The sequence below is a fragment of the Muscardinus avellanarius genome, assembly GCF_963383645.1.
Source record: "Muscardinus avellanarius genome assembly, chromosome: 1".
NCBI lineage: Eukaryota > Metazoa > Chordata > Mammalia > Rodentia > Gliridae > Muscardinus > Muscardinus avellanarius.
Window position 1 is genome coordinate 73,201,842 of NC_137786.1, and position 72,089 is coordinate 73,273,930.

Genomic DNA, 72,089 nt, shown 5'->3' on the forward strand with positions numbered 1-72,089 from the left:
GAGAAAGATGTCAAGAGCTGACTGAGGACACAGAGCAGGATTCATAAACTTTATTTACCAGCAGTGTTTATGTTCTAACACTGTATAGCACCCTAGGAAAGTTCACAGTTGTGGGAAATGTAATAAATAAAACATGAGATTACATGGAACTCTTGATTTAGGTGTTTCATGGTATCTTTCATGCACTCACAAACATATCAGATGTACAGCTATCTTGAGCTCAAGATATGAAGAAAGAGATGAATGTTTTAGCATTCAGAAAACATTTCTAATTTAAAATACAGCAATTCACTGTGAATACAAATTAACTAAATGTATATCATGAGAACATTAAAAAGGGATTATAGTTATTTATAGAAAAGTATGTTTCGATGGAAAATAAAGGGCCAGTTATAACTAATATATGGATGTGTATTTAATAGCTCATTTATGCACAATACTCACAGGCAAGCCCCACAAAAGTGAGAGCAGTTCTCACCGCTGCCTTAGGATACACCTCTCTTTTAGATCGCAGAGGGAAAGGACAAAAATACCAATCTCACAGAGAAGTATACCATTCACTCAGTAGTTTGCATTTTAGAAGAGAATATTAGTATCTTTTCTGCATTGTTTTCTTAAATGACCAATCCTACATACCATCCTGGAGAAAGGTCGATTATTTTTTTCAATGCTTACCAAATAATATAGTGAATAATGGTAGTAATAATAGGTTTTTTCATCTCAAAAAGTTCAGAAACAGGAAACAATTACTTTGTAGGGATCAAATTAGGCAAATGGTAATATGCCATGTCCTGACAGGACATGAAGAGAAGTATCTCAAAATATGTTTACAGAGGGTAATTGGAAGTTAGATAAAGGTGGTGTAGACTGCTGTGCCCCATCTAGTACTATAACTGTGGACGGCAGGAAGATGTAAGTCAGCAGAATCAACATCAAATTTTTCAAAACTAAAAATCTATTTGTGTAACTATTTGTATTTTTAACTATTTGCATTAGTATTTTTGTAATATTTGTCTATTATTCATGGTGGGCCCTAGAACTACACCTGATAGTCTACACTAACAAAATGACTTATTTTGGGTCCCTTTATAGTTTATACTAATATGGCTAATGTTAGTGATGGATGACTCAGGATGAAAGGCTGGCCATGATAGAAAGGCCAAAGTTGGCATCACCCCGTAAGATTCCGAAGAACAGATACCTGTTATAATGAGTATTTATTATTGGGTAAGTTCTGGGGAAAGTAGTAAATATGGCAATTATACTATTGCTATAGATTTCCTTAGAGAATGCCTAGCTGTGGAGGAACAGCAATACATTACTGTATCTGTGTTTCATCTCTAATCTTAGACTTATAGTTATTTCAACTTTCTTATACAACAACATACACACATGTATACATATACAAAACATATAATCATTTACAAGTACATACATATACATATTTTATACACATACACATATACATAAACTAACAAATATTTAACCCTCTTTCTATTCCAGGCACTCACTGTTCTAAATACTTTGCTAATATTAATGCGCTCGTAACAAGTATGTATACTCAAATAATATACCACAAATAATTACTACCAAAACTTACGCCAAAAGAACTTCGGCACTCAGCCCCTGAATTTTACAAAACGTACAAATTAGGTTGTCAGGATCGTGATCATGATTAATATTGTAAAAGCCTTATTAATGTAAATTGAGCCCTTGGTGCAAGTACTTAATCTCTGAATCCATTGGGGTCCATATCGGTTAATTTGACAGAAATAATTTAGTATAAATTTTGATCTAAGCGTTAAAAACTGACTGACAAGAAGACAATGAAGAATCGTGAAAATAGAAACTATAAGAAGCAGCTACTGCCCCTAGGTCTGGGGAAACAAAGAAAATATGTAGGAATTATTAAAACTTAGATGTTCGGTGGGAAGAGTCCTGCAGAGCTCAGACCTCACACAGCTGCCTGCTAGTGCTGGCACCTTAAGGAAGACAGGATCTTTAAAGTGGTGGAAAACAGAAACCTGAATTGCTGCTGCCTGGGTGCAGTAGGGCTGGATGCTCACAGGTTCTGGGGGGAAATAGAGCCAGTCAGGAGGAAGCTGGCAGGGGGAAGTCCCTCCTTTCTCTCCTAGCTTCCCAGGCCTCCTCTTGCACCCCTCATACATTACATTGTCTAGCAAATGAAAGAGCAGTTTGCAAACTCTGCTCCAGAATCCCAAAGCTGAAGAAAGTAGATCTGAGTCTTGGTGAAACTGTGAGATGATACCTTCACAGCTGGCACAGGGTCTTTAAACATAAAGGAACCTGTGGCTTTATCCTGACTTGGGTCTCCTCCATTAAAATGTAAATCCATGTGCTTTAATTCCTTTCTCAGAGATAAGGTAAAGAGTGTCCTTAAGTTTGACACTCCAGTCTCTGGAAACATCATTAAGTTGTGGTTTATTCTACATATTATTTGGCTTGCTCTCTGTCACTTGCAAAACATATGCTTTTAACAAATATTAGTTGAATGAATGAATGAATGAATGTGTAAATGTGTATTCTCCACATAACTGTGGCTCCTTAATTGTTTTTAAACAATAAATATTTTGTCCTCTTTGATTACTGGGCTAGGATATTCATATTTATACCCTAAAAGTTATAGCACTATAGAAATAAGAATTCAAAACTTCAGAAGATCTCATGTCCATTAAAACAATTGGTAAAGATTATTCTTATTTTTTTAAACCACATGGATACATGAGCAAAGAAATGAATTCTTCTCTGATTTTCTTTTAAATTGACTCTACTTTTCTGAAACCCTAATCATGCATCAAGCATGGATTCTTCATTTTGGATTCTCCATTTTGCATAAAAGAAATAGGTATGCTGTTCTCCGCCTTCATATGAAAAAATAAGTGTCTTCCCTTATTTCAAGCCTCTACCTTCTCCATTCTTCTTACTATGCCTTGGGCTCCAGTACTCTCAGGTATTGGGTGCTCAACTATCTATAATAAATAAGCATTACAGAGGTAGACCTAATTAAAAAAATTTTGAGAAAGATTTTTGCTTACAAAATGTATTCACTTTACCTAGTTGTGTTTAACTTTCTATTTTGTTTACAATGTTCATTGTGTCATTATTAAATATTTATTATTTTCCAAAAGTAGATGACACAACTTTGAATATGAAACAAAAGGAAACAGACTAATTGAACTGATGGCCTTCCAAAATACTTTCTTGTTCTCAACTAGAAAAAATTGAGAGGGCAAGGTAAAAACCATTTTTAGGGCAGTTCTCCAAAACTTTCTCAAATATATTTGAGAATATAGTTTTTTATATTTTTTTATTTTTTAAATATAGTTTTATTGGCACATTGCAATCACACATCATAATGAGGTTCAGAGTGATAGGCACAGACATACACACAGACCTTAGTGACTTTTCTTCCAGATCCCACCTCACTATCTCCCCTTCACCATACATGTTATTGAGATTAGTATTGATAATTTTGTATATGTGCATAGCATAATTTTTTTCATGTTTTATTGAACATAAATGGTATACATTTAAACTATACTTGGTGCCCTCTCCCCCCACCCCCATTTTCCCTTCCCCCCTCCCACCAATGATTGTCCAGGGTAACCATGCCATATTCATAATTTTATACATATTCAGATGTAGACCCTCATTAATCAAGTTCAGCCTTCCTCCTCTCCTATCTTTCCATTCAAGCTTTGCTGGTATTTCCCCTCCATTATCTGGAGTCCCACTGGTATCCTCTACATTCCCTAGTTTGGGCATAATAGAGGAAACATATGTACCGTCTCCTTCTGTGCTTGGCTGATCTCAATTAACATAATGCTCTCCAGGACTTTCTATCTTCTTGCAAATGATATGATTTTGTTCTTCTTTATGGCTGAATAGAATTCCATTGTGTGTGTTTCCCAAAGTTTTGCAATCCATTCCTCTGTTGATAGAGACCTGGGTTGGTTCCATATTTTGGCTATTACGAATTGTGCTGCTATGAACATAGGTATGCATATGTTGCTATAGTTCTCTGAATTCAACCCTTTTGGAAAAATACCCAGGAGTGGTAGAGCTGGATCGTATGGTGGAACTATTCCCAGCTTTCTTAGGAATCTTCACACAGATCTCCATAGTGGCTGAACTAGTTTGCACTCCCACCAACAGTGTAAAAGAGATCCTCTTTCCCATAGCTTTAAAGACACCTTAAGAATTAGAGTATATTTACAAGTATCTAAATATTTGAAAACAATGCACAACTGAGGAACATTGCTAACATATGTATAAACATATATGTTAGAAACACATTATAAACACATTTTAACACATTACATGGCCAACCTAATTAAAGTCATCCATTTTATTTTATAAAACATATGTTATAGCCAGGTGTGGTAGCTTGGGAAGCTGACACCGGAGGATTGCACAGGTTTGAAGCCAGCCTCAGCTACTTAGTGAGGTTCTCAGAAACTTAGTGAGACCCTGTTTCCAAATGAATAAAATAGGTCTGGGAGTATAGCACAGACATAGAAAAGTCCCTGGGTTCCACCCTCAGTACCACAAAAACAAACAAAAAAACATATGTTATGGTTTTTCCCTGACATAAATTTCATTATTAAGAGATTTTGGAGGAATATATTTATCATTTTTATAACATTTTTGTGGCTCACATAAGTATGCTATTGTACAATAAAAAAAATCTCTGTTCACCAGAGTGTTTACAAGTATAAAAAGAAATGAGTCTGTTGTATAATACCATGAGAAGTCACTTGGTTTTCCACATAAAGTAATTCTTTTTTATACAAAATATCAAGCCCTTAGAATTAAAATTAAAAAATCAAAGAATAATTCTAAATCACTCTATGCTATAGGATTGAGTAGCACCCTAGCTTTAGCCCTTGAGATACTAGTTGCATCTCCCCCAAAAGTTTGACATCAAAAGTATTCTTAAAAATCCAAACTACACCCAATAAGAACTATCTTCCATACCTCATTCCCACCTCCTACACACACACAAAAAATTTTTGATCCATTAATCTTAAAGGTTGGGAGAGAACAAAAGTCCATCTTCTACAGCTTCTTCAATGCTGACAAAGGACAAAGGCCCTGCCTAGCCAGGAATCAGAAGTCTTATCCTAACTAACCTAAAGGAGATAGAGAGAAACTGGTCTCAGTTATTCAGTTGGCTTCTTCACAGGTCAGAAGTTAACATCACTGAAGGACATAGCCCCAGGAATAAGAGGATCCATAGGTGGTCTTTTCATTTTTTCCTGTGTGCCTGAAGGATTTTTTGTGTCCATCATGCCAAGGTAATCATCAGAGCTTCTGAGTCAATGCGCATAAACCTACTTATTTGGTCAACAAAGCCATTTATCTGCTTTTCAATAATATTATAATTGCAATGGGCATCTACATGAAAAATTAACATATTAGTGCATTGTACAATAACCCAGATATATCTTTATCCTAGACCATCCACTTATTAGCATTTCAAATTGGAAATCAAGTAGCCAACCTATTTAGTTATCTAAATTATCTACTTAGTTATATGGCACAAAACCTAAAATACAGCATACAATTTAGTATATTGGCTGCTATGACCCTGTCAGTACTAATAATTTGCTTACTATAAAGTTTATATACCACTATCCTTTTACATATTTGAAAGAACTATCTATAAACCAAGCATCTTTTCTTCAAGTTTTATGTTATGGTACCCTCTTTTTCACTTTATGGGAGATCCCATTAGCCTTAAGCATTAAGATTCCTTAAGCATTAAGCATTAAGCATTCCTTAAGCATTAAGCATTAAGATAGCCTTAAGATTCCTGATTAAGCAATGAAATTTTTATAATTAAAAGGAAAAGTTTCCACAACAGTGGAAAGAAGCAAGATTCCTGGCTTATAGTACATAGAAGAACTAAGTATGTTTAGCATTTTTGTTTTTGTTTTTACTTTGAACAAGAATCATAGACTTTTCAGTATCTTACAGAAATAACATCTTTTTTGTATTGTGTCCAGTGGTCCTGGACCTGCAAAACCTTGAAAGACAAATTTAGCTTTATACCATTTTATAAATACTCAAAAGTTTGGGATATTAATGCCATATTACATTTGTTCTGTGAGCCTAAAACTAAAAGTACCGTTATATATTTTAATGTAAAATGTAAGGGGGAATCAAGGTCAGAAGATAGCTAAATTTTGTGGTTAGTCTCTTAAATGGCTTCAGGAATATGACTCTTCTTTTAAAATAGCATACTTTTTTGTTATACTTTCCTCCTGAGTATTCAAGACCAAGCAAGTAGCCTTATGTTGGGCAAACATAAATTTAAAAATTTTGCTGTTAAGGTCAGTCAAGGTTTCCTAGGGTTACTTGTAAGAAATTTGTGAGGGTCTTCCTCTACTATTTGTGCAAGCTACCAGGTGGGTGGTGGTCTTGCTCTGCTTTCCCTTGAAGCATAGGGGACACTTTATTCTCCAGTGACTCTTCTTTTTGCAGAGTATGTGCTGGTGGCTCCCAGTCTCTGTGGCCTTCATGATCCTCCTCTTTCAGGAAGTCAGATAACTCACTGGGGTTGCAAAGGCCTTAGTGAGGTCTTTCTCTAGATCATATTTGACCGGTGGAAAGCTAGAGCCAAAATATTGGCAGTATTTCTCTTAGCTTTTTTATTTTCTGATTGTTCTCCAAGTCTCAGTTGTTGAGCACCCAGAAAACCAATTTCCCCAATCTGTTTTAATGAGTAGGGGTCAATATTCTAGCCTGTCTTCTAGGTAATGACTATCAAAACATTGTTTAGGTTATTCTTTTAGAAGTTATATATCTGTAATGTTAACAGATAACAATTAAAAAGATACACAAAGAAAATATAAAACAAAACTATTAGGGAAAATAAATCCAGTTTCTATAATAGTTCTGATAATATTTGAAAGCATAAACAGATCTCTATTTTTTATTTTTTGTGATACTGAAAATATATATAAACCAGGCATGGTGGTTCCTCTTGTAATCCCAATACTTGGAAGGCTGAGACAGATGGCTTGCAAGTTCAGGGCCAGTCTCAGCTACTTGGTGAGGCCATCTGCAACTTAGTGAAACACTATTTCAAAATAAAGAATAAAAAAATAGGGCTGGAGGTGTATTTCAGAGACAGAATGCCACTGGGTGCAATCCTCATTACTTCAAAAAATAAAGAAATAATAAAAGAAAGAATATATAAAACATATGTTAAATATATAATGTATAATAAATACATAAATAAAATATACATAGTATTTCCACTCTGATTAAAAATTGGGTATTAATAAAATGCCTTTCATTCTTTCTATTTTTGTTGTCCTTTTGAGGGCCATTATAGTGTATAGAGTCAAATGTTAGTCTTTCTAAATTATGTATTAGGTTCTTTATCCTGGAAGAATGACCTAAGGTTAATCACAAGGCCCAACCTATTTTTGAATCAGTAAAATAGCTCTTGCTGGAAATTATGATTGCCCCGTAACTTTAATTATGCTTGCCTTTTATGAGAGTGATATTAGAGAGGTACCATATTACAAGCAACTGATACTCAAAGCTCTTTATTCTGAGATCGATAATAAGCTAAATAAAATAATTCAATAAGATTTAAAATTGTGAGTTGTCAGCATAATATATTAATTTTATAAACTTAGTATTTTGTTAATGATTAAATATATTTTATCATATTCACTATACTTGATTTAATAATTGTTAACATAGCATTCAAAAAACTTATAAGACCACTTTTATTAATTCTGAGTCAATAGCATTAAACATTAACTAGCATATATGGACCCCCTCCTTTATATACTTGGATTAAATATTTCATTTTGTTTAATATAAATACTTAGAAATAAGCTACAAATTCTATTATTGAATAAGATATTAAAACATAACATGTTAGCTTTGAGTGCAAGAAATAAATGATTGTAGAAATGATAATGAGGCCAGCAAACACGCTGTATTTGCAGGAAAACTGCCCTCCTTTGAACTGAAACCTTAGGGAAGAAAATATGAAAAGTATCAATGGTCACATGAACCCAGTAATTTATTAACAGCATTTTAAACACTCTAGACCATCAACAATTATGACTAATAAATGAGAAAATCATCAAGTAAAAATAGATAAGTTCTTATCATGACCAGCAAAAGAAAATTTAATATATGAGAAGAAATGAAGAAATTTACTACTATAATTAATACCATTATATTAAAAAGATACGTGATCTTTAATAAGCAAAAACTCATTAATCCTCATATACTATATAACTTGATAATCACAACTGTTACCCAACCTTAATAATGAAATTTTTAGATCTTTTGTCAGTGTTTAAAAAAAAACTAAACTCGAGGACCAACTTATTTGTTGCAGTTCACAAAGATTTGAAGTTTTCAGTGGGGGAAAAAATGGAAACAAAATTTATAAAAGTGCAAACTTAAATTAGTGTAGATAATTTGTTTCCTGTTTCATTATCTGTCTCCATAATCAAAGTTTTTTTTTAAAAAAGAGACTATATATTTTTCAATGGGTAATGTGACTTATAAACCAGGAAAACATGTCAAAAGAATGAAACTGGAATTCACCAAGGCATGAGAAGGCATATAATTCATTTTCAGAGTATTTAAACATTTATCAGTCATTTATACATGTATATATATCATTATGCATTTGCTTAAAGCTGTAAAATATGCAACATCAAAGATGAATCCTGATGTAAACTAAGGAATTTGGTACTAATGATATGTCACTGTATGTTCGTCAATTATAACAAACTCTGGTCGCAGTATGAATAATAGGTAAGGCTACACATATATGGGATGTGAAGGTATATGGAAAAATCTCTATCTTTCTCTGAATTTTATTGTGAACCTAAAATTGATTTCAAAAACGGGAATTGTCTAAATATATATATATATATATATATAAATAATCAGTAGTTGTTGGAAATATTGTGTTATAGAATATTTCCCAAAGAGCTCATAAATTGGTGTTTTGAGTTAATATAACTGAGTCATGAGTGTTATAATCTCATCAGTGGATAAATCCATCTATCCACTGAATTGTAATAGATTTATCTGAGTTATAACCTAGGTCAGTGGGGTGTGGCTGGAGTTGATGGTTTTCTGGGGGTATGGCCTTCGCGATTTTGCTTGTGTCCTTGAATACCCTCATTTGCTGTCTTTACCTTACTTCTTGCCTCCATGATGTGAGGAGCAGAGGCTTGTGCTCCCTCCCTCTCTCTGCTTCCCACCACCAGGTCCTTAGCTCCAGACCCTGGACTCACATGGACTGAACCTGAAATTTCCAAGAAACCAAGCAAATAAATCTTGCTTCCTCTAAGTTGTATGGTCATGTCTTCTGGAGTATATCACTGCGAATGTTGACTGAGACACATTACAACTGAAGATTTGTATTAATTGATGATAATTTGAGGCAATTATAGAATGGTATAGAAGAGAAAATTATATCTGTTCTTGTCCTATTTAACATTTATATCAGTATCTAAGATGAAAATTTTAGGAGAATGCTTTGCAGATATGTCAATTATGTAAAGATAAAATGTACATTTAAATGCAGTGACATCAAAATCTTAATCTAAAGGTATTCCTTTAGAAATATAAAGTAAGAAAATTTAACAATATGATATTTGGCAGGTATTATTGCAGGACCTGAAATACAATTCAAACATAAATTCCATCTGAGGTAAATGGAGAGAACTGGAGAGTGTGTGTGAGAAATAATTATAGTATTAGTGGGCTACAGATTCAATAAGACTTAACCATGAGATTTTCTCCAAAGGACTAATATGGTATAAATCATATTTGTTCATTTCTATTTTTCTTAATATGCTAATATTTAGATTGATATTAGTAATAATAGTTAATCTTGAATTGATTAGGCTTTTCCAGTATAACTTTGAAAGCTGGGAGGATAGTAAAGGGAACCTCATATCATGTCCTTTGTGCAATGGTTGAGGAAACCCATCATCCCTGAAAACACAATTGCTACCCTCAGATGTTTGATTGAATGTAAGAGAAGAATTTGATTTATTTTTATAGACAACTCTCAAAGGTGGTTCTGCTAGCTACAAATTATTCTACCTAAGTACAGTCCAATTTCCTGTTCAATACCTATAAGCTTAAACTTTTCAAGCAAATATTATTTGGACAAACACAAACAATTTATATAATTCTTCTGTTATTAACATTCAAAGTTGTGTAGCTTTGTAGAGAAAAATCTTACTAGTGAGCTAAAAGTTTTAGAGTACTTACTAAATATTCTTATACTTTTCACTCTGCACAGGAATCTGTTATAAATGAAATCATTAACTCAATGTAAAACACCAGTAACTACAGGCATGCATACCTCGAGACAGTCCTGAGTTTCCTAGTTAAGAATGGACTGCTAATGATTCAGTAACAGACTCAAGTGGAGATAAGGCCAAAACTTTTTATTCCCTTTTCTATTTTCACTTTAACTTTACAATTAGATATTATTTTCAAAAGATTGAACAGATACCCTTCTTCTTTAGTAGATAATGGAAAAACACCATTCTCTTGACATATGGCATTGCATTCTTAGAAAATGGCCTTCTCAGAAAATTCATATCGTGATTTTAGCACAATGATAAGAGCTTTATATTACCAATCCCAGAATTAATGTCATAATTTAAGATAGATACCTATTATATTTACCTTGCAATTAGTAATTCTATATAACATATTTCCTTACTGTCAGCTATGTATACATTTAAAAAGTAGTTTGTTAAGCCAGGCATAGTGGTGCATAAGTATAATCTCAGCCTTTGGGAGGCTGAGATAGGAGGATCAGGGTTCTCAGACAGCCTCAGCTACTTAGTGAGACCCTTGCAAGTCAGTGAGACCCTGTTTCAAAATATGGAATAAAAATGGGGCTGGGGGTGCAGCTCAGAGGTAGTATGTCCCTGGGTTCAATCCCCAATACTTCAAAAATAAATAAATAATTAAAAATTAAAAATATAAAATTGGTTTCTTTATTTTTTAAATTATATTGATGTATAGTGAGAATCAAAGTGATACATTCATATATGTACAAAATATCTTTTGGTGTTTATGCTTTCTTTTAATTTTTTATTATGCCCAAAACACTAAATACAAATCTATCCTCTTAACAAATATAAGTGCATGATACATTATTGTTTGTTATAAATAAGTGATGTCCATCAGATCTCTAGAACTTGTTCATATTATTTAATAGAGACTGTGCCCACTGAGTAATAACTCATTTTCCATCCCCCCTAAATTTTGGTAACCACCACTGTAGTGTTTGATTTTAGGAGATTTATTATTTTAGGAGAAATGAGATTCTATTTCTCTCTCTCTCTCTCTCTCTCTCTCTCTCTCTCTCTCTCTCTCTCTCTCATTTGGTAGGAGTGATTTTTCCATTTGGTTTATCATACTCTAGGCATTCATTTGTAAAATTAAATGAATGATTAATTAACATTATCAATTTATGTGCTTGCTATGATGTTTATGAAAAGAGAGGGACTCATTATATTCTTATTGAGAAAAAGTACCTTGAATTAAACATTTTATACCAAGAAATATGTTTAAACTCAATTTTATGGGGGAAACTACATTTTATTTCCCCTCAAACAATTTGTTAACCCTTGGAACTGATAAGAGTAAGTTTTCTAAATTCAAAAATAGGAAATCTCTTGTTTCCTAGCAAGAGTAAAATTAAGCAAGTAATTAAAATACATCTCCAGAAATTAACCATGTATCTAAAGTACATTGAAATCCCTTTCTTTTCAGTGTGATTTCTATTTTGTGGATGGCTTTAGGATGAGAACTGAAAAGGAAAGCAGCCCCAAATTACTTCTTTTATCCAGATCCCATCAATGCTGAGCAGTGCTTTCTGCTTATGGCTGCTACCAAATGGTTTATACATGGAGCACTCAAAAGGGATTTGTTTGTCATCTAGAGCTTAAGAGAAATATATAACAGAGCAACAAAGGACAAATGCCATAATTGCTGAGGGGTATTATCATTCCTAGTGTGACAGATCAAATCTGGAAGCCTAAAATAAACTAAGTAAGCCTTCACTAAAGAGCATGAATCAAGTAATTACTTGCTTTTTTGCAGAGTTCAGTGGAAAGTCAACTGTTAGAACAAAGTGATTTCAGCTTTGTCACTGAACAATAAATGTACTCAACAAAGCTTGACTGGTTTTCTGTTATTCTTTTTTATGTCACCCAGGATAAAACAAAGATGAACTTGAAGGCACCAGTGGATTTTGGGCACTGTTGAAAATATGACTTTTTGTTTTATTTCAATGAAAATTTTCTCTTAAATGACTTTTCACTAATAAGAATGCCCATAGAGTCAAAGGGCCTGGGTGTTAGACATATACCCACCACTTCCAAGTTATAGTACATTGAACACAACACTCTCCTCCATGACATGTACGGTAAAGTAGGAACAATGACATTTGTATCATCTGTCTCACAGGATGTCTGTGTAGAACATGCCTGATCATGAACACAACTAGAAAATTAGACAAGTTTGATTATGAATATTAATAGCATTCTGTTAGAAATATGCTTGGAGGAAGAGCCACAAGTACAGAAGGTATGAATTCAGCTATGTGAATTCCTGCTGTGTATTAAGAACATCTTGAATATCACTAGTGTAACCACTGTATAGTTCTTTCCTACTTCTATGAATTTCTAAAAAAATAATGGAAGTTTCACTTTATGATCAAATCCCACTAAAACCATCAAATTACCTTATCACTGTATTTATGATGGATAAATTTTGGTGGACACTTCACCTGCATGCTCAGTGGGATGTGCTGTTTAAAGAAAGAAGATGCCACAGCAGGAATAGCATAACTACTGTCAGATGTCCTAGTGAGTGTACAAATGCAGACAGCCTCAAGGAGGTATACCTGGGTACCAATTCTAGCTCTACACCTACAGCTTCAAGTAACTGACCAATTTTATTCAGCAGAAGTTATCTTTCTCATGAAGTAATTATGAGAAATAAACAAATAAATGGTTATAGCACTTGAAAAATATTTTATGATTAGTAGGGTTGCATGAAAATATATTAATTTCTTAAACTTGAATCTTCTTTTAGAATAAGAAGACAAAAGTAACAGTGAAGGGATAAATAAAGAAAATGTGGTCTATATACACATTTCATATAAAGTCATAAAGAAGAATAAAATTATGTCATTTGCTGTAAATGGATGAAACTAAAAAATATTTTGCTGAGATCAGCCAGTCTCAGGAAATCAATTAGTTGTATGTTTCTCTTATATGTGGAATCTATGGAAAAAAATAGAAAGCATAAAGACATTTTTCCTAAACCCTCAATTATTAGTTTATTAGTATCATCCAGCACGCAGATGCTCAGTATTCCTCCTGAAATTACATAAACAAATGTAAATGAAAAAATACAAGTCAAAATTATATAACAAAACAGTACTCCATCACAAAAGCTTGTAAAATGACAAGAACGCTATTTTTAACATTGATACTTTAAAAGAAGAATAATCTCAAAACACAAAAACTGAATAATGTGGACAGATATATGTAGAGTAGTTGAACAAGATTGAGGAGGGAGTTAGGAAAGAAATAATTGAAGAAGGAAACAGTTCAAATAATACTATGGCACTATGTGAAGTTATTACTACCAGTTTCACTAACACTGTGCACAGGAAGGAGGGCGAAGTGGGGAGGGATGTGAAAGGAAATATACCAAGAGCTGAGTGCATGTGTGTGTGTGTGTGTGTGTGTGTGTGTGTGTGTGTGTGTGTGTGTGTTTATTATATGGAACCTCATTATGATGTATAATTCCAATGTCATAATTAAATAATTTTTTAAACTATGAAAGAAGATCCACCATGCCCAGAATTATAATAGTATAATTACCCTAGGAATCTAATAAAAAATTCTTTCTATGTATTGTTGGTGCATTTTCAGTAAGCGGCTATTTTCTTAGAATTTTTCAGCCATCTGTCATGTTGATTCCTTCTATTTCAGAGCATAAATCATTCTTTGATTTTGTGCATCAACATTATTTCACAGCGCTCAGAAGGGTGTTTAAAAAGTCATATTTATCCCCAAAACATTGCTCACTGAATTTAAGTACCAGTTTCAAACCTTAATAGTGTTTCTTCTAAATGTCTGTTATCTATATTAACGTTATTTAGAGATTTCAGTTTCTAAGTGGATTCATACATCAAACTACAAAGAAATGAGCTAACAACTTCTTGTTACAGATTTCCACTATCCAGTGAGGCTGGGGGTGCAGTTACAATGATCAGAGAATCTGTCAGCTGAAAAGGGTGCCCCCAGCTTCTCTAGAAGGTCATGGTGGCACACATCTGTAATCCCAGTACTCGGGAGGCTGAGACAGGAGGGTTGCAGGTTCAAGGAAAGCCTCAACAAGTATTGAGCTCATCAATCTAGCAAGACTATTTTCAAATAAAAATAAAATAGGGTTGGGAGTTTAGCTCAGAGATAGAATGCCCCTAGGTTCAATCCCAACTAACACAGGAAAATAAAAGAAGAAAAAGGAAGTCTGGGACCAGAGATTAGTTCTTCCAGGAAGTTCATCTGAGACATGATGCTAAAATAAAACATAGTTACAAAATCAAATTTTCTGGTTACAGGAGATTATCACCCACTGAAGCATGAATGAGCCATTTTAAAATGCATGTGTAAAACAAGATATTCAGAGCACAGTTCGGCATCGTACAGAGTCACAAACATGTAGTACTATTCTCAAAGAACCTAGAAGGAAGTACAAAGAACCTAGATGTGTGAAATTTTTTTCATCAGAACTTGGACCAGAAAGAAGAGTTTTTTTTTTTTTTTCAGTTCAATTTGGAATCATGATTTTGCTTCACACTATAAATGATGCACCTTCCTTGGGAACTGAGGAAAAAGCTAAAGAGTGGCTCGGGGCTGTGCAATTACTTCTTGCTGGTTAGGAGACACCAAATGGAGATCTCTGCATCATATCCTCTTAATCTCCATGAGCACTAGCATTTTTGTTGTTGCTGTTGTTGCTGTCTTTTTCATTTTGTTTGTTTATGTGGGGTTTTGAGTGCTCATTTTCTCTCTTTTAGACTTTTTTCCCAATAGTCTTCAAAGCAATTTCAAAAAAAATCAATAAAAAAAGCAAATGGAAGAAAATGCATTTGTCACTTATACTGGCAAATTTGATTTAAATAATACCTAAAGGCTACAAGCACATGAGATGAGGTACTGTTGTACATTTCTAGTATGATATGAATTAATACAACCCTTTTAGAAAGATATATGGCAATCCCTATTAAATTTAAAAAAACTTCCAAATCAATCTATCAGTCTCTTTCTCTTAAGATTTTAGAATTTCGTATGTGAAAAACATCAATCACAGTGGTGCATGATGAATCCCGATGAATCCCAGCTACTTGGGAGGCTGAGGCAGGAGGATCCCAAGTTTACATTTGACAAATTAGACAGACACTGTCTCAAATTTTTCAAAAAAGGGCTGGCAATATAGCTCATAGGTAGTACTTACTTAGCATGCTAAGGCCCTAGGTTCATTTCTTGATACTGTGCATATGTGTGCTCCTGCATATATACACACATACAGAGAGAGAGAGGGGGGGGAGGGAGAAGGGAGAGAGAGAGAGAGAGAAGAGAGAGAGAGAGGAGAGAGAGAGAGAGAGAGAGAGAGAGAGAGAGGAGAGAGAGAGAGAGAGAGAGAGAGAGAGAGAGAGAGAGAGAGAGAGAGAGAGAGAGAGAGAGAGAGAAACTGGAAAAACTTTGAATGGACATTAATAGGAAAATTGTTGAATAAGTTGTAGTACATTCATACTGCAAGATTCTATGCAGCCACTGAAAAGACTGACTTGTCTTTATGACAGTAACCCTGAAAGACCTGAAAATATTTTCATAATATATTAAGTTAAAAATAATGTACACAAAAATCATTTTCTCAAATAACAGCAAAAAAATCTCTAAATGAATATGATTAATATGTAATCAACTGTTAAAATTAGTTATTTGAAACTGAGAGAAAAAATGGGAGCATGGGGAAGTTAAAATAGGAAAAGAAAGAATAAAAATATACATAACAAAATTGAATGAATTATATAACAAAGTTTATGTAAAATATATACAAGTGTTACACAACTGTGAATATGTAGAAAGTACTGTGAAAAAAGATAGGTAATGTTAATGGTATTTTCTCATGTGGTGGGAAGTTAGGATATTTTTAAAACTTTGTTTTGTATACCTTTCATTTTTATATATTTTCTGTTTTTATTTTATAATATGTACTCCTTATGTAATTTGATAAAAGAATAAAAATCTTATTGGTGAATAAAAGTACAGATTTTATTTTCTTTCTGTTTAAGCCCGAATAGTTCCCCATGATCTCTGGGTTCACCCTCATTTATAAATGTAGTAACAAGGCCTTTTGTGATCTGATCCTGAGTATTTTCTTAATTTTATTTCCAGTTACTCCTCGGCCATTTTGAGTCACAGAGAATCCTCTGAATATTCCAAGTTGTTTTAATCGTCCTATTGCTGACTAAGTTTCTGAGGCTGGTCTTGAATCTGCAATTATCTTGTCTCAGCCTCCCAAGTACCAGGATTACAGGCATGAACCACCACATCTGCTTTAAATATAAAAGTACTTAATTTTTACACATAACTTCCCTGACTGTAAGTGCTTTCTTATTCTAAAAATTCCAGTTCCAATGTCAACTCATCTAAGATGTCTTTACCAGCATCCCCAAATAGATTTCCTACCAACTGTTTAGCAAATGTTAGCTGAGTACCTAGGTACCTAGCATTATGTTATTATTTAACAATAACCTTCAATACCAGTGTTGTTCTCATAAAAATGTGCAATGTATTTGGGGAAGATTTTCTAGTAAGGTGACAACCCCAACTTGGCTGGATACATGTGATGATAGAAACATGACGTGGGCTGAGGGAGAAGGAAAGGGGATCTATCTCAGTGAACGAAGTCAAGGAACATTTTCTTAGCGTGGATGAAATCTGAGTAAAGTCTTGAAGAACACTGATAGGTGAAAGAGCTTTCAAAAGTGAACTCTCTCCTTCCTAGCAGAGAAAAACATTCAGAAGAAAGCAGGGGAACAAATAGTCACATGTGAGAACTACAGTGGTATTCTACATTTTAGATAATATCCATCAATGAACTGGCCCTTTGTGCACTTTGTTTTCCCTAACAGATGTGAGCACCTTGATAACAAAGGCTACATCTCTTCCCATGGTGCTCTCAGCAGCTGGCGGGATGCCCAGCAGGACCGAGTGTTCTGTAACTGTGTTTGCCCTGAATTAAACTGACGCCTGGTCCTTTGATTCTCCTCCTAAGGTTCCTCACTGAGCCTTGTCACTTAGAATACAGGGAGTTTCTAACTACTTCTCTTTCTTTTAATTCAAACCAAGGTCCTAAACCCTTTGTGGAATTTTGGTGAGTTAAAGCAAAGCATATTTCTTTCAGTACTTCGTCTATATTCCATTCAGTGTGCAATTTTAATTTCATTATTATCTTATCTATCTTTTATCTTGAATTCAAAAGAAGAAAGAAAAGTGTCTGCATACATCAGTGGATTCCAGGAACAATCCAAGTGTTTTTCTGAAACAAGAGACCCAGAAGCTTTTATCCCTCCTCCCAGTTAAGAGAGTCAAAGTGGTTCTTCATTCCCCAATAGAAGATTTCTATCCTGGCTTTCATTTTTAACCTTTTATCTTATTCAAATTAATTTTATGCTTAGCAAAGAAATACATGTGTATGACTTTTAAATTGTTTCAACATTACCAAAAGACTTAAAACAAAATTCAGTGGGAGTTCTCTACCCCTTCCAGCACACATCACCCCATCCCTCTATCTCCAGGGGTAACTACTCTCAACTCTTTCACTTCTGATATGTATATCCAGCTCTAAACAACATACTAATATTCCTAGTTTTTGTTTTTTACTTAGCTTAGACAACCATCCATTGGTTTTAACTACACTATACAAAAAATGCTTATTTTTGTATAGAATGAGATATGCAAATGTTTGTTTAATTCTATCCTTCATAGGAAGAGTATCGCTAACCACACCTTAAATGTAGCCAGCTAATCAAGAGACTTCTTCTTCAGAGGTTGACACCACAAAGGCTTCTATCTTAGTTTTTTCCCCTTTACATCACAGTATTTGATAATTAACATAATAAAAAATAGTTTTCCACAGATAAATTAATATATTTTAATAGCTTATAAATAGAAATTTACACAAATTCTCATTGGTAAAATTAGTATTAATCAAGAAATGTGGACTGACTGAAATTTGTATATACTTTTGTTTGGTGCATAAAAAATTATATATCATACTGTGTTTTAGAGTAATAGGAATACTCATGCACACAGCTTTTGGAGTACTTCCCTTTGGCCCCACCCTCTTTCTCCCCTTCCCCGTACATGTCTTTAAAATTGGAATTGGCCATTTTATATTTGTATATAGCATTATTTCAACTGTTACATTATTTACATCTCCATCTTCCCTCCTCCCTGCCTCAAACCCCCTCCATCTCTCCATTGGAGTCTCTGCTCTTTCATCTGATGTTACTTCTATTTCCCAATTTCTACCTACTGGCTGAAATATTTTAGAGATTTTTTTTTCCATTTTTACATGAAAACAATCTAGAGAAACCTGGAGTTTAGAGGCTTAAAGTTGATCCTAGACTCAATCCCTAGAGGTCCTGGAACAGGCTAATCTGAAACAATCCTGGCTGCCAATTGGCAATTATAAGATTAGCTGGATCTTTCCTCAAAAACATTTTGATTTGTTTAGGCAATCATAAATTGTAGTTGGAGGTTAGTAAAATAAAAACTGTATATTTTATTTCCATAAAAATCACAGCCTCTTTGGGGGCCAAAGAAGAGTCCATGAACCCCAGGCTAAGAATTTCCCACACTAAATTCTGGTGACAATTTTTGGCACCAGAATAATTAAATAATTAAAAATAATTAAGGAACATTAATTTACTAATTATTTAACAAAAATGTTTTTAAACTAATTTGATTGGACTTAAATTATACTTAATATTTAAATGATAAAACTTTCCAATCTCTTTGCATAGCCAGTTCACTTGATCATTCCCATGTGTACTACAGTGGGCTACCTGGAGACACATGCATGAGTAACTGAGTATTTACTTGTAAGATATAAGTAAATAAAATACAATAGAATTTAAATTTTAAATTTCAAAAATCAATTATATGCTTTTTTAGTTTGTAAATTTCTCCAAATTATTTACTGAGTATTAGATAAACAAATAGCAACTCCTTGTTCAATTTTAACATTCTTTTATTTGCTAAGAAAATACAAAAATAGTAACAGAGAAGAAACTAGAAAAATGAGTCATTAATAGACTGAAGGCACCTGTCAAAAAGATACCAACCATGTGATTGATAAGAGGGAAAAAATATATCTTAGGGACTCTTCGAATTGTGTTTCCATGATGCCCTAATATTTCTTTGGCCTCTTTTGACATCCTGGTTCCTACCTTACCAAAATCACCCTGAAAATTTTATCACCCCCAAAATGGGTGTCACTTTAAAGAAACAATTTTATTTCCTCTTATTAAATACATTAGGATAAAGAAAAATTAACCTAACAGGATTGATACATTTGCAAGAACAACCAACTGTTAAAGGAAGTAATAAAGCAAGCAGTTTGTAAATTTTCTTTTTACAACACTCTTGTTAAACTAATTTAAGTGTCCTGCCTCCAGGAGCTGCTTAGAAAGGATACACTTTAAGTGATTATTCCTAAATAGGTTATTATTTTAAATGGACTCCTTAAGAGTCACATGTGTGGCATTTGGTTAATCCATTACATTTGCAATTACAAACCAGTGCTTTTATGGCAGGCAAATTATTTTATATGCTCCACAGCTGCACTTAGGACAGAGACTCAGCCCAACACGTTCCTCTTGAAAAACATTAAGGGAAGCACTATCCCATGCCCAAGGGTGATTAAGCCTCTTAAATCCCTTCTCATGTGCCACAAAGACGGTTTTTCTAATCCTGTTTCTCTGAAATCCCAAACTTTGTAGTCCATATGGGCTTTCAGGACTGAGACTCGTTTTGCTCTTGCTTTAAACCCATGAGTCTACTTTAATGGCCACTACAAGAGCAGTTGAGCAGTCAGTCTGTGAACTCTATTATACAAGTAATGTGCAGAGCATTGGCAGGATGAACCCTGAGCTGTGTTCACATCACACATCTGATGCTCAGACTTGACCTAAGTTGATAGTTGCCAAACCTCAAGTTTGTGTTTTAAAGCATGGTACATAAGTTTCTGACTTAATTCAAGTCCATGTCCTATTATTTATTTGTTTCATGACCTTAAATAGGTTGTGTAATTTCCCTAAGCTTTAGTTTTCTCTTGGGCAATATGTGGAAAAATAAGGACTTTCCTAATAGGATTAATGTGAGAAATAAATTGGATGAGATGTACAAAACATCTCATATGTAAAAATGTCTAATCCTGATCCCAACCCAAATAATCAACAAATAACCTTAATTATTGTCATTGAAATATAGATATCAGCCCACTCACCCTCCCCTCAAAAAGGATTGGAATAAGTCTGATCGAGATGCCAACCAGGGTCCTGTGCACCAGAGCTAAAGTGGAAAAATTTCCACAAGATGGCAAGCACAGAAAAACTAGAATTTGGATTCCAAGTTAAATTTTTTAGCAATTCTAAGGCTCAAGATAGGGACATCAGGAGGAGTTGACAAGTCCAGAGGATAAGTGTAGAATTAAACAGAGTTACATGGAAACAGAGTTATATGGTAAGAAGTTCAAGTCCTAAGACTGTTGGAGTGAGTTAGGCAGAGAAGAGCAATGAGTGGGAGAAAGGTGCTTCCTTTTTCCATGATCTGCTGTCATTGATCATCAGAAGCTGCTAGGTGAGTCATTCTGGCTGCTCAGAGGACTTGAGTTACAGTGGGGGCAAAGTGAAGGGGTTTTTCTAATTATTTATTCACTTTCAAGTGGCTATGAACTTCTAGGCATTGAACCTTTTTCTAGAGATACATAGGTACAAAGATGGATCTTGCCTTCGAGGATTTTAGAAGAAAGCAAACATGTGACCAATAAAGAAAGTTGTCAACTTTCTTGCTTAGGTGATGGGATGAATGGTGAGGAGAAGGTTACATAGATAAATAGCACATGTCGAGGTAGGGGTTGAGGGGGCAGAAAATGGATTCTGTTCAAATATGCTGAGTATGAGCTGCCTGCTGGTCACCCAAGACATGTAAATACCTAGCTAAATGCAAAACACCACAGGTTCTGGAGGCTGGGAAACTGAAGATCACTTCAGTTTCTGGTGAGAACTCTCTTTATTTCCTATAGAGAGATGCGTTCTTGCTATGCACACAAATGACCTTTCCTCTGGACACACATGAGAGAAAGAAAATGATCTGTGAGGTATATCTTTCTAAGAAGGACATCAATCTGGTTGGATCAGGGTATCTCTATTGTGACCTCATTTAACCTTAACTACTTCCTTAGTAGTCCCATCTTCAAATATAACAACACTGGGGATAAGGACTTGAACAGATAAATTTTGGATGACATAAACTCAAAGAGAGAATGATATAAAGCTGGTGTAAGATATTAAGGATAGAGAATTTGAAATAGCAAATAATCAACAATATCAATCTGACAGAAAGGTCAAGTAATAAAGAAGATATACTTGGTCATCCTGCAGTTGACTTGGTATTGAATCAGAGACATTCAAGAGAAAAAGAAGTCTAAAGGGTACATTTAAAATTTTGAATGGAAATAAATGTGCTACATTCCATGTTTGGGAGTGGTGGAGATGGATAAATTATTCTTACAAGTTAGAATACCTGCTTTATCAAATACAATGTTAATGAGAAACTTGGCTATGTCTTAGCTGCTGAGATATTAATATCTAAGTTTACTTGGAAATGCCAACACCAAAACATCTAATTTTTCATCTCTTGGGCCTATAATGCATTTTAGAGTACAGATACATTTATTATATGACTTGTTCTCAACTCATCTGGCAATGAAGATGTCATTTCTTACTTACAAACTAGAAAACCAAGGCTCAGAAAGATGAAGTAATTTTCCCAACATTGAACAGTGTTTCAAGATAGAGCAAAGGCAAAGTTGATTCCTGTCATTCTACACAAATTTTACAGCCTATCATGTACCAAGTGTCAGGTACTGGAGACAGACATTAATTAAACAAAACTGCACTGCACCCCACCCACTGCTTCTTCATGCTCTTCTCTGACCTCCAGTTTTCTTGAATATAATTTCTTTCTGCTTAATTAAAATATGGTGATGAGAAGTAGCTGAAACAAATAAAGTTCAACTACCAAGAAAGCAGCATCTTGGCAAACAAAATAAATAAAGTCCATGAACCAGAACAGAAACAAGAACCACGACAAAAGGAATCCAGTACTTTGTTTGTTTGTTTGTTTGTTTGTTTGTTTGTTTGTTTGTTTTTGGTGGTACTGGGGGTGGAACCCAGAGGCTTTCTACCTCTGAGCTATACTCCCAGACCTATTTATATTTTATTTGGAAACGGGGTCTCACTAAGTTGCTGAGAGCCTCACTAAGTAGCTGAGGCTGACCTCGAACCTGTGCGATCCTCCTGTCTCAGCCTCCCAAGTGCGGGGATTACAAGCGTGAGCCACCACACCCGGCCAGGAATCCAGTACTTTGAACTGTGAGATCCACTATAAAAAGCCCGAGCACGCGACTGATCTGGTGGGGCAGCAGCTTGGCTGCCAATGCCATCGCAGGCCTCTGGCCCAAACCGCAAGTGCCAGCTCCGGCTGACACCGGTGCTACAGCTCCAAGAAATTCAGAAAAAAATCCAAGAACTTGAAGTTCAGAAAGTGGCCACACAGCTCCAACATCTTAAGCAACCAGCACCACACTTCAGGAATGCAGAGAAAGATCCAAAAGCCTGCGTGCTTTATCATTGTTGTCATATAGAAAAGCAACTGATTTAGATTGATTTGTATCCTGCAACTTTGCTGAATTGGTTAATCAGCTCCAGTGTCTTTTGGTTGAGTTATTTGGATCTTCTAGATAAAGGATCATGTCATCTGCAAACAAGGATAGTTTTAATTCCTCTCTTTCTCTTTGAATTCCTTTGATTTCCTTCTCTTGTCTTATTACTATGGCAAGAATCTCTAGGACTACATTGAAAAGGAGTGGTGATAGTGGGCATCCTTGTCTTGCTCCTGATTTGAGGATATTCTTACAGGTTTTCCCCATTCAATCTGATGTTGGCTTTGGGTTTATTGTATATTGTCTTAATGATGTTGAAATACATTCTTTCTATTCCAGTTTTTCTGTGGTGTTTAACATAAATGGTTGTTGAATTTTGTCAAATGATTTTTCAGCATTTTGCAGACAAATATCCTTGATGAACATAGATACAAAAATTCTAAACAAAATAGCAGATATATGCATTCAAAACCATATCAAGAGAATTGAACACCAAGACCAAGTTGGTCTCATCCCAGAAAAGCAAGACTGGTTCAACATACACAAATCAATACATGTTATTCACCAATAAATATAACTGAGAACAAAAACCACATGATCATATCAATAGATGCTGAAAAAATATCTACTGAAAAAGCTGAAAATTTTCCAACTTACATTTTTTGCACATATTACAAATGATGTCTTTGTAGCCCAGTCTTGTTCGTCTTCACAAACTGTAAGTTGTCAAAGAAATATTGTTGTCTCCCCTCATCAGTCTTCACCTCTGCACCAGTGAACACACTTATGCACAGGCTGAGTTCTAATTTTGAAGTTTCCTTGTGTTCAGAAAGACAAATGTGATGTTTCTTTGATGAGGCTGACAAAGCCATTTGTAACCTTTATTGCTTCAAGTTGTCACTGTGCCTGTTGAAGCCGTTTATCCCTTCTGGTGACAGCTCACCTCACAGACTGCAATCTAGACTAAGTTGCATTTTTAGGGCTAAATCCAGGTGTTTTTTAATTCTCTGATGTAAAACTTAGGTTAGATAGAAGGCTGGATGATACATGCTAAGTTTGGAGCAGCTATGTCTGTCAATAGAGGACCTTATTGGAAATTTTAGGATTTTGTACTCAGAGACAGAATGACCTCCCAGGAAATCCAGTCTTGGAATCCATTATTGAATGCTTTAGAAAGTAGGCTACATCTTATTTTCTCAAGAATTATTTTAAGAGCTAAAATATGAATGAATTTCAGTCAAGACAGTATTCAGCATTGGAAAAGAAAGCTTGGGATGTTGGAGCTTCCACAATGTAAACATTAAAAACTGTGAGTGTCAAGAGGAACCAAAGGAGTAAAAACAGTCAAAAACACAGGTACGTTTTAGGAGAAAGATTTTTCTGCAGATCATCTGGTCTTCCTCCCTCAGAAATCTGATTGAAAGAGGTAAGTGCCTTAATGAGGTCACTGTCCTGTGACAGAGGTTAGACCAGAAATTCTTGGGCAACCACATCTTTAGTTATTTCTTTGACAACACTGAGATGGTGCAGAGTTCTAGGATGAAAGAATAAAAGCAGAAATAGTGAATCATCAGAGACAGGAAGGAAGCTTGGGGATTGAATTGAAAAGAAACAAAAGCCAGGCTGGAGATTAGACTACAGCATGCAGCGACATGGGGTGAATGAGGATAAAATACAGTTTAGAAGTTTCTAGAAATGGCAATAAACAAGTATCAGATCTGAGCAGAATGAATATCATGGTTTGGTTTACATAAATAACTGCTCCTTTTCTAGAGTTTAGGAACAACAAAAACAGATACCATCATAATGGAAGCAGACACTTAAAAATTTTGTGGAAGCTATGACAGAATGTTATAAGGCAGAGGACCACTAGTAAGAAAAGAATGTGCAGAAAAGAATGTGCAGAACATTATGACTGTGGGAAACAGGAGATGGGTTGATTACAAAAAACCTTGCCCATCCCTAAAGTGAGAAGGTGAAGGCCAAGGTCTTTAAAAGGAGAAATGACATAGATATTTATAAATATATCCACTTATTAATTCTTCTGCAATCTACCTTGTAGTACTTGAGTACTACCCAACTCTAGCCCTTTGGTCAAGTCCACTCTTTGACCATGGCATACAACACTATTTTGAAACAAATTACAATAACCCATGTCAAAATGTCAAAGTCCTTTTTTTACAGGGCAATGGTTGTAAGCTAGATCCTCTAATTTCAGTTAATAAGTATTTCACCTGGTCATCTAGTACATATACTCATAATATTAATATGAATTGAATTCACATGCACAAAATATACTAGAAAATACCCAATAAAGAAGTCCATTATGCTAAGTGAGATCAGCCAGTTTTAGAAAATAAAGGGTTGTATATTTTCTCACATATGTAGAAACTAGAGAAAACACAGGAAGCAAAAGAAGAATGATTAGCAGAGTAATGAAAAGGAATTGGGGGAGAGAAATGGGGAAGGGAAAAAGAAGAATGAAAAAATCATGTTGGGAAAATTTTACCCTAATATTTATCATTGGTTATTCACAAATATTTATAACTGATTATCTCCTAGGAAATAGGTTGATTTAAGAATTTGAGCTTTTAGTAAATTCCTCTTGCAGCAGCCTAACTCACAGACATCAAGAATAGTAGGCAAAGGAAGCTGATAGAGTTAAGGTTAAGGACTATCATCTTTTAGCCATTATCATTATCATAATGAGTTTATATAAATGATTTCAGTACACTAAAAATTGGCTAGGTATTATCCTAACGTAACTTTCCTGTAGGAGACCACAAAATAATAGGGTTTTGAATTCGAAAAATCCTCTTAAAATTTTTTTCTATAACCCAAGAGAAAAAGTATTGAGTTGATTTCAGATACCTTGGGTATTAGGTTGAGAGCTCTGCCTGATCAATAATATGTCTCTCCTAGTGTTATCCCTAGGATAAGGAGAGAGCTTGATGAATGGACAACATTGGTATGTCTTAGTCCCCTAAAGTTGCCACAGCAAAATACTGCAGACTAGATGGTTTAAACCATAGACAATTTATTTCTCATTTCTGCAGGCTAGAAAGCCTCAAGTCTTGTCAGTGGATTTTGTGCATAGTGAGGGCTACCTTCTTGGTTCAAAAAAAGCTAACTTCTCACTGTGTCTTCTCATATTTGGGAGGAAAAACAGAGACAGGGAGAAAGGGAGAAAATCTAGCTCCCTGGTTTCTTCTTATAAAGACATAAGAACCCTACGCTTGTCTAAACCTAAAGCTTTCCCAAAGACTCCACCTCCTAATGCCATAATATTGGAAAGTAAGGCTTGAATAAATAAATTTAAGGAACACAAACATTCAGTCCATAGCAGTATGCCATACCAGCATGTCTTTGTAATAAGCTGAAAACAGGGTATTTTTAATATTCCTTCCAACTTAATTTTATATTAAAAACACTGACAATGATTCCTATAAATTAGGTTACATTCTCAAAATATTATTATTTAATTTAAAAATATACCAAGTTGTTTTTTCTCCAATTAAATGTATGTTCACTGTTGGTTGGCTTAGTTCATATCTCATGCCAGAGTGGGCAGGTGGAGCCACCCAGATTAGAGAATAATTTCCCAAACCTCAAGTTAGTCTCATGATAACATTCTAGCCTGTAAAAATGTTGTGTACTTTACAAGGTTTAGAAAGTTTCCATTGTCAAAGTTTGTATATGAACCACAGAGAAGCTAAGATTGGAAGGTGGAAAATGATATCCAGGGCTTCCCCTTCATTTACACTATGCATAGGTTGAAAAAAAGCAGGAGGAACTGCCTCTCTCTTAGCAATTACTCCTTTGCTGCTGCTACCCTCACCCCTGCCACCAACACTCCCCCATTCTCTTTTTCTTTCTCTCATTCCTCTTATAAAAAAATTAATAAAACACAATTTGTATTACTCATTCACTTCATAAATAAAGCAGTCAACATACTTTGTATGCCTGCTAATATGATATGAATGCTATCTTTATTACAATTTTATTAAGAATGATCCTTAAGTATGGGATGAATGAGGAAATATCTTGACTCATTGATATCCAAGCTAATGTAGACAACTAAACTCCATCAAAAGTATTACTCTGTAACAAACTAATAAAAATACACACTTATTCATTTTTATACTTTTCAATACACATAGGAAGAAAACTCAGAAAGAAAATGTAGAGGGAAAACAAAATCACATCTACCAGAAAGTATCATAACTCCACAGTAGTTCTAAACTGAAATATTAATGATGTTTATTATTAAAATGGACTGATAAATGCTTAAGTTAAAGTTAATTTGAAGCCAAATGTGTCAAATTGAGCTTTAAATTTCTCACTGATGCAGACAGATGGATACAACTTTCTTGATGCTGAAATTTTCTCATCCATGTTAATTTCATCTTATCCACAATTCAGTGATATGTATTATGTTTTTATTTTTATTCAGACCATTTAAAAGGCTTTCGCATTTTACTGTTAGTTTCACAAACTCGTTCGTGAAAATTTCCATAAGAAATAACTATATCCAGACTTTTAACTTTTATGTGAGACATATGCCTTTCTTTCTGGCTCTTCTTCATTCTTTCACAAACTTGTAAATCATAAAACTAAAAGAAACTTCCAGTGGTTCATGTCTAGACTGTAGGTGGAAGTGGTTTCCAGACATAGAACAGAAAGCCAGGATCAGAAAGGATAAGGCAAGATTAAAAATAAATATGAGACACCATGTCGGGCGTGGTGGTGCACACTTGTAATCCCCGCGCTTGGGAGGCAGAGACAAGAGGATCGCGCAGGTTCGAAGTCAGCTGTGCTGGCTTAGGAGACCCTGTTTCCAAAAAATAAAATAGGTCTGGGAGTGTAGCCCGGAGGAAGATTATAATATATATATATATTCACCATGCAAAGAGCATATCCAGAAAAAGTTTCCATTACCATATAACAATGTGAAGTTAGGATGATACCAAACATGAAGAATGACACTGAGTGATAAACTGGACAATCAGTGAAGATTTAACTGCTTCAATTCTTTGATAACTATTGCTTTACTCAGTTGCTTTCCATAATTAACTATAAGCTACTTGAGATGAAGAATTTTGACTTTGATTACTCATTTGATATACTTTATATTATTGGAGAGAATAGGAACTGCATACATATTGAATGAATAAATGATTAATTTTGTAGGAGCCAACTACAGGTATGTCCTGTCAAACCCTAAACATAAACAAGTATACTAAACAAGTATGCATCTATCTATTATAAGAAGGGTACATTCTTATATGTCTCAGTTTCAACAAGGAATTTTGACTTCTTTCACTTCACAGCCAGAAATGAAAAAAAAAATGAGATTACCCTTTTCCAGTGATTGTTCACATATGGCAGAATAAGAAAAGAATTTTCCATAGCCACATAAATTGCAATGAAACAGCAATAAAAATATCCATATGACCCTCAGTTGCTTGAAAGCAAAAACTATGTTTTATAATAAGATATTAACAATGAATACTCTTGGTTCTTCTATTGTTGAGTCTTTAAAAGCTTTATGATTAAAGAATAGCTGTTAATTTTGACAGAACTTGTCTCATTCCAGGAAGGATGGCCAAAATCCTCTATTTAAGCTTTTGGCTAGAAAGGACACTGGAAAAATCCAGGAAAGTTGCTTTAGTGATTCTTGACTCAGTCTTAATATTTCTTAATATTCTAAAACCAAATGTTACTGAAGTGTTCTATTATTTCCATACCAAACATGGACTAAATAGGGTAGAGCTGAAAGAGATGGTTTCAAGTTTCTTCCCCTTTAAAAGCCAAGCACTAATATGATGTCAAAGATTTATCTACCCAAACATGATTTTATCTGCAACAAGAGGAGGAAAAAAAGGGAACAGTTTGGATATTTGTATAATTGGTCTACAAATTATACTACTAATTTATACTACCTGATTTCAAGTTCTATCACATGTCAAATAATGCATTCAAAAAATTTGCAAGGTATTTTTAAGTAAATAAGAATTTTTATTTTTAAAATACTTTTATTGGTGTATTATAGTACCACATCATAATGTATTTCATGTGATAGCTATATACAAGCACACAGAACTTGGTGAACCTTCACCCACTCCCCTCTTCCCTATACATGATGTTGAGATTGGCATTGGTATTCTCACATACTTATATGTCAGTGGAAATGTTTCCTTCATTAATTCTTTCAAAAAATGTAAGTTATCTCAGTCAACATTCTCACTGCTGTTGTCCAAAATGACTGACAATTCAACTTAGAGGAAATAAGATTTATTTACTCACAGCTGTTTTGGAGATTATGGTTCAGTCTACGTGAGGCTGGGAATCATAGATCTTGGGACATAACAGTGGGAACTTGAGAGAGGATGAGTACAAGGCTTCTCGCCATATGACGGAGGCAAAAAGCAGAGAGACAACAAGCAAGGGGATTCAAAGACACAAGTATAATCTCCAAGTCCACACCCCCAGAGACCCATTTTCTCCAGCCACACCCCATATGCCCAGTTCACCCCCTAGATAAATCTATTATAATCCATATATTACATATAATGGATCAGTGGATTCATTATAATTCATTACAATGAATTTATCTACTGATGAGATTACAAATCCCATGAATGAATATTAATATATGAGCTCTTCAGTAGTCACTCTATATCTGGCCATAATATAAGTTTACTAATTTTTGTGTTGGTGAGGGCATTATTGTTTTTAAGTTACTTTTTCCTGAAAGTTTTAAATTCACATAATATTGGAGAGAAACTACATAGGTAAATTTTAATATAGGTGATTAGGTGACTCTAAAGATTTATTGATAATTTTATTATGTATAAAATAGGATGGCAGTTACATAAGAAAATTTATTTTCATAGATATGTATTCAAGTATGTAGTAGTAAAATAGCATGATAGATTTGTTTTAAAATACTTCAAAAAACCAGAGGGAAAGTAGACAAAGCAAGAAGGCCCAAACCATAAAATCTGTTGAGTCTATTTGATAGTTCTATAAAAAATTGCTTTATTTTATCTATGTATTTACATGTTCAATTTTTCATAATAAAGAGTTGGGTTTATTTTTAAGTTTTTGTATGAAGCACAAAAACTTGGCAGATATTACATGACTTTTCATGAGTGAAATCTATCATGCAGTCTGATACATAACATAATCTTGCTGGGATCTTGCCACAAAATAGGTATTTTATCTTTGTACAGAGATTGAATAAATTAATGAAAGGTAGATTGATTCAAAATATAATAAGCACTTTTAATAATGGTTCAATAAATTTAGCAATTGTTTGAAAATATTTTCCAATGTTTGCATAATAGACATATATAATTCATTGTCTTTTTTCTGCATGTTTAAAATCAAAACTTTTAATTACCTTCTAATTCACTGCAGCATTGAAATCTATAGCTAATCTTGGGCAAATAACCTCTCTATATATAAAATACATGAAATACATGGGAGTCAGGAAGACTTCTGATCAGAAGGCACCATTAAGTTATCAGTGCAGCCTCACTCTGAAGTGTTGTGAATTCCTAAAATGTAAAATATTTCCAAATTCAAAGAAAATTGACAATACATTTTAAAAATCTAGTATAACCATATCAAATTATTCTTTCCTTGGTCTTCTTAAACTATCATGTTTGTTTCCTAATCCATGATATAAATATTTTCTGGGAAACCCACCTTAGATATTTTTGTAAAAATCATAGATAAAATGCACAATACATAAGATAAATGTTCTGGTCAGCTAAATTTGGTGCATGGCAATCAGTATTCCAGAGCCATTGCCCAATTTCCAGAGTGGTTTTACTCCTGGGATCTTGTTCTCATGCACTTTAGCAACTCCTCTATCCTGTAGTTGGCAGAGATAAAACATTTCCTCTCTGGAGGTGACCTCTATCCTGCCCAGTGGATTAGATGATTGCATGGTTACAGTCTATTGGCTTTGATCCTAGGATGCAAATGTTCTCTGTCCTGCACAATCCCTCTTTGTCTTGGAGTCTGGTCCTTTGTTAGTCTGGTCCTTTGTTAGCAGCAAACACCATCACTGTGGGCTTGTCACAATGATTTAGTAAAGGCATATTTTACTGAAATAAGAAGCCCAATGGTGTAGCTGGAACTGATCAAAAGCTATCAGCAAACTGACAGATTGTTGTTTATGCAAGATTGGACTTGGGTACTTTGGAAAAAGAAACCTCCACATATGCACAATGAAAGCCAATACTTGGTCCCAAAATCATGATCTTTACAGAAAGAAAAAATATTTCTCTAAATAAAAAGTTATATAGTTTTGAATAAATAAAAAATAAATGACCTATATCTTTATATATATACCTCCATAGAACATTCCATTTGTTATTTTTCTTAGCTACTGATTCACTCATTTATTCTTTTATTTTCTCTGATGGGCACTGAGCCACATACCAGGGATAAAATAAAATTTAAAAAAACAAGAAAAACATTGATTCTGCTTTCACAAAATTCAATTATAGTGGTGGATTCTGACAAGTAATCAGGCGTCTAGTTAGAAGGAGATAGAGCATTACAATTTACTTTCACAGTTCACTATTCTCCTGTCCATTTACCATTGGGCTCCATTAACAGCAATAATAAACCAGGGGAGAGATGATGTTTTTCAGATGATAAAGAGCAACTTCTACCTTTTTACATCCACAGAAGAGTCAATTAGCAGGACAAATAGCATCCAGGAGTTTCAGCCTTGTGATCTGGCACTGAAGACATGGCCTAGTCCTGCTCAGGAAAATCTGGTAGAGTATCAGCATGAAAAGATTAAAAAGTCACAAAGAAACATGAAAGGTGGCCAGATCATGCCTTCCCTGGTGCTAAGTAGAGATTGTTGAGATACCTACCTGAATATTAATTGGATAGTTGATTAACCAATTTTTTAAAAAATTCTGATCCTTAAATGGCTCCTGGATACCTTCTCATTCTCATTTTAGGAGTCCTTCATTCTACCTTTATTTTCCATTCTAATTTCTGTCAGCCTTTTGTCATTGTTGTATGTTTTGTTTGAGAAATCAGAGAATGTAATAAGTCATAATTAAAATTTATCAGCTATCACTTCTGTGTTCTAACCATCTTCCTTAGTCTACAATAAGGATTATAATCTCTACAAAGGTAAAGAAGAGCCTGTTGGGCTTGTACCATTCCTTGTCACTATTTTCATAATTTTGTGATCCTCCTTGTTTTGTTGTAAAGAATTTATCCTTATCTGCCCTTGACAGTAAAAAAAAAAAAATACTGTCGGTTGATGAGAAAACCTGACAAATGCATACTACTTTACAGGCAGAGAAAAGATAAGCAGAAGAAAACAGATCTAAAACACAGAATTTAGATAACATAATTCCTAAAGATTTTAAAGTTATTTTTGCCAAATTAAAATCTGTCATCTTACAGAAAGTTAGAAATACTTAAAATCTATATCATTCACATATCACATGCACAATATATAATGTTTTATATAATGCAAGAAATTTGCTCATTTTGAGTGAGGGGAATGGAAAGAGGAAGTTATAAAACTACAGATTATTAGACATCTATATTTACTTTGACTCCATCCTAGTTTTCTTTGTCATGAGGTAATCACTCAACATCTTTGTTCTATAATGACCTTATTTACAAGAGAAGGGTAATGACAATTCTAAGGAATGCTGAAAAATAATAGCAGATGTGGAAATACTTTGAAAACATTTTCTAAAGTTATAAATAAATAGAGGACTTAAGAATTGAAATGGGGTATTTTGATGAGTTGAATGAATAAATTGAGGGGTCACCTATGCTGGCCAAGATTTATGCATTCATTTTTCAGTTAACTTAATCTTGCTCACCAAAGTAAAATATACTGAATCTGAGGAAAGAATTCCAGTGATATCACTTTGGTGACCCGGTGGGATGGGTGTGCTTTAGAGCCTGACATCTAATTTTTTAAGTAAACTCCATAGCATAGCATGTAGAAGTCCATCAGTCACATAGGCAGGCAGAGCTGTGTGGAAAACTCCTGAAATTCTATCCTTTAATACTAATTGCATGGCTGTCCTGAGGTAAGGTTAACTTTAGAACCACACACACTGCTCCACAAGCAAAGACAATGGGGAAACAGGATGCTACTCTTCAGTTCATTTTCCTGAATAAAGAAGGAAAAAAGTGGAAGATATATAGAAAATGTAAATATTTTTATCTTACTTGGTTTTATTCATTCAGTGATGAAGATGAAGCAGTCTGTGCACATTCCCATCCTCCACCTACATTTACAGGGAAGTGAGCTTTGTGTATCAATTTTGTTTCATGTGAAAGCCTCAAAGGCCAACACTAACACATTCCCAAAGACTCTTGTCTTGTTAGAGATGCCTGGGCTGGCCTAGCAGAGGAACAAAGCTTTCAGATTCTATTTGAGTTGGCCAGTCACTGCTGTACAACCATGGCTGCAAGGTCCATATTTTCAACGGATTTTAGAGCAGATTCCCCATACTGCAAAAGAACATCTGCTGTTCCAGTCCCAGCAACATGCCAATTACTGTTAAAGAGATTTCTGCCTGGGCCAGATGCAGTTCTTACGATAAACTCATCTGTGCATTTCTTGAATGCAGCCAGCTCTAAAGAGTGAATGGAGCTTTATGCCAACACTAGGCTGTAATGATGCCATTTGTCAGTTTGCTAAATCTTGTAAAAGAATATAATTAAGCCAGTTTCCTAAAAATTAAAGCTTTTTTCCCCAACACAACCAATTTCAGATGTAGTTGTCCTATAAATTATTGTATACCTCAGCCAGTTTTTTCTTCTTTTTTTAATCTTATTTCCAGTCTGAGATTTAGCAATTATTCCTAAAAGGAGGATCCTCAAGGAAATTCCAGAGGATTAAACAAGGAGGGCTCAGTGTGCTAAGAAGTCAAGGGCTGCTTTTTGTAAGTTATTAAAAAAATCTCTTGAAAACAAGAAATAAAATGATAGTAAACATTCTTAAAACAGATATTTTCTACAATAACATTTGCACAATGACGTACACAAGAAAAGTGTGGATGAGTTTTTATTTGATTTGGGATTACTTGTATGTCATTTGGATTTTATTTGTAGTTTCATACATGATTATAGTTTTTACCCATTTATTTTTTAGCAAGAATTTATTATGTGCCTACTATGTTTTAAGCAATGTGAAAATAAAAAAAGAATCACTATTGTTATGAGGATCATAATTCTTTTTATGACAGAAAATCATAAAATAAATATTATTTTTAAAATAATATTTTAAAAACAGTTGAGAGCTTGGTGTGGTGATGCACGCTTGTAATTCCAGCACTTAGAAGGCTGAGACAGGAGGATTGCGAAGGTTCGAGGCCAGCCTCAGCTACTTAGTGAGGCTCTCAGCAACTTAGTGAGAACCTGTTTCCAAATAAAGCATAATATATGTCTGAGAGTATAGCTTAGAGGTAGAAAAGTCCCTGGGTTCCACCCCCAGTACCAAAAAAATAAAATAATACAATTGGGAAATATGCAGGGTTCTATTGCAACAGAGGAGAGAATGATATTGACAAAGTCATTTGCAAAGTATCCTCTTGTATTAGTACATTAGAAAAAAAAAACTTCTATTACAGCTTTCTAAAATGCCTCAAATGTGTACAAATCATCCCCCATGCTGTGAAAATCAACATGACCTACAAACCGTAAATGTGAAAAGAAATAAGACTAGAGGTTTACCCCAGCTTTGATCCATGATTCATGAGGAAATTGGATATCTCAAAATTGCTTTGGCTCATCGAAGAGCCCATCTAGAGCATTTTCACAATTGACTAGATAATATCAGGAAAGAAGTTCAAGGCATTTTCTTTTGATGACTCGGTTGATAAATACAACCTAACACACATCCCTCTGGGAGGAGAAGAGATTGCGGAGAGGTAGAGAGAGAGCTCTAACAAGTGCCAGGTGGGCCATGTTGGATAATTGAGTGGGTGTGGCCAGGAGAGGGCATGGTAGTGTTGGCATCTACCTGTCCTCTAGGCACAGTGGCTTTTGGAGAATCATGCTGTGTACTGAGTTCCTAACCTGAGAAAATGGCCAGAAACAAGGCAGTTATCTGGGTGCCATGGTGATTACTGGTTCTCTTTTGTGTCTGAGATGAATTCTGAGTGACACTATGGGAGAATTGTTTCCCCTTGCCCATCCTAAGGGAATTACATTTGAGCCTAAGCCAGCAGGAGAGAATTACGCACACTGTTATTTATGAAGAATAGTTTCTGGCTTATGTTCCAAGCAACTAAGATACTGTGGAAAATAACATTAAAACAACATTTGCAAACTGTCTTGGAAATAAGAAATTCTATGTATGGCAGGGGTATTTTTCCATTTGGTTTTAATTGTCTTTGCCTAAATGTTTCAGGACATATCTCTGGCTAAAATTATATTGATTTTATATATAACACACTTATTCTTTTGGGTAACATGCATGGATGTGTGATATATTAACAGATGCAGAGTTAGTATTCCTTCTCTGGAAGGTCAAAAGTATTTCCTATTCTCTTTACCTCTGTTCTAAAATAAAATTAGCAATCAACTAGTATATATCATTTCAGGGGGGAAAAATGGAAAAAGTACACATTGCAACAAGCCAATTTCCCAGCTCTAGGCCCAAATGTTTGGAAGTGCTTCAAAGTGACCCCTGCAGCCTTTGACCAAAGCCTGGCAGCTCCACAGAGGAGCTCAGTAATGGGGACAAAGACTGCCAAATGTGCAGTGTGCCAATGCCAGCTAAAGTGAGCTGGCAGAAAGAGCAGCCAGAAAACTGTAAACCAACAGTGCCAAGATAATAGAGGCCAGGGTGGCAGGAGGTGGGGGCTGGCTTCCAAGGGAATGAGGTTGTTTTTAATTACTTGCCATAGTGCTTCTCTGCTTTGCTTTTGTGATTGTATGTGGATTGTTTCAATGCCACATTCATCATTCCCTCTGACAGGGTTAGGGAGCCAGAGACTGTGCAGTGACTTGTTTCCAAACAGGGTGGGGACAGGCGCTGACAAAAGTAAGACAACCATATCAGGCTGGGCCGGAAAGCCCACATCTCCAAATGAGGCGTCCCAATGGAGACAAGGGTTTTGCAGCACTGAATTCTAGCAGCTAGTAATGAAGTGTGTCTAAGAAGCAATTTAAGAAGCCATAGCCAACCTTTTAACTTATTTCAGTTCATTTCTTTATTCTTACTTTCCACCTTGTGTTTCCAAATCCTCTTGCACTATTTCTTGGAAAAAGGCAATCTTCACGTGGGCACTGAAGAACAGCACATCATAGTAGTGGTGGTGGTAGTGTTAAGTAAGAGTTACCATGTTTTAAATAGCTGCTATCAGGCATTTAATTTTATAACTACCATGCCAAAACAAAACAAAATAAAACCAAAAAAGATATAATCCCTGTTTTACAATTTAGCATCTTAAAGATTAACATGAAAAGAGGTACAGACAAGTCAAGAGGCAAGAATACTCCAGATATAAGTGTTTAGATGGCAGAATACAGCAGCAGGCTCTGAGAGTACTAAATAGTCACCTGGATTAAACTTAATGGATGGAAAAAAGGTTAGGTTAGGGTAAAATTGTTGGAAGAAGTGTCCTTTAAGTTGAATAACGAAAACTACAAATTAGTCAGGAAATCAGCGGGTAAGTGATATCTAGGAAAAATGAAACATTTGTACAAAAGTGTTGACACAATAAGATCACACCGGGTTAAAGTGGCTGGAACACAGAATATGAAGGGGTGAGCAATACAGCCAGAAGTCAACAGAGAACTAAGTGGAAAGTTTCCCTATTTTACCTTGAGGAGTTTAAACTTACTCTTAAAGAAATGAAAAGAAGTGGGAATGATTTAGAGTAAGAGAGAGATACGATCAGATTTTTTTTTTTTTTTTTTTTTTTTTGGTGGTACTGGGGTTCCTGGAAACACTTCTATCTCCGGGTTACACTCCCAGACCAATTTTATATTTTATTTGGAACCAGGGTCTCTTAAGCCAGCAAGGCTGGCTTCAAACCAGAGCGATCCTCCTGTCTCCGCCTCCCAAGCCCAGGGATTACAAGCGTGCGCCACCATGCCCGGCCATAAGATCAGATTTTTGCAATTCGGAGAACAAATTTCAGAAAGGTGATATAGAAGACAGAATGCCCAGAAAAAGGACAATTAAAGTTATCTAGGTCAGTAATAGTGATGATCTGAATAGGGAAAAAAATATTTAGGCAGAATAAATCTCTAGGCTTGGTGATTTGAAAGAATGTGATTTGTGGAGTGGGAGAAGGGGTCAGTCAGAAATTCTGCCAAACTAACACTTTGTGGGCAAGATGTGCTTCACTAAAAGAGGAACCTCAGAAGAAGGAAGATGTGTGTGTGTGTGTGTGTGTGTGTGTGTGTGTGTATTCAATGAAAGGTGGCTAGGCAATGAACAATAGCTTTGGACACAATACTTTGATGATGTCTGTAAATTATTCAAGTAATAAATTCTACCACAGAATTAGATACATGATTCTGAGGCTAAGGTGAGAAATGAGCTAGAGATACAGATTGCAAGTTATTGGCATGAACTTGGCTTTTATTTTAAGTATAATGGTCTTTATGGCAAAAAGAATAAAAAACTTTCTCCTGCCTTCCCCATGAAAATTGTTGGCCACAGAGGGGCTCCCAAGCCAGTTGGAGCATGACCATTTTTGTAAGCTATGAGTGTGAAGCCCATCAACCCTGGAACCTCAAATTCTGAGACCATTTCTTTCATCTTTCCTAACTCCTGGGTAAAGGAGAGGACACTGGCCCCTTCACAGCCATCCCTCCTGAAGAATGTGCATTTTTACTTGCTTGCTTATCTACCTGTTCATCACAGCTCCTTCTCAGACATGTCTAGACATCCAAACCCAAAGTGCTCCTTGATTTATCTTTCTTGGCGCTAAAAGACACTGAATTTCCTTTCCCCAAGCCCCACTCCTAAGCTTAAGGATTAAAATCAAGCAAGTACATGAGATTGTCAATGAAGAATACAAGACTGTAATCAGTTTTAGAAAAATGAAAAACAATACTTCTTCATTGGCCTTAGTTTTACTTATTATTTCTACTTACATTTTAGCTCAACACTTTCCTAGTTCTAAATTACCTATCAGTTTTCTAGCTCACCAAGTCACCTGATAGTAGATTTTTCTTCTGTCTTTTTTCCAGGGTCAGTTTGTTCTGTTTACAAATTGAAATCCTATCCATTTTTGACATAAAACTCCTAACTAGTGAAACAGAACAAAGGAGGCAATCATATAGACATCTGGTCATCTAAGGCTTAGGAAGCTTGAACAGAATTTGAGTATCATCAGCCTCTCTATTATTATTAACAACATTCTTCAACCAAACTCTGTACTTCTAATAATACCACAATTCATTTTTTGCTTGGTTTCTTCATTCCTGCCGCCCCTAATTCAGATATTTCTCCTCAGTGTTGCATTTCTACAGGTGCCCCCTAATTGATCTCCAAGCATCCAATTCATTGACTTTACTAAATCTGTATCATTTTCTAAAATGCCTTTTTGTACAACTACTCTTTTCTGCTAAAAATGTCTGCCATAGAACTTGGCTTCCAGCAGAAATTGATCTAAATTCTTTAGCTGGTCATTCTAAATTTCTTATATTTGAAGACAACCTTCATCTCCTCTTATAATTGAAGAACCACCTTCATCTCCTCAAATTGAATTCTCTCCGAGGTGGTTGCAGTATCATTCCTATATTTTTACTTTTCTTTTGAAATTCTCTCCAATTGAATTTTCTCTCTAGATACAGTCCAAATATTATCCTTCATTATGATCCAAATTAAGCCTTTTTCCATTTAAAAAATAAATTTTTTAAATTTGTTACTTTTATATATTTCTAGATACATATACAATAGTAAATTATAAGCCAGGTGTGATGGTGCACACTTGTAATCCCCGCACTTGAGAGGTGGAGACAGGAGGATCACTCAGGTTTGAAGCCAGTTGTGCTCGCTTAAGAGACCCTGTTTCCAAATGAAAATATAAAATAGGTCTGGGATTGTAACTTGGAGATAGAAGGGTTTCCAGGAACCCCAGTGCCACAAAAAATATATATATAAATGCAAAAACTTTAAGGAATTAAAAAATTATTTGGCCAATTCTCTTATCAAACAAATGTACAATTTTTTATTTTTATATTTATTTGCTTATTTATTTAATTTTTTTTAGTGGTACTGGAGTTCCTGGAAGACCTTCTACCTCCAGGCTACACTCCCAGACCTATTTTTTTATATATATTTTCTTTGGAAACAGGGTCTCTTAAGCCAGCGTGACTGGCTTCGAACCTGCGCAATTCTCCTGTCTCTGCCTCCCAAAACGCGGGGATTACAAGCGTGCGCCACCACGCCTGGCTTGCTTATTTATTTTTATTACTCATGATTGAACCCAGGGAAATCTAACTTTGACGTATACTTCTATATCTTTTTAAATTTTTTTATTGGTGTATTGTAGTTGTATATCTTAATGGTGTACAGATGGTAGAGGCATACATACACACATCACCCAGTTAGCCCTTACCCAATTCCCACCCCATTCCCTCCTTCTCTTAGTGATTGATATGTTTGTTAATGTACTTCATACACATTAGGGAATTTCTCCCTTTTCTCCTAGCCTCCCCCTCAGTTAAGTTGCCTTATTTGCTCATCTATAGTATCGCCTTCTTCCTCTAGAGTTCCTCCTATGGCCCATTTTCTCCCTAGCTTCCACATATTAGGGAGAGCTTCTGATTTCTTAAATTCATTTGGAACAAAAAAAAACCAGAATAACCAAAATAGTTCTCAGAAACAAAAACCATACAGAAGGAATCACAATACCTGACTTTAAGATATACTAAAAAGCCATAGTAATAAAAACAGAATGGCACTGGCACAAAAGCAGATACCTACACCAGTGGAGCAGAACAGAAGCCTCAGAAACAAATCCTCACACTTACAGCCAATTGATTTTTGATAAAAGGGCCAAAAACATACTCTTGGAAAAAAGATAGCCTCTTCAACAAATGGTGTTGGCAAAACTGGTTAAACATATGCAGAAAAATGTAAATAAACCCCACTTTCTCACATTGCACAATAGTCATTTCAAACTAGATCAAAGACTTGGAAATTAGACCAGAGACCTTGAAGCTCCTTGAAGAGTGCATAGGTCTAACATTGCAAAACAAAGGCAGTGTATCAACACATGGATTGCATTAAACTGAAGTTTTTCTGTACAGCAAAAAAAAAAAAACTGTCAAGAACCTCAATAGAGAGCTAACAGAATGAGAGAAGCATTTTGCCACCTACTTCTCCAATAGAGGAATAATATCTAGAATATACAGAGGACTCAAGAAACTCAGCACTAAGAAAAAAATAAACCAATTAAAAATTGCCACGTGAACTAAATAGATACTTCAAAAAAGAAGAAATTTAAATGGCCAATAAATGTGTGAAAAGATGCTCAACACCATTAGCAATCAAATGCAAATCAAAACTACCCTGAGATTTTACCTAACTCCAAATAGAATGGCAATCATTCAAAACATAAACAACAAGTGCTGGTGAGGATATGGAGAAGTGAAAACTCTAATACTTTATTTATGGGATTACAAATTAGTGCAATCACTTTGGGAAACAGTATGAAGTTTCTTCGGAAGAATGGGAACAAACTTACCATATGATACCAGCAATACCACTTACTAGCAATACCACTTCGGAGTATTTACCCAAAAGAATGGAAACCAAACTACCAAATTAATGTATGCATATCTATGTCCATAGCTGCATAATTCACCATTACCAAACTATAGAACCAACCAAGATGTCCATTGCAAATGAATGAATTACAAAACTATGGGATATGTAAACAATGGAATTTTACTCAGCCATAAAGAACAAAATTATACCATTTACAGGGAAATGGATGGAAGTGGAGAACATTATGCAAAGTGAGATTAGTCCATCACAGATGTATAAGTTTAGCTTTCTCAAATTACATTGACATTACTTGTCTGCTTTGTGCAATTTTAAACTCTCACACTCTAATGTTTGACAAGCTTGAGACTTTGCACCACACTGAGAGTGAAAAATCCTCATCGCTGCTTACCAGGTTGTTTGAATCCTCCTCAATATCTAGTACCTTGTTGATCTGAATGCAGACTGAATCCAGTTTCCCTTTTAAAATTTTCTTAAAGCCTGGCATGATGGTGAATGGCTGTAATCCTCGTACTTATGAGACTGAGACAGGAGGATCTTCAGTTTAAAGCCAGGCTCCAAAACTTAGTGAGACCCTACTTCTAAATAAAAATAAAATTGGGTTGGAAATGTAGCTCAGTGTCAGAATGCCCTTAGGTTTTATCTCCAGTAACACACACACACACACACACACACACACACACACACACACTTTGACATAAATTAAATAAATTCACTTAGGCTCATCATTTGAAGAACCCTAATGCTGCATTTTTTGAAGATTTAAACATGTATTATCTAGCTATTGTTCTTACCCAAATTATAAGCTTCATGATTTTTTTTTAAATGGGCACAATTAGTCACTATAGATTGGGGATATTAGGTGGGTCTCGATGCCTCGTAAAATTCTTCCTGCCTCAGAGAGGGAAAAGGCACAGGCTATGACCGTGCCCTTCTCAGATTCAGTTCCTGCTCAGTTCACTGCTTCTGAACATGATCTCATATCTAAGAAGCGTCACCATTTGGTGTACAGCCATTGTGAAGCTTTGCAGCCTGGTAGCCACTTACCCTCCTGAGAGGGCTTGACATGTCACAGAGAGAGCTATCAGGAATTCTTTCTTGCCTAGTGGGTTTCAAAAAATTGTAATCTTCTAGGCACTACTGATAAAAGTGAAATAAAAAGTAAATAAGTGGAATAATGGGAGTCATTTAATTGAAGTTCTCTTCCATATTCCTTTTTATTTTTCAAGTCTTAATGACTCGTTAACCATTATTCTATTTTTAATATCAGGACAAAACAATTTAAACTCCTTTCTATATTACATTTAATTGTTGCTGTGGTAATAAATACCCTCACCAATCCCAGATGTTATACTATTTATTACTAATTTATTTATTTTACCTCTTAAAAGTTTGTTTAATCAAAATTTATTTATATAGGAGATATTTCAAACCAAGTAATTTATCTTTCTTGGTGTAGGGAGTCACAGCCAACCACAATAGTAAATGTTAATTCCTAGACCAACAGCTCATACATGCTCAGGACAAATGTTATAAATTAGTATGCAAAGTTTTAGCATGTTTAATAAAAGCTTAATCGTTTTCTGACATGCTTGTTTCCAATTTCTTGGTGTAGTTCATTTCCAGAGTATCTGGACACATGTGGAAATGATGGTCTTTAAACACTGTCTGCTTTTTACATCCACTGCTCATAACTTGTCTGAGCTATAAAAGATGAAAAAATCCCATAAATCAAAATGACATGTAGGAAAAAAATCAGCTTAATGCAACAGGAAAACAATTTGTCCTTCCCACCAACATAAACTAAACAAACAGCTGAAGCAATAGTTTTAAAAGATAAAATTATTATTCAAATGTTTTCTTTTTTGAATCACTTAGCTTAAAACAATCTCCACCTAAAGATATTTGGCTGATGAGAAGACTGTGTAAAAATGTGGTTTATTACTCTATGGTTGAAATTTATAGACATCAAAATTTTGACGTTATCATCAAACATTTATACTGAACTTAATTGGAAAAGCTTAAGAGGTTACAGGTCAAAGTAAAAGTGAGTAAACCTCCACTATTTGGTCTTCTGTCTACAATAAAGCACATGATTTTGACCAAAATGAACAAACTCACTCTTCAAATAGGGTTAAAGCCACCTTGAGCAGATGAACTCAGGGAAATAATCCCTCTTACTCCATCTGATGTAGCTTAGAATTGGAAACACTAGGGCTCAGCAACTCAACAGTAGTAATTAAGCAGAAAAAATGGAAGTAGGCGTCTGCAACAGTCTGTTTCCAAAGTGTAGCCTAAGCCAAGGCAAAAATAGGAGGATGCTATGTCTCCTAAAACAGGGAAGTGGAAATCTAGGACAGGTTTATCTAAGCTGCTCTTGTGATCTTAATGTTTTTCTCAGGACTTGAAAGTACTCAAAGCCCACACGAAAACTCTATTGAGTGATAAAACAGTGATTTATTTTAAAACCACAGTAATTCTATATAAAATATTGTTGTTGTTGTTGGTGGTGGTGGTGGTGGTGATGGCGGTGATAAAAAAATAAAGGAGGCCGGGCATGGTGGCACATGTTTATAATCCCAGCATCTGGGAGGCTGAGACTGGAGGATTGGGGTTCCCAGTAGCCTCAGCTACTTAGCAAGACCCTTTGCAACTCAGGGAGACCTTGTTTAAAAAAAAAATGAGGGGGTGGCTGAAGGTGTAGCTTGGAGGTACAATGCCCCTGGGTTCTATCCCTGGTACCACAAAAAAAAAAAAAGAAGAAGAAGAAGAAAGGGGTGACAAGGGCTTTCTGTCTCTCATGCCATAATGCTTAATCAAAGACAATGTTATTTTAATTAAATGGGAGCAAGTGAAAGAGCAACATGGGCAAAGTGTGTGTGTACACACACACACACACACACACACACACACACACACACACACAAAGTAGCTAGGTTCCCATAGCAAAATATTACAGACTGACTGGTTTACACAATAGAAATTTATTTTTCCACAGTCCTGGAAGGGAGAAGTCAAAAGTTCAAGGTATCAACAGGTTTAATTTCTCTTGAGGCCGCTCCCCTGCTTGCGCATGAGCATATCCCTTGGCCTCCACAGCGTTTTTCCTCTATCTATTCCCTAGTTTTCTTTTCTTATGAGTACACTAGACATACTAGACATATTGGATTAGGGTCCATTGTCTCCTAAACCAGAAGTGACCTCTTGCCTTTCAAATCTTACATTATTTTTCTAATATCTCTATTATAATATACATATATTTTATAACTTAAAGTAATCTATAATATACATACATTTTATATTGACCTGGCATGGCATTGATAGATTAATTTCCTTTACTGGTTATAAAATTCCCGACTCTAATGATTATATTATTCTTATACCCCATAAAGCTTGATAGTAGTTTTCACTTAATACATATTGCACAAAAGACTCAGTGAACACAATGACCTTTAAAATATATGCCTGAGAGCCGGGCGTGGTGGCGCATGCTTGTAATTCCACGCTTGGGAGGCAGAGATAGGAGGATCACGAAGGTTCGAGGTTTGAGACCCTGTTTCAAAAATATAAAATGAGTCTGGGAGTGAGCCTGGAGGTAGAAGGGCTTCCAGGAACCCCAGTACCACCAAAAAAAAAAAAAAAAAAAAAGGTTTCATTTTGCCGGGCTTGGTGGCATACGCTTTTAATCCCCGCGCTTGGGAGGCGGAGACAGGAGGATCGCGCAGGTTCGAAGTCAGCCGCGCTGGCTTAAGAGACCCTGTTTCCAAATAAAAAAAGAAAATAGGTCTGGGAGTGTAGCCCAAGGTAGAAGGGTTTCCAGGAACCCCAGTACCACAAAAAAAATATGCCTGAGATGTTCAAAACAAGATATATAGGAATATAATATTTAGGTACAAACACAAGTTTACCAAGCAACATGGGGGTTAAGACAGTGTTTTGCACATATGTGTGTGTGTGTGTGTGTGTGTGTGTGTGTGTGTGTGTGTTGTAAATGCATTTGTATATAATCTATTGGGCACGTAATTGGAATTTTAAAGTTATCATTCATTAGCAGGTCAAAGTGATTACCAGATTTAGAACTCAAAAGCCTTCTTTTCCATTCTGTACCTCATAGATGGGTTGTTAAACCAGGTTCATAGTTTACTAGTTGTAAGAGAGAATCAATAAGAAAATAAAAGACTTTACCTCGGAATCAAAACAAAAGATGTTGCTCTTCTATGGCACAAGGCAACCCTTTATCTTCTCTCATCTGTAGATACTCAGGAAGTTATGGAGACAGCTGCACCATGCTCCTGAATCAAAGAGTTTTTTGCTTAAGTACTTTTTAAAAACAAAATCTCTAATTGAGTCTTATTCTTTATGTGATGCTTTATGAGAAAGATAATAAATCATAAGATTCAGATAGGAATAAAAATGTGTTTCTTTAGGGCTGTGCCTTTCTTAGGAAGTACACAGTTTGGCGTTTCAAACTGCATTCTAGTTCCTCTGTTGGGTACCACTGAGATGCTCTGCTGATTGCCTGTAATTGATTGACCAGTGGGTGGTGAACAGCAGGACAGTGAGACCACACAGCCTTAATGGTAGTGAGGAAATGCTTCAGACATTGTTCAAGACCTGGATTGTCCAGTGTTTACTTTTCTTTCAAAAGCACATATGTAACGGCTCAATATTGGCTATACAAAGAGTGATTCCTTTCGGAAAGCAAAATTATTTTAAAAATATATGTCTATTCAAAAGTCCAGATAGTACTAGATAATTATATTATATTCGCACAAGGCCTTAATTTAAGCATATTCAGTTATCAGTCTTCTACTTGACAGAGTTCTTTTACACAAATATGAGAAAATAATAATAAAAGAGCTTCCCCCTTCCTTCAGCATTTCCTTTTTACAATCATAAAATTTGTAAATTAGAAAAGATAAGAACTGTGCTAAGTGTTGTGTGCATGCATGTATGTCACTACTGATATGAATTATATCATGATCTGATACTATAATGCACCATTAAAAGTATTTAAAAAAACATAAAAGGTCAGAATAGACCTGGATAAAAGATTATTTTGGTATGTATAATGCTCAGTCATCACCTTTGAAAAAACAAAACAAAATAACCACAAAATAAAAGCAGTTTTAGGCTGGGCGTGGTGGTGCACACTTGTAATCTCAGCGTTCAGGAAGCAGAGACTAGAGGATCGCAGTTCATGGACAGCCTCAGCTACATAGTGAGGCCGCTGGCAACTCAGTGAGACCCTGTTTCAAAAATAAAAAGACTAAAAAAAATAGAGCTGGGGGTGTACATCAGAGGTACAATGTCCCTGGGTTCCATCCCCGGTACTGCAAAATAAATAAATAAATAAATAAATAAATAAATAAATAAATAAATAAAAATAAAAGCAGTTTTCATTGACTTTAATGCTGACAGTAAGGTTCAGGCAGAAAGTTGCAGTTAACTGTCACTATTATGTCTAAAATTTGATTTTACCCTCCTTAACAAGCTAATAAATTAATATTACCTTTCATTGATTCTCATAGAAGACAAGACTTCTAGTTCAGAGATAATGGATTTTATTACTCACAGCACAGCATGCCACATGAGCATCAGCGTGATGTGTCAATTTTGTTCCATCTCCTGTGGGGTGATGCAGAAAGCCAGATGGACGCCAGGCACGCCATGGGTTTGCTTGCAGCTAGAGAAAAGAAATACGCATTATGTCCGTGAGAATGCAGGAAAAATCTTGAATTTTTCCAAACAGATCTGTATAACCCTAAATCTTTTCCTCCTAATCATTACCCAGAAGGCAGGCAAGAAAGGAGATACAGCAGCATTCAGGGACCAAACTCTCTACGATTTGTTGCCCCAGAGGATATGATGAGTCGGAAAAGGAACCATCCATAGACAACGTGTCAAGGTTCATCAGAGGAAAGACTAACTAGGCCTATGAGGATGGCCTTGGGTTTGCCCACCAAGAAGACTAACCACACCTGCTTTTGATTTCTGATCTTGAAGCGAAATAGCAACAGCATCCCATTGGACACCATCAGGTATCAATTTAAAGCCAAAGTATTTGTGCAGTGGGCTCTGTCACTTAGGAGAATCTCTGTGAATCTGGTCCCTACTGTTCGAGTTGCTTTACTTCAAGTAGTCGAATGAGGGAAATTGAAATGACACTCAGGCCAGGCTAGCCTCTGATGTAAACTCCTTTGCTAAGTAACTAGGAGGCCTCTGGGCTCCTACTCCTCTTGGTACTCATCGAGTTCAAGTGGACCTACCCTACTACTCTAAGAGATGCCACGTCGAAAGTTCACAAGGTCTCCATAAGTAAGGTCTTCACTTTTAACAAGAGACTAGTAGTAGTGTCAGGCCAAAAGCATTTCAAAAAGAGTGTGTTTGGTGAATGTATCAGGCAGATGGCACTTTTTCACTGGTAAATGGCCTCTTGGAAACTTCAGTAGCCTCTGAGTATTGATTTGTTCCTCCTCTAAGTATTTTTTGTAATTGTTTCTACAAGAGTACACTGGAGAAGGAGGAGGAGTCATGCATCACTCTCTGCGGAGAACCTCCATCTGGCACTTAGGAGACGGAGAACTGCAAGCACCTAGCATCATTTCATAATATATTCAAATGGAAGCAACACAAAAATAGTACATTAAATTTGGCCAGTGGGCCCTACTTGTGTCATTTTACCTTCCCTGGCAACTATAAGTCTCATCAGTTAAATCTGAGCATTAATTTCCTCTAAGGAAAAACAGACCAAGAACATAACAAGTACCTGAGCTAGGGGCTACAGCAACAAAGACTGGAAGACCACACATTCTCCCCTCTAGGAGTGTGTGGTATGAGGGGTGGCAGAGAAGACTATCTCATAGGAAGGACAGGGAGACTTTGTTCCTCTCTCTGTCCTTCACTCCACAGTCACTGCATGCTATGGTTTGGAACTTAAATATCCCCTAAGGCCCATGTGTTACAGCCTAGTGGGAAGAGGCAAGAATTCTAAAAAGTAGAGCCAGAGGTGACTGTGAGATCTTTAGGAGCATTCCTTTGAAGCGAATTGTGGGACCTCAGTCTTCTCTTTCTCTTTTCCACCTGCTAGACATGAAGTGAATGGTCTTGCTATATGCTCCCCACCACCATCATCAGAGACCTACAAGCAGTGGGTCAGCCCAGTCATGGACTGAAACCTCCAGAACTATTTGCCAAATGGCCCTTTTTGTTCTTTCAAACTGATTTATCTCAAGTATCTGTTACAGTAAAGTATAGTGTGGCTTCCTCCCTCTACATATCCCAACACCTGAGTAAAGACATCTTAATATACAGCCAATGTAAATACAAGCATGTGAGGGCATTTCAGTTGAAAAGTGAGGTGAGGTTAGTAGTGGTTAATCAATCGGTGTAGATACCTCTAAGAGGTCCATATGACATCTAAAAGGATCATCATCTGACGTGGTTTTGGTAAGACTATCCTAGTTTACATCTCTTATTCTCAGGAACTTATTTATAGCATCCCCATAAAATATTGGGAAATTATTCATCATGATTTTTATTGTGAGGGAAGCTTTCTTTAAAACATTTTTTATAAGACAGGTTTTCTTACATATCCAGGCATTAATTTTAAACTTTATATATCACAGCAGTCTTTTCAAAATCAATAGTTTGGCAATAGATCCACCACTTATTAACATATACCAGCGACATTTTTATCACTCCTACCTTCTTCTACTGTTTCCCTGTAACTCAGTAGCTCTCAATCTACAACCAAGAGGTAAACTCTGGCCAGTGTATGCAGACAATAATTATGCTAGAAGGAAATAAAAGCCAGTTGATAGCCTAATTCTTCCTCCTAAAACAATATTTATTTTAAGGCATTTTACTCAATACTAGCTATCAGCATGTTATTAAAAGTCCTGAATATGCAAAAAGTTAGGTCAATTTCCACCTGCACATGCATTATATAACAACATGCCCACATGTATCTGAAATAATGTAATAGTAAAATATTCAAAGTAATAAAGCATGAGTTAAAAAGATATATAAATATGTACAGATGTTTAAACATACATGTGAAATGAAAATATAAAGTTAATTCAAATTCAAGTTAGTTGTTCATAATCTTTTTGTTAAAAATACATTAGTTCATAAAAGTTACAAGATTAGCAATGACACCAGAGTTGGGCATGGTAGTATTCATCTGTAATCACAGTCCTTGGGAAACAGAGACGGGAAGATTACAGGCTCAAGCTCAGCCTCAGCAACTTAGTGAGACCCTTGGTCACCTAATAAGATCCTGTATCAAAACAAAAAATAAAAAAAGCTGGGGGTGTAACTCAGAGGTAGAATGCCGTGGGGTTCAATCCCAGTACCACCAAAATACAAATAAGAATTAAAAATAAAAAGGGCTTGGCGGGCGTGGTGGCGCACACTTGTAATCCCCGCGCTTGGGAGGCGGAGACAGGAGGATCGCGCAGGTTCGAAGCCAGACGCGCTGGCTTAAGAGACCCTGTTTCCAAAAATAAAAAAAAATAGGTCTGGGAGTGTAGCCTGGATATAGAAGGGCTTCCAGGAACCCCAGTACCACCAAAAATAAAAAATAAAAAATAAAAAAAGGGCTAGGGAGGTAGCTCCAAGGTAGAATACGCCTGGTTTCAATTCCCAGTCCTCCTCCACCACCACCACCACCACCACCACCACCACCACCATCATCATCATCATCATCGCAACAGTGTAATAAAGAACAGACACTAATGTCAGGAGTTTACCACCTAACTGGAGAGGTAATTCACTCAAGGGAAAGTAGTGTCATTACAAAGCTACTTCAAGTCAGTTTTCTTTAATTTGTGTACAGAAAAAAACAACATGGAAAGGGCCAAAGGTGAGAAAGTGGATAGGAAGTAATGTCTGTAACACCTATAATCCTGAGAGCAGTTAATGCACACAAGCTCATGGGCAAGTGACATATCTGGAGTGATGTGAGAATCCATTTACACTTTTAGCAGATTAAACCACCTGCCACACAGCAATGTCCTGAGGGGTAGATTTCGTTCAATGAGAGAAGGGGTAAAGACTAGAATGTGGACAGGATTTTAGGTCTCTGAGAGTCTGAGTTAGCCCAGGAGGAAATTCATATTCATTCATTCTCTCTCATTTTCATTTAGTCTCTCTCTCTCTCTCTCTCTCTCTCTCTCTCTCTCTCTCTCTCTCTTTCCCTACCTCCCTCCCTCCCTCCCTCCCTCCCCTTACAGATTTATTAAGGTATATAGAAAAACTGAACATATTTCTAATATTCTTCTGTTGGTGCCTGATAACAATACATCACAGTGAGGTTTAGTGTGATAGAAACATATGTGCTTCTGGAGTAAACTCTTAAAATCTTAAAATAAGTATCAGCATAAAAGCCTAGGGAATATTGGGGGAGGAGAGAAGTAGTGAGAAAATAAAAATAGAGGTGGTATTTCAGTTTTAGTTTTCATCCTCAAAGTATCAAGATTTAATCTGGCTCCCATTCATCTCTATACCAACATGGCATGCCCTATATTTGCAATCTTTGAGAGAGAGTCATTTAGATTGCCATCCCTAGTATACTCAGCAGGCCTATGCGAAAGGAGCAGCTTTTCCGTGGATAAAATGGACCTTACCTAGGAGGCCCTAACTACTATAATTAAAGTATAATACACAAGTAGTTAAACAAGTGGTTGGATCAATAACAGTAACCCAGAAGTTTTAAAGTATTTGGATTTATTGCAGTTAGCTTTGGGGCAAGTAACCTGACCCCTTTACCCCAGTTAAAATAGGGCAAATCAATTCTCCCCTTCTATATTTCTTGGGAGTATAAGGTTTGATGCATTTTAAAGAACTATATGAGAGTTCAGTAGTATAACACTGACTATGTGGAATCTTCCTAAACAAACTTTAAAATACTTCAAATATCATGTTCTTTTTGTAAAACATAAATAAAATTCCACTTCAATTATCTGTCTTTTGATCTTCTCCCTCATAGTATTATCATTTTTACATATTCTTCAATTAACAGATATCTTTCTTGCTGAAGTAGAAATTACAAATAAAATACATTTATGGACTCCAAAAATAACAGAAACTTATACACAAAAGACTTTTTCTCCCAGAGGTAAGAAAATTCAGATTGGATGATTGTCAAATACCTAATATACTATTCAGGATACCTGTATATTATCTTGGTCCACTCCAATGGTTAAATGAATGATGAGAACCCTCTCTGGAGATTAATTCTGTTTCCTTTCTTTTTTTTTTTCTTCATATTCCACATTGAAGTCTCTCTCTTATTAATGCCACTTGCAGAACCTCAATTCTCAGGATACATTCAATATTTAAAACAGGAGACTCATAGTTCTGAATTTCTGTTCTTCATTCTCATTCTTCTTTCCAGCAGCACAAAGAGTGGCCCAACTAATTCAAACCACCATATAATTTACAGGTGGAGATTTGTTGTGCCTTCATGGACTTCTGCCCTCACTGTTAACCTCCTTCTGTGAGGGAAGTCAAAAGAAGGTAGACTTCTCAAAGAAAATGACAGATAATTAATCTCTCAAGACAAAGAAAATGGAGAACAATTTAAATAGCATCTTTTCTCATTTTCAGTCATATAGGCTTTCATTTTGAAGTCCAATACTATTAGAGCTGAAAACATGCAATTCGTTCAGAGAAAAATAAAATAATGCACTTTGTTGGCAAATTTTCTTCTAGTTTATATTCATGTTTGAGACTTTAAATGCCTTTTATAGATTTCATAGTACTTAATACAAGACTAGGTATGTGATAGGTATTTAATACTATGAATAGATTTAGATCCAAACTGAAGCTTCATCTTGAAAATTTGTCCTTAAAAAAAAAGTTTTTCATAATTCCAAGAATACTTGAGTTATTTCCATACCCCCACAAAAAACAAATTAAAAATTGATTTGTTTTAAACCTACTTTAATTGGTGCAATGTAATTATACATTATAGAGATAGTCAAAGTGATACAAATGTACATACCCACAGCCCTTGATGTATTTCCCTCCATCCCCCTACATAGTAAATTTAGCGAGATAGGTAGTGATACCTTCATACATGGACATAACATTATTTAAACTGCTTCCTTCCTCAGTTCTTTCCCCCCTCCCCAATACCCTTCCACTATTCTACTGGTCACTCCCTCCCCATTTATCTGAGGTCCCTTTTGTTTCCTATGCTCTCTCTAGCTTCTGCATATGAGAGAAAACAAAAGGCTCTTGACATTATGAGATGGGGTTGGTCTCACTTAGCTTAGTCTTCTCTATATCCACCCAGTTTCCTGCAAATGCCATAACTTTGTTTTACTTTATGTCTGAGTAAAATTCCATTGTGTGTATATGCTATTTTCCTTCATCCTTTCATATGTTGATGGACACCTAGGTTGAGTCCATAATTGGCTATTGTGAATTATGCTGCAATAAACATAGATATGCATATTTCACTATAGCATTCTAACTTTAATTCTTCTGAAAAGATGCTGAAGTTGTTGTTGCCATTTTTCTTCTTTTGAAAAACTTCAGTACTGATCTCCACAGTGGTTTTACTAATTTACAATCCCACCGACAGCGTATAAAAGTTTCTACTTCCCAATATCCTTTTTAGCATTGATTATTGTATACATTCTTTATTATTGTTATTCTAAATGGAGTTAGATGAAATCTCAGTGTAGTTTTGAATTGCAACTTGATTGCTAGTGATGCTGAACATTTTTTTTCACAATTTGTTAGACATTTGTATTCTTTGTAGAAGTAACTGTTCAGTTCAATTACCCAGGTTTAATTATTTTGTTTGGGGTTTTGTTGTTAGAATATATATATATATATATATATATATATATATATATATATATATTTGTGTGTGTGTGTGTGTGTGTGTGTGTGGTAGTGGTACTGGGGTTCCTGGAAGCCCTTCTACCTCCGGGCTACACTCCCAGACCTATTTTATTTGGAAACAGGGTCTCTTAAGCCAGCACAGCTAGCTTCGAATCTGAGTGATCCTCCTATCTCCGCCTCCCAAGCGCAGGGATTACAAGCGTGCGCCACCATGCCCATCATTATTCTGGGTAATTTTATTTCATATGAATTTTAGGACTGTTTTTTCTAGCTCTATGAAGTATGACATTGGTATTTTAATAGTAATTGCATTGAATCCACCATCTTTTTTCAGGATTTTTTTATTCAATACTGCAGAGTGAACCCAAGGCATTGTGTATACTTATTTTTACTTATTTTTTTAAACATAGGATACCATGCTATCTTTAGATACATGAAAAGATTTTCAACATCATTACCATCAGGGAAATGCAAATCAAAACTACACTGAGATTCCATCTAACCCCAATCAGAGTGGCAAGCATAAAGAAATCAAATAAGTGCTGGCAAGAATGTGGGGAAAGAGGAACTCTTACACTGTGGGTGGAAATGCAAACTAGTTCAGCTGCTATGGAGATCAGTGTGGAGATTCCTTAGAATACTGAGAATAGATCAACTATATGGTCTGGCTATAACACTCCTGGGTATTTGTCTAAAGAGACAAATCAGAGAACTACAGGAACATATGCATACCCATGTTCATAGAAGCACAATTTATAATAGCCAAAATATGGAACCAACAGATGAATGGATACATCAACAAATGAATGGATTGAAAAATTATGGGAAATACACACAATGGATTTCTACTCAGCTATAAAGAAGAAGAAATTCATGTCATTCTCAAGAAGATGGAAAGACCTGGAGAACATTATATTAAGTGAGATCAGCCAGGCACAGAAAGAGAAGGGACATATGCTTTCTCTAATATGCCCAAACCAGGGAGCATTAGGAATACCAGAGGGACTCCAGATAATAGAGGGGAAACCTCAGCAAAGCTAGAATAGAAAGGTAGGAGAGGAAGAAGGCTGATGTTGATTAATGGAAGAGCTATGTCCAAATATGTTTAAAAGTATGAATATAACATGGTTAACCTGAACACTCATTGTTGGGAGGGGGGAAGGGGAGTGGGATGGGGGAGAGGGCACCAAGCACAGTCTGAATGTATGCCATTTTAATATGTTCCACATAAAAATTAAAATAATTAAGATAGGATTTCACTGTTGTTCAAGTTCATCTCAAACTTCTAGTTCCCCTGCTTCAGACACTCAAGTAGCCATATGCCACACACCAAGCTCAATCAAGTTTTTAATTTTTTTTTTTTGTGGTACTGGGTTTCCTAGAAACCCTTCTACCTCCAGGCTACACTCCCAGACACCTATTTTTTATATTTTTATTTGGAAACAGGGTCTCTTAAGCCAGCGAGTCTGGCTTCGAACCTGCGCAATCCTCCTGTCTCCGCCTCCCAAGCGCGGGGATTACAAGTGTGCTCAAGTTTTAAATAAAGTTCATAAGCCGGGCGTGGTGGCTGAATGCTTGTAAGCCCCACCTTGGGAGGCAGAGACAGGAGGATCACGCAGGTTCGAAGCCAGCCACGCGCGCTGGCTTAGGAGACCCTGTTTCCAAATAAAAATGTAAAAATAGGTCTGGGAGTGTAGCCTGGAGGTAGAAGGGCTTCCAGGAACCCCAGTACCACCAAAAATAAATAAAATAAATAAATAAAGTTCATATTCAGAAGTTTCACAGCTGTCTCATAAATGTTTTCTAGTATATCCATTTGGATGAATCACACCTATCTTCCAACCTTTATGTCACTTGATATAGACATGAATATCCTTAGATACCCCTTGTACTCATCTACTCAGCCTCTCTACCACGTTTTCAAATTTTTCCTCTGCTAGCCACACGTGGTGGCACACGCTGGTAATCTCGGCATTTGGGAGGCTGAGAGAGAAGGATCACAGTTTGTGGACAGCCTTAGCTACTACTTAGTGAGGCCCATTGCAACTCAGTGTGCCCCTGTTTCAAAAATAAAGAATAGGCCGGTTGTGGTGGTGCACGCTTGTAATCCCCGTGCTTGGGAAGAGGAAACAGGAGGATCCCGCAGGTTCAAAGCCAGCTTCACTGGCTTAAGAGACCCTGTTTCAGAATAAAAAATACATAAAATAGGTCTGGGAGTGTAGCCCGGAGGTAGAAGGGTTTCCAGGAACCCCAGTGCCACAAGAAAGAAAGAAAGAAAGAAAGAAAGAAAGAAAGAAAGAAAGAAAGAAAGAAAGAAAGAAAGAAAGAAAGAGAAAGAAAGAGAAAGAAAGAAAGAAAGAAAGAAAGAAAGAGAAAGAAAGAGAAAGAAAGAAAGAAAGAAAGAAAGAAAGAGAAAGAAAGAGAAAGAAAGAAAGAAAGAAAGAAAGAAAGAAAGAAAGAAAGAAAGAAAGGGGCTAGGGATGTAGTTCTGAGGTAGAATGGCTCTGGGTTCCATCCCCAGTGCCAAAAAATAAAAAAAGAATTTTCCTTTGCTATTGCTACTCCAAGATCCTGAGGTTTTGCTCACATATATGCACACCAAGTTTCTCATCCAGGGCTTGGGAATCAGATGGCTCTCCTTATCCAGAACCACATCTGTTATGTTCAATTTTTAATAGACAAGAAAAATAGTCAGAAAAGTTAAGGTCAAAAAATAGAAAAATAGCAATTAGGTGAGCAATGTTCATGTATAGATTATAAACAAGAATCTTTAGAAACTATGTTCTACCAATTCTTATTGATCATTCCAATCAAAGCAAAAGCATACCTATGGGAACAAAAATAAACATTTCCAATAATAATGCTGTTGATTCATGAATTAATGTTAGAATGTAGTGGCCAGGAGATCCCACTCTGAAGCCTAATGCCTGGGCTTCAATTCTGCACCTGCATGGCTTTGGGCAGGTACTCAACCTCTAGTGCTTCAGTTTGCTCCTCTAGGAACTAGGGAAGGCTTAACCTCAATCAGAGAGCTGCAGTAAGAAAAAAAATCACTCATTTAGCCAGGAATAATTACGCACACTGGTCATTTCAGTACTTGGAGAACTGAGACAGAATGATCACAGGTTCCAGACAATCCTCTAGCAACCTAGCAAGACCCATAGCAGCTTAGCTAGATCTTATTTCAAAATAAAAATAAAAATGTATGGGGACGTAAGCTAGAAGGTAGAATGCTTCTGGGATCAATCCTCATGAATAACAAAAAAAAAATCATTCATACATATAAAATATTAGTGTCTAGCATGCAGTAAAGGATACTATCATGTTAGCCATTAGCTATTATTATATCTTCTTTTAGCCCTTTATCATATGTCTCTAATACCTTCATCCAACCAATTTATCACATTTAATATAAAGGACCAGGTAAATTGATATGATACATTCCTTTTTTAAAAAATTAGAATTTAAAGCACAATTCAAGCTCTCTCTCCTGCGTCTTGGTTAATTTAGTAATCAAGACACATTCATTTTCTTTAATTATTTTCTAGTTTCCAAGATCACTAATATTCATCTTTGTGATATAGCATGCTGTTAAAGTGACATCAGTATTCTATACTTTAAATCAGTGGACCCAGCGCCAGGCATGTTGGCGCATGCTTGTAATTCCCACGCTTGGGAGGTGGAGACAGGAGGATCACGCAGGTTCGAAGCCAGCCGCACTGCCTTAAGAGACCCTGTTTCCAAATAAAAAGTATAAAATAGGCCTGGGAGTGTAGCCTGGAGGTAGAAGGGCTTCCAGGAACCCCAGTACCACACACACACACACCCAAAAATCAGTGGACCCAAAAGTTGAAAAAAATTAATCTAACTAACATTTGATACAAACATCATCATAAAAACAGTGGAATCAAGCCTACTACTTAAACAATGAAATGCAATTAAAATAAAATTTCAAGAATAAAATAAGTTAAATTTTAAAATATTAGCAAAAGAGTATTGGAGGAATTAGGTAGAAAATGGAACAAAAGTGAAGGTGGCTTATCAGAGAGCTGTGATCTGGAAATGAGACATTTGGAACTATAGTGAAATACAAAGAATAGCAAATGCTCTCAAGAAGTTTAAAATTTTGAAGTTCCATGGTAGACTTCTGGTATCAGGCATGATGCTAATACATCATATGGATCAGATACTGCATATTAGTTTTCTCAACCACATGACACCGCTCTTTGAGCATGTCTCCTGTACAATAAAGACAGAAAGCTAAAAACTATGTTTTCAGATTCCTTTGTGGAAAGGAATTTGTATTATACTTGGGACATTCTTCTGGCTTTGTTGTTCTTGGCTGTGTAGCATCCAAAATCAGTTTCTTTGATTTTCTAGGCTTTCTTTATTTTACATAATACACTAAAATAACTCATTTCCTGCTTAAATTAGCTTGTTTCCATGGTTCTTCAGAGAAACAAAACTAAAAGGATGTCTCTATGTGTGCATGTGTGTGTGAGTGCACGTGTGTGTGTATGTGTGTGTGTGTGCATGTGTGTTGAGAGAGAGAGAGAGAGAAATTTTAATGTATTTATGGAGTCTGGCAAGTCCAAATTTTCAGAGAGGGTCAGCAGGCTTGAGAGCCAGGGAAGAGTTGCAGTTTGAATCTAGGCAAGTTTCCTGGCAGAATTCTTTTTCATTCTGAGGAGGTCAATCTTGCTACTGAAACCCATAACTGATTGAATGAGGCTCACTCACCTTATCGAAGATAATCATATTTACTCAAAGTCACTAACTCATTTGTTAATATCACTTAAAAAAAACTTTAAAGAAATATTAAGAGTAATGTTTGACCAAATATGTGAGTACCATGGTACCACAGCCAAACCAACTTGGCACATATAATAAACCACTGCAACTAGTTAGAGTAGATTTTCTTATCCACATATAAAGCTCTATCATATGTCACATGATCTGCATAATAAACTTGTAGTTAAGGACTGCAATCCTTATTTTGTTGATGAGAAAATGCCTTGAGAGCTAGGCGTGGTGGTGCATTCCTGTAATCTCAGTAGTTGAAAGTCTCAGGTTCAAGGACAGCCTCAGCAAGTTAGTAAAGCCCTACACAATTTAGTGGGACCTTGTTTCAAAAAAAATGGCTGGCTGGAGGTATAGCTCAGAGGTAGAACACCCCTGGGTTTAATCTCCAGTAAAACACACACACACACACACACACACACACACACACACACACACAGCATTATGCTGTACCATAAAGCTAAATAAGTAGCTGAATAAGAGCAAATGTGGTTTCAACCCAAAACTTAAGATTCTTAAGTGCCATTCTCTCTCTCTTACAACTCTATGACAATAAAATTCCTCCATCTGAGAAGATAAGACTAACTATGTAGAAAAATTAAGGTCTAATACACTTGTAGGTACTAACCAGTGCTGTGTTCAGGTATGTCACTATCACCATGAACATTTTGATATGAGACCATAATGCACTAATAAAAGTATTAAAACTAATTTAGAAGAAACAAAAATTATATGGCTATCATATTACTATAATTTGGGTCTAGAATGGAGTTTTAGAAAATAAGTGGTTTTTAGGATGGGTAGGATTTGCTTATGTCAAGAAAACAGAGAAAGCGTTCCAGATGAAGAAAACAGTAAGAAAAGGCAATGGTGGGGCACAGACATGGCAGGATAGGGAGGAGTCGGGCTGACCATGACAGTAATGAGGGAAGGAGTTTGATGCCTAGACTGAAAGAAATGATGAAAATATTAAAATCTAGAACACAGTGAACATCACAGGTCCTTGTGCAGAGTCACATCTTGATGAACATGGTGGTCAGCCGTTACTTCTTTTCTACTATTTCTGGCTTCTCACTTCTCAATCCGGCGCATCAACTCTATTTCCACCCGACCCCACGACATATTTTATCCCTTGTCTTGCTCATTTCCAATGCCAACCACTTTTTTTTCTCAACATACTTTCCTGTTGATGGTATTGCTATTTTTTTTTCAGGCTTCCAAATTGCATCCTTATGTCTGCTTTCTGTCCCCCAGATCTCATGCTCAACAGGGGTTCACTTTTTTCCCTCAATTATCACCTAAGAGCTTGGTAAAGTTTAAGTGCATCCCCAGGTGCTCAGATTATAATAATATCTCTGTTTCTTGTACTAAAGAAGGATTTAGTAAAATATGCTTATGTTCTCAATAGCCTTTGACTAGCTCTCCAAATTCTAAAGGTTATTTACAGCCTAGGTAGTAAAAGGGCCACCTCTGCTCTAAAGATTTGGCATAATTCTTAGAGAGCAGTAAGTATATTAAATATATTCCCCAACCCCTGCCCTGGACATAATTAATTATTCCCATAAGACTCTAAACTTGCCTAAATATAGAAAATATTGCATTGTTTTATAGTTAATTATTTATATCCCTGTCTGCCCTATAGTGAAAGATATTTAATCTGGCACAGTACAGCTTTTCTCACTGTTAAGCAATATCCTTTACCCAGTCAAATCTTCACTTCTCTCTGTACCCAATTTATAGCTCATTATTTATCACTATGATTAATCTTCTAGAAAAAAATACTTCTTTCACTTATCTCCTACTTCATCTTACTGTCTTAGAAAAGCCCCGACCCTTGTTAAACCTACCCATCTTCCTATTTCATTTCTGCACCCAAACAATTGGATCTTACTGGGGAATAATGTAAAATAAGGTTGGCCAATTTCAATATGGGTGCAAATACAAAATAACTGTGTAACACAGTGTAGCAATCTTCCTATGTTTTCTTATTTTTGTTTCAGCACTCCTCAAATTGATTATCTCACAGTTTGAAAACAATCTGCTTCCCCTTTCCTCCTTCACACAGCTGATGACTTAACTTTATATTTAAAAGCTATCACAACCAGTAGTGTCTTCCTTTTCTCTCTGTAGACCTACCAATAAACTTCCACTTGGACAGAAGCTTCCTTGCTTGCTGAAGTTAAGAACTCCCTGCTTGAATCCACTTATAGGCACCCTCATCTTCTCACATGGCTTCTCAACTTATTCTTTCTCTTTTATTCACCATCCTTTCTTCATCTCTATTTCCCTTCCCTTTTGCATCAGTCCTAAATTGCACTCCTGTGTTTCCATTTTATAAACTATATCCTTCATATAAAGTAAAAACTCAGATGTTCTCCCTAATATGCAGAAGCTAGAGAGGAACTGTAGACAAGGAAGAAAAAACCATAGATGAGCAAATAAAGTGGACTACGTGAGCAGAAGGGGGAAAGAGGGAAATCCCATAATATACATGATGTGCATATCAAACATATCAAAGTCAATCAGTAACCAAATCTGAGAAGGAGGGAGGGGAGGAGGAAATGAGGTGGGAATTGGGGAAGGGCTAAATGAGTAATATGTGTATGTATGCCTTTACCGTCTTGTACCCCATTAAGATGTATAACTACAGTGCACCAATAAAAAATTAAAATAAATAAATAATAAATAAATAAATAAAATATGTTCTTTGACTGTATGTCCCCCTCCAATTAATACTCCATTTTTATGAATTCCTGCCTCCACCTTCTTTCCTCACCACTCAAGTCAGGCTCCTCTTTGTCTACCATTCCACAGAGAATGATCTTCAATAGGTAAATGATACCTGCATATTGCCAAACCAGAAGGATACTTTTCTGTTCTCATTTTACTCGACTTCCCAATAACATCTAATACAACTCGTTGCTTCTTTAGATACTTTCTACTCTGTTTCAGTGGGTGGTGATTTTCCTACTCACTTGTCACAGCTCAGTCTTCTTTGCTTTCTGGTCTTCATTTGCTCAATCTCTAGATATTGGAGTAAGCTGGGACTCGGTACCAGTTTTTCTTTTTTTTCTTTTTTTCCTATTTACACATTTCTAACTATGTTATTCTATCCAGCACTAAGGATTTAAATATCATCTGTTAACCGGTTTTCCATATTTTTATATTTAAATCTACCCTAATTTGAGACTTATTTAACTGCCTTTTTATATGTCTATTTGGATGCTGATAGGTATCTAAGAATTAATATTATCACAACAGAACTGAACTCCTGATTTCTACCTCACAAACATACTTCTCTACCCAATTCTCCATCTTAGTGATAAATTACCATCTAAAAGGTGTTCAACAAGCCAAAATTCTTAAGAAACTTGATTGCTAAGATTTAGTATCTGATTTTTCTTATTTAACAATTCTTCTGTCCATTTTTCTTTTTTATTAAATGCCACATTAAAATATAATCTTTATGGTAGCAGACAGAATGTTTAGCTTGCTCTCTGTTATATACCTAGTGCTGAGGAAGCTGATTGGCATATTATATCTGCTCAATAAATGAAGCAAATAAATTAACAATAAGGTCTCCAGTGTCCACAAACCTACCAATCCACCTGACCCTCACACATACCTCCCTTCCCTCCTGTAGTTGTGAACTATCCTAGATTTAACTATTTTGCTAATAGAACTGAACTTCTTGGCTTCTTAGTAGCTGGATATATCCCTATGACTGATTTGGACCTAAAAGTTGTGAGCCAATGTGACATATAATGACAAAATAAGAATTTCCAGAGCTCCTTCTCCTTCTGGCATGTATTTGAGAATCCGTTAGTTTTTCCCCAAGGGAGGATTATGGTGAATCAGGAACAGAGCTTTCAACTAACCTACAGCAGACAAATAGAATGAGTAAGAAATTGTCATTGATCATTTAAATTCCTGAGATCTTGAGTTTTATGCTATACGGTATAATTTCTACTATCCTGATAAATAGAACTTTCTTTGCATTTTTGTGCATTAACTCTGTGTAAGTATGCAATAAATAATAAAAGCTTTAATTATGGGTCTTTTTAGAGAATCATTTAGCAAGTGTGCAGAAAATAAGTACCAAATAAGTTTCCAGAACTATATTAAACATTATAGAATTAAAAATATATTAGAAAAAATTTAAGAATAAGTAAAATTACCTGAAAACAGAATAAGCTTATATTTTTAATATTGTTTTATACAGATATACAGTAAATCTAATGAAAGTTTCAAAGAGAATGGTCACTGAATTGCTATATTCAAAATCTGATATACAGCCTAGAGTGGTAGCGCATGCTTGTAATCTCTGCTCTTGGGAGGCAGAGACAGGAGGATCGTGCAGGTTCTAAGCCAGCCTCACTGGTTTAAGAGACCCTGTTTCCAAATAAAATATAAAATAGGTCTGGGAGTATAGCCCGAAGGTAGAAAGGTTCCATCCCCAGTACCACTAAAAAAATATTTTTTGATATACATGTTTTCAGCTTTACACAGTCATATGTCATCATTAGTGTGAAAATAAAGTAACAAACCCTCCATGATCACTGAAAGCATTCTAAACAAAATCACACATAAGTAAATAGTTTGAGTTAGCTATTCCCAAGATGAACCTTTCCTTAGAATAGTATCATACTATTACTTTCCATAGAAAGTATCATACTAATACTTTTTCCATAGTATCTAATTCCATAGTATACTAATAGAATAATACTAATAATACTAATTCCATAGTATCATACTAATATTTTCCATAGAAAGTATCATAAAAAATTGCATTACAGAAAGCTCAAATATTGATATGGCCACCACAGAAATCAGCAAGTTAAATCCCCATAATGTCTCATACTTAACTTTTCCATGGACCTACCTGAATATTATTTGAGAAATGACCTTAGTATTTGACTGTCTATTTCTGCCTAGACTATGACCCAGGAATTATACAGGATGTCCTTGTCAACCATCACCCTAAGCAAGGTAAGAATCAGGAAAGAATATCCTATTTCCTTTCAGTAAATAGAGATAGAAAGAAAAACAACAACAAAACTCTAGCCATGATTCTTAACGTTGTGTCTTCTCAAAATTCATATGGTAAACTCTTAACCCTCAATGCCATGGTATTGGAAGGTTGGATTATTAGAAGGTGTTATAGTTAGATATAAAATGTTCCCCAAAGAGCTCATGTATTACTGTTTAGAGTTGATGTAATTGAGTCATGAAAGTTGTAATTCCTGCAGTGGATAAATGTGCATTGTAATGTGCATTGTAATGGATTTATCTGGGGTATGGCCTGGGCTAGGAGGTTGTGGCTGGAGTGTGCAAATTTCTGAGGGTGCAGCATTAGGAATTATAATTGCTCAATTGCTCTCTCTCTCTCTCTCTCTCTCTCTCTGTCTGTCTCTCTCTCTCTCTCTCTGTCTGTCTCTCTCCCTCTCTCTCTCTCTCTGTCTCTCTCCCTCCCTCCCTCCCTCCCTCCCTCCTCTTTCCCCCTCTCTTTTTTTCTCCTGCTTTTAGCCTCCCTGATGTGATGAGCACAACACATGTTCTCTCCTTTCTCCATCTCTTACTGCCATTCTCTCAGATATGTGGTCTATAGATTCACATAGACTGAACACAAAATCACAGAAAATATGCCTTTTCTCTAAGTTATGGGGTCAGATTTTTAGATTATGGCTGTAAAAATGCTGACTGAACAGAAGGTGATTAGATCATAGGGCATATCTTTTATTTATTTATTTATTTATTTATTTATTTATTTATTTATTTATCTGGGTACTGGGGTTCCTGGAAGCCCTTCTACCTCCAGGCTACACTCCCAGACCTATTTTATACTATTTCCCACCCCCCCCCTTTGGAAACAGGGTCTCTTAAGCCAGCGCGGCTTGCTTCAAACCTGTGCAATCCTCCTGTCTCAGCCTCCCAAGCACAGGGATTACAAACATGCGCCACCACGCCCAGCAGCATAACTTTCTTACTTGGGATTTGTCTCTTATAAAAAAGACCCCATGCTGAACACAATGGTAGAAACCTGTAATTTCAGTACTTGGGAGGCTGAGGGGGGAGGATCACAAGTTCAAAACCAGCCTGGGAAAACTAGTGAGACAATAAATAATGAATGAATAAATAAATAAACAAATAAGGTTGGGAATATAGCTCAGTAGTAGAGCATCCCTGGATTCAGTCCTCAGTATTAACATAAAAAATAGTCCCCATGATCTCTCTTTCCTTTTCCACCACCTAAGGATTCAATAGAAAGGTACCATCATCTTTGGGGAGAGGAATGGGCCCTCACTAGATACTAAATCTGCTGATACAATGTCTTGGACTTCCCAACTTCCTGAACTATGAGGAATAATTTCTGCATTGATAAGCTCTTTACTGTATAGTATCTTGTTGTAATCACATTCTTTAGACTATGACAAAACTTTTTATAGAAATCAAAGCTTTGCTCTCGGTTAGCTCCTACATAGACAGCTAATTGTTTCTGTCAGCATTTTCACATCTGTAAACCAAAATGACTGACCACAGGATTTAGAGGAAGAAAGACTTAGTTCCTCAGAACTTTTGGAGATTTCAAGGTTCAGTGACTGTCAGGCCCAGTCTGTGAGAGTTCAGGGCAGAGCAGAAGGAAGCAGAGAGGGAGGGAGGGAGGGAGGGAGGGAGGGAGGGAGAGAGAGAGAGAGAGAGAGAGAGAGAGAGAGAGAGAGAGCACAAGCATCAATCCTCACATGAGCAGAACATGAGCAATGGGAGGAGGAAAATATGTATAATAACTGAAGCCACACCCTTTCTTGGCAACCAAGCTCAGCTTCCAACATTGTTACCTTGTTTCCATGAGAGTCGTGGGAGTGGGGCATTCCAATTCAAATCATGATACTAATAGATGTTATGAGTTTTAAATTCAAACCCAAAGCCCATACCTTTTGAAAAAGAAAATGCTTGAGGATCATTGCCTTAAGGACCTCACAGGCATTTCTCTGGACATCCAGTGATTTATATGTGATAACAGAAAGAGCAACACAGCTTGCATAAATATTTATATGGGTCACACTTCCTCTAATGACACAGTAGCTTAGTGACTTTCATGAGTTTTCCCAGTTGAAGTTCCAGCCAGTACTTAAGCCCCAACCTCCCTCCTCACTGGCATGGCTCTCTGTGAGTTACCTCTGCACAGCAGGAGCTGCCCATCAAATGGAGTGCTCTGTGAGAAGAAAGGAGAGTTTAGGCCAAAGCTTTCAAGCTCCATAGGAAATTTCCTTGATGAAAGCAATTAGCCAGTTGATGATTAAGCCCATTTCTAAATACCACTTGTGTCTGAAAGTATCATAGAAAATTGCATTACAGAAAGCTCAAATATTGATGTGGTCACCACAGAAATCAGCAAGTTAAAGCCCCATAATGTCTCATACTTAACACCTTTTCTCCCCAGAAAGAGAGAAAAGCTCTTTGTAAATACTCCACCCTACTGTGGCTACAGAAGGGATTAGAGATCACACATATTTTATAGTTTTCATTGATTTCTGAATGAAAATAACAGATGCTATTAATGAAATTCTTTGTTTGTCTATACCCAAGGAAACTTCTTAGTATTATTTTGTTTGGAGGTGAAATATAAACTCTTTTATTTTGCCATGATCTAGCTGTTTGACATTTACCCCTGAGAAAATTCTTTATCTTACTATCTGGGAAAACACTTCCAACTTCTGTTTTGTCCCTCAAACTAAACAAAGAATTCTAATGAAGATTTTTAAAAGAATCTATGCAACAAACTATATAGAACATAATATTCTGACATCAGAAAAATAAGCATGTTAATTCTGACCCATTTGCTTTTCTGAGAGATATTGTTTCCAAATAAAAATCTTATTATATCTTTATGACACAATTTTCTAAAGTTTGTAAAAAGATAAGCCTAAACAAGTTTTAGTAAATCTAAATTACTACTACTTTGATTCAAAGTACAAGCTTAGAGCAAAGATAGGCTAAAAGATATTGTCTAATTTAAAGTCTGAGGGGAAAAAGTATTTTTAAAAAAAGTATGTCTTTTCCTGACCGAGATTTATCTCTTAGGAGTGATCTTTAAAATATTCTTCGTTAACCGGGTGTTGTGGGGCACACTTGTAATCCCCGCCCTTGGGAGGTGAAGACAAGATAGCACAGGTTTGAAGCCAGCCTCGCAGGCTTAAGAGACCCTGTTTCCAAATAAAATATAAAATAGGTCTGGGAGTGTAGCCCGGAGATAGAAGGGTTCCATCCCCAGTACCACCAAACACGCACACACACACACACACACACACACACACACACACACATATGTTCTTCGTTCAATATCTTCATAGACTAAACATACTGTGAACATTTCTTCTCTATTCTCATCGTGTGTATTAGTTCAAGAAAATGATTAGAGTGGCTCATTTTATTCAATGCAGATAAGATTGGAACTGTTTATACAATATAGCATGCTTAATTATAGGCACATAGTTTCCTTCAAAAGACTGAAATCTTCTCATCAACTTCTACACATCAGAGAAGAAAATTTTTATAATTGCACCATAAAACACATTAGCAAGCTCATAGAAAAACATTTGTGGACAGGACAAATTGATCAAGATCACTTTGATTACTAAAATCATTTTAAAACTTTTTCTCTGGCTATTTTTCTGGGAAAAAAGTCTAGGGAAGAGAAGAACCACTGTCAACTGTGTAGTAAGCAGACTGATTTCTTTCAGATTAGGAGAAATTTTGTCATGATATTACTTTATTTCAGTCTCATTCAAATTAAATACCTTTTCCTTTTTCTTTTTATTACCTAAAAGTTATAATAATCATGTATCACTGTGTTATGCTTTGTTAGAGATTATCTCTTGAAATTATTACCATAATTCTCCAAATATTTAATTTAAATCTATATTTCATTCTGAAATTTCACTGTCATCTAGTGGTATTGTCATGTAATGTAGGTATAAGATTCCTAGAAGGTATGATAAATTAACTTGTAAATTAAATCCTATCTGTTTGTATGTGTGTGCATATGTGTGTGTGAATGTATGTGTGTTTATATTAGTGTGTGTTTAATGCTTATAATGTGACATTTCATTTGTGTAATTGGAGCTGTAAACCATGAGTTTTTTGTCAGATTTTTTAGTTTTATCCATTCAATTTTTAGCAATTTATTTAACCTATTTTTTAAATAGTATCAATGGGGTAAAAATAATAATGACCACCCTGATATTTCTTATTGTTTTCTGTTAAAATGTACACACATTAACACACACACACACACACACACACACACACACACACACACTGAGGGAAAAGGGTTTCTATAAGCTGCCACCTACATAAATATAAAGTAACATCATAAAAAATTATTTCCGTGAAGTTTACATCTGATACACACAAATTGTATATAATTGTTACATGTTTTGATTGAAGATCTTCTAAACCTTCAAAAATTTAAACTTCCTAGAATTATAAATTGCAAATATAAGTAATAGTTAATGACACCCACAATACTGAAAAGAGTAGAAATAACTTTAGTTATAATTTTTAATAAATTTGTTTTTTTTTAATTTTTTAAATTAATTTATTTTTTAAATTGGTGCATTGTAGTCATATATCAATCACATTGGAGTACAAGACTTGAGAGGATATACAAGCACACATCATCCAATTAGCCCTCCTCCAGCCCCCATCCCATTCCCTCCCCCTCCCTCCATCCCACGGCTTCTTTGGTGATTTACTTTGATACATTTGTTTATGTACCTCCTGCGTTTTAAAGAGGCTCCGTCCTCCAGTATTACATACCCTCTGATTGGTCACATTAGTTGCTTCACTACAGGGCCCTTTCTATAGCTCAACCTCTTCCTGTTGCCCTTTTCCTCCTAGTTATTGCTGATTAAGAGAAGCGTCTGATTTATATTTTCTGCGATATTTCTCTGTGCATGCTGCATTGCAAGTACCGATCCCACTCTTGATGGTCCCAGTAGTGGCCTGGCTACTCAGTGGACTGATCCAGACCTCGCTGGCTCAAGCAGCGGCTGTGCCTCATGGGAGGCCCCAGTTCTGGTCTCGCTGGCCCCTGCACCGGTCTAACCCCTAAGCTGGCTTTGGTTCCGGCCTTGGAGGCCGCAGGAGTGAACATGCCTCACGCCAGGCTCCGATGCTGGCCATTGGCCCCTGCACCGGCCTAACCCCTTGGCAGGATTCCAATCCCAGCCTTGGAGGCCCCAGCACCAGCCTAGCCTCACAGCAGGCTCCAATGCCGGCCTCGTTGGCCCTAGAACCGGCCTAACCCCTCAGCAGGTTCCGTTCCCAGCCTAGGAGGCCCCAGCACTGGCCATGTCTCACGGCAGGCTCCGATGCTGGCCTCGCCTCACGGCAGGCTCTGATGCCGGCCTCGCTGGCCCCAGCACCGGCCTAACCCCTCGGCAGGCTCTTATCCCGGCCTCGGAGGTCCCAGTAACGGCCTTGCCTCATGGCAGGCTCCGATGCCAGCCTCACTGGCCCCAGCACCGGCCTAACCCCTCGGCAGGCTCTTATCCTGGCCTCGGAGGCCCCAGTACCGGCCTTGCCTCAAGGCAGGCTCCAATCCCGGCCTCAGAGGCCTCAGCACCGGCCTTGCCTCACGGCAGGCTCCAATGCCGGCCTCGCTGGCCCCAGCATCAGCCTAACCCCTAGGCAGGCTCTTATCCTGGCCTCGGAGGCCCCAGTATCAGCCTTGCCTCACAGCAGGCTCCGATGCCGGCCTCGCTGGCCCCAGCACTGGCCTAACCCCTCAGCAGGCCCTTATCCTGGCCTCGGAGGCCCCAGTACCAGCCGTGCCTCAAGGCAGGCTCCGATGCCGGCATCGCTGGCCCCAACACCGGCCTAACACCTCGGCAGGCTCCGATCCCGGCCTTGGAGGCCCCAGCACTGGTCATGCCTCAGGGTAGGCTCCGATGCCGGCATCGCTGGCCCCAGCACCGGCCAAACCCCTCGGCAGGCTCTTATCCTGGCCTCGGAGGCCCCAGCACTGGCCTTGACTTACGGCAGGCTCCAATGCCGGCCTTGCTGGCCCCAGCACTGGCCTAACCCCTCGGCAGGCTCTTATCCTGGCCTCGGAGGCCCCAGCACCAGTCATGCCTCAGAGCAGGCTCCGATGCCTGCCTTGCTTGCCCCAGCACCGACCTAACCCCTCAGCAGGCTCTTATCCTGGCCTCGGAGGCCCCAGTGCCGGCCTTGCCTCAAGGCAGGCTCCGATGACAGCTTCGCTGGCCCCAACACCAGCCTAACCCCTCTGCAGGCTCTGATCCTGGCCTTGGAGGCCCCGGCACCGGCCATGCCTCACGGCAGGCTCCGATGCCGGCCTCGCTGGCCCCAGCACCGGCCTAACCCCTCGGCAGGCTCTTATCCTGGCCTCGGAGGCCCCAGCACCAGTCATGCCTCAGAGCAGGCTCCGATGCCTGCCTTGCTTGCCCCAGCACCGACCTAACCCCTCAGCAGGCTCTTATCCTGGCCTCGGAGGCCCCAGTGCCGGCCTTGCCTCAAGGCAGGCTCCGATGCCGGCTTCGCTGGCCCCAACACCAGCCTAACCCCTCGGCAGGCTCTGATCCTGGCCTTGGAGGCCCCGGCACCGGCCATGCCTCACGGCAGGCTCCAATGCCGGCCTCGCTGGCCACAGCACCGGCCTAACCCCTCGGCAGGCTCTTATCCCAGCCTCAGATGCCCCAGTACCAGCCTTGCCTCAAAGCAGGCTCCGATCCCGGCCTAGGAGGCCCCAGTACCAGCCTTGCCTCACGGCAGGCTCCGATGCCAGCCTCGCTGGCCCCTGCACTGGCCTAACCTCTCGGCAGGCTCTTATCCCGACCTCGGATGCCCCAGCACTGGCCTTTCCTCACGGCAGGCTCCGATGCCGGCCTTGCTGGCCCCAGCACTGGCTTAACCCCTCAGCAGGCTCTTATCCTGGCCTCGGAGGCCCCAGCACCGGCCTTGCCTCATGGCAGGCTCCAATGCTGGCCTCACTGGCCCCAGCACTGGCCTAACCCCTCGGCAGGCTCTTATCCTGACCTCGGAGGCCCCAGTACCGGCCTTGCCTCATGGCAGGCTCTGATGCCAGCCTCGCTGGCCCCAGCACCAGCCTAGCCCCTCAGCAGGCTCCAGTCCCGTCCTCAGAGGCCCCAGCACCGGCCTTGCCTCACAGCAGGCTCCAATGCCGGCCTTGCTGACCCCAGCACCGGCCTAACCCCTTGGCAGGCTATTATCCTGGCCTCGGAGGCCCCAGTACTGGCCTTGCCTCACGGCAGTCTCCGATGCCTGCCTCGCTGGCCCCAGCACCGGCCTAACCCCTTGGCAGGCTATTATCCTGGCCTCGGAGGCCCCAGCACAAGCCTTACCTCATGGCAGGCTCCAATGCCGGCCTCGCTGGCCCCAGCATCAGCCTAACCCCTCGGCAGGTTCCAATCCCAGCCATGGAGGCCTCAGTAGTGGCCTTGCCTCACAGCAAGCTCCGATGTTGGCCACTGGCCCCGGCGCCCGCCTAACCCCTCAGCAGGTTCCGATCACTGTCTCTGTGGTTATTATTTCAAAGGTTCCAGGTGTAATGTATCAGATCTCTGCCTCCCCTGAGTATTGGCCACTGGCATTGCCACTGCCTCCACCGTTTCAAATCCTTCCCAGGCTCTTTTTCCACTCTGAATGTTGTCCAGTGTTCCTACGCATGCGTGGTGGTAGCATTTGACATTTGGTGTAATTTCTCAAAAAAATAAAGTTGGTAGGATCCGGTTTCTGCTTCTCCTGAATACAAGTCTCCACCACCATCGCGGAGAACTCTTTCAATACCGCATTTCTCCTTGGTCTCTGCTAAACTCTCTCCTTACAGGTGATGTCTGAGATTCTTACCAATATAGAGAAATAGCAGTCCTCTTTCACAGCGAATTTTTCCATAAGTTCCAGTGCATTTATATAAGTTTTGTCTGCATCTCCAGTGTCCTGGCATCCATAACGGCTTTCTTACCTCCTCTCCAATATCTTTGTTTATCTTTTTCTGTTCTGGGCCCGGTTTCTCCAGGGGTCTGGCGTGCTACACGCAGTTCGGCCCGGGGCCCAGGGTCCCGCACCCCGGGCCCCGGCTGGTGTGTGCTGCGCGCGACCCCCACCCAGAACCCAGCGTCTTACTTGGCCTGGTTTCTCCAGGGGATAATTTTTAATAAATTTAAGTTTAACCTTTCTGCCTTAAAAATGCTCAACTTATTTTTACTGGAATCCCTAACAAATGAATAGAAGTATTTTATCTGGAGATGCTAACATTGCATCTTGCCCTCAAAATTATTATAACTAAAAATAAGCACATTCTTCCAGGAAGATGGCACCAAGGGAAGCAGAGTAATATCAGTCCTGCTGACACTAGATCTCTATCCAGCATCTTGACAAGAGAAAGAAGCCAGTATAAAGCTGAACAGAGCCGGGCATGGTGGTGCATGATTGTAATCCCCGCGCTTGGAAGGCGGAGACAGGAAGATCACGCAGGTTTGAAGTCAGCTGCACTGGTTTAAGAGACCCTGTTTCTGAATAAAAAGTATAAAATAGGTCTGGGAGTGTAGCTCAGAGGTAGAAGGGCTTCCAGGAACCCCAGTACCACGAAAAAAAAAAAAAAGCTGAACAGAGCACTGAGAACTGAAAAGCAGTTGAAAAAGCAGAGATCCTGAGAAACACAAATCAGAAATTTAACAGTAGAAATTATACAGAATTTTTGAAACAAATTTATAGAGCCTGAAATAAATAAAGGAACAAATAAAGAATCTGACATCCTGAACAAGAATCAGAAAGAAGCTCTGAAGAAATTGAAGAGTTAACAATAGAATAGACCACATGGAAAATAGAATCACACTTTTGGAAGATGACCACTCCAAAAATGAATGTGTAGTATATAATTTAGAAAAAACTATTTGAGAGCATGAAGTGCACATTGAAGAGATATAGGCCCATCTTAAAAGAAATAACCTAGTGATAATAGGCATAGAAGAGGGAATAGAAGGTGAAACCAAAGTGATCAACAAACTTTTAAAAGAAATAATATCAGAAAATTTTTCAAACATAGAAAAAGAGGTCAATACACTGGTACAGGAAATTTATAGAATCCCCTTAAGATAAGCTTAGAGAAAAAGCTCACCACACCACAAAACAGTCAAACTGAATAACATAGAAGCCAAGAAGAGAATCTTAAAGGCAACAATAAAAGCAAAAAAGCAAGTGACAGTCAAAGGCAAACCAGTTAGAATCACTCCAGACTTCTAAAACCTAGTCATGAAAGCCTGAAAGACCTAGAGCAACATATTCCAAACTCTGAAAGAAAAGAGCTTGCAGCCAAAAATTTTCAACCTGGCAAAAATATGACTCAAATTCAACAGGGAAATAAAAATCTTTCATGGCAAACAGAAGCTGAAAGAATTTATGTTCAAACCAGCACTAGAGAAAATATTCAGAGATTAACTACAAAGAAGAAATAAGTAATACATGCCAGAACCAGAGAAACAATAATTTTAACAAAAAACCCAACTAAACAAAAAACAAACACTATCTAAACAGAAGTTAAAAT